General features: G+C 42.1%; 1 pseudogene; it reads right to left on the reverse strand.

Annotated features, from left to right (window-relative positions):
- Positions 1 to 20,787: 20,787 nt before the first annotated feature.
- On the reverse strand, positions 20,788 to 42,448 carry LOC148522183 (uncharacterized; annotated as a pseudogene).
- Between the last annotated feature and the right edge of the window lie 29,641 nt (positions 42,449 to 72,089).

Here is a 72,089-nt window from a genome sequence, read left to right on the forward strand (position 1 = left end):
GACAGGGCATAGCCCACTGAGTGTATTATACAAGCTCCGTGACATGGCATAAGCCCACTGTGTCTATTATACAAGCTCCGTGACAGGGCATAGCCCACTGAGTGTATTATACAAGCTCCGTGACAGGGCATAGCCCACTGAGTGTATTATACAAGCTCCGTGACAGGGCATAGCCCACTGAGTGTATACAAGCTCCGTGACAGGGCATAAGCCCACTGTGTCTATTATACAAGCTCTGTGACAGGGCATAAGCCCACTGAGTCTATTATACAAGCTCTGTGACAGGGCATAGCCCACTGAGTGTATTATACAAGCTCCGTGACAGGGCATAAGCCCACTGAGTATTATACAAGCTCCGTGACAGGGCATAGCCCACTGTGTCTATTATACAAGCTCCGTGACAGGGCATAGCCCACTGAGTGTATACAAGCTCCGTGACAGGGCATAAGCCCACTGTGTCTATTATACAAGCTTCGTGACAGGGCATAAGCCCACTGAGTATTATACAAGCTCCGTGACAGGGCATAGCCCACTGTGTCTATTATACAAGCTCCGTGACAGGGCATAGCCCACTGAGTGTATTATACAAGCTCCGTGACAGGGCATAAGCCCACTGAGTATTATACAAGCTCCGTGACAGGGCATAGCCCACTGTGTCTATTATACAATCTCCGTGACAGGGCATAGTCCACTGAGTGTATTATACAAGCTCCATGACAGGGCATAAGCCCACTGTGTCTATTATACGAGCTCCGTGACAGGGCATAAGCCCACTGTGTCTATTATGCAAGCTCTGTGACAGGGCATAAGCCCACTGTGTCTATTATACAAGCTCCGTGACAGGGCATAGCCCACTGAGTGTATTATACAAGCTCCGTGACAGGGCATAGCCCACTGAGTGTATTATACAAGCTCCGTGACAGGGCATAGCCCACTGAGTGTATACAAGCTCCGTGACAGGGCATAGCCCACTGTGTCTATTATACAAGCTCCGTGACAGGGCATAGCCCACTGAGTGTATTATACAAGCTCCGTGACAGGGCATAAGCCCACTGTGTCTATTATACAAGCTCCGTGACAGGGCATAAGCCCACTGTGTCTATTATACAAGCTCTGTGACAGGGCATAAGCCCACTGAGTATTATACAAGCTCCATGACAGGGCATAGCCCACTGTGTCTATTATACAAGCTCCGTGACAGGGCATAGCCCACTGAGTGTATACAAGCTCCGTGACAGGGCATAAGCCCACTGTGTCTATTATACAAGCTCCGTGACAGGGCAGAAGCCCACTGAGTCTATTATTCAAGCTCCGTGACAGGGCATAGACCACTGTGTCTATTTTACAAGCTCCGTGACAGGGCATAGCCCACTGTGTCTATTATACAAGCTCCGTGACAGGGCATAGCCCACTTTGTGTATACAAGCTCCGTGACTCCAGTTCATAGTGATAAAGTAATATGGATCATGAGAATGAACCGAGAGGAGAGCAGAAACAACATGTAAATGCTAGCATTGCAGCGGCTGGAAGTCCATCACTTTCATCTAAAGCTGATGCTCAAGGGCATAGAGGCTTTAAAAACTTAGGGAACCTGAAATCAAAAAATTTAGATTTCACAGGGGTAAAGACAAAAAAAAAACCTCTAAAGACTACTACTATTGCAGAGAAACAGAAAATTGGCAACATACCATTCACCACACGTAGCGGCAAGGAAAGACTCAGGCTTTGCCCTTTATTTCTGAGTGGTGGTTCTGCAACTGTCAGTGAGGCATCTTGTGCCTCTCGTGATGATAAAAGACCTTTTCAATCAGACTATAGAAGTGTGAAAAAATTTAAAACCAATAAGGCAGTAGAACAAACTGTGGCCCTCATTCAGAGCCGTACGCTCTGAGCAGAGCGCACGCTCTGAATGAGGGCCGGGCTCCATTTTCATGGAGCGTCCTCCTGGACGCTCGTATAGCTGTGGGTCACCACCCACAGGCTATACGAGCGTGCATTGTGATGGCCGCGATGGTCGAGACCATCGCGACCATCGAATTTGTGAGCCGGAGCCTGCGGTTGAGGTTTTCAACTGCAAGCTCCGGAGTGATTTTGGCTCTATCAGAGCCAAAATCACTCCCACTGACATCACTAGTGATGTCAGTGGGCCGGCTTCTGACGGGAGGCATTCCCATGGGATCGCCCCCGTCAGGGAGGCACGCCCCCGGCACGCCCACCAAAGGGGGCGTGCTGTCAATCAACATTGACAGCACGCCCCCTTTGATCGGACACAACGAGCGAAGGACTTTCCTTCGCTCGTCGCGTCTGGCGCATGCGCACGACGGAGCTCCCTCCATCGTGCGCATGCTCAGTCCAGAACATCGACCCACTTGCGAGCGGACAGCCGCTCGCGAGTGGGTCTGAATCAGGCCCTGTGTTTTTTGAAACACAAATGTCAGAAATCCATGAGGAGAGTCTAAGTGGGTCCTCGAGTGGCATTTCTATGTGTAAGCCTGACCTTTCAGAGAAGCCGCCCTCCACAGTTTCTTTTCCATCTGTAGTTGTGGGGATGAGCAGTATTGCCGAGGACATAGAGATTGAGGATGCCACCGTGGAATTGCAAGAGGATGAGAGGAATATATGTGCAGTTGACGCTGGCACTAATGAGGATGAGGATATTATTTGTATAAGTCAGGCACCAGTGGAAACAGCTCTTGGCCAAGATAAGAAGGCCATTGCCATGCCTGGGCATAGAACCAACAAATCCACATCTTTTGTGTGGAATTACTTTTACCCAAACCCTGACAACGTTTGTCAAGCCATTTGTAGCCTCTGTGAGACCACAGTTAGTAGAGGTAGGGACGTTAAGCATCTAGGAACCTCTACACTATTACGTCATCTGCAGCGAGCTCATGGCAGGTGTTTGATAACAGAAACTACTGCAAAAAAAATAACAACAAGCAGTCCAGCATTAGCTAGATGCCTTCTCTCTACTAAATCCCAGCACCTGCAAACTCCGCCGACAACACCTTCCTCCTCAATATCCTCAGGAATGATCAGTGGTAGTACAACATCCAATTTGTTAGTGCTAAGTCACGGTGACTCCTCCAATTTCCAGGACACCTCAGAAGAAACTGAATCTTTGAGCGCTAGGCCTGCTGCTGCTGCTGTTGGTGGATCTTCATCCCAGAAGTGGACCAAGAAGACTACTAGTAGTATACCAAAAAAACAATTGACTGTTAAAGAATCTCTTGCAAGGGGAAGCAAGTATGACAGCTCTCACCCTGTCGCACAGCGGATCACTGACGCCATGACAGCTATGCTAATATTAGATCTGCGTCCAATATCCTCAATTAATGCAGTGGGATTTACACAGCTTATTGAGGTCATGTGTCCCCGGTACCAAATTCCATCTCGGTTTCATTTTACCCGAAAAGCCATTCCTCGGCTGTACCAGGACGTTAAACAGAACCTAATTATTGGTCTGCAAAATGCTATTGTACCCACTGTCCACTTAACCACAGATATGTGGACAAGCGGTAGTGGACAAACTAAAGATTACATGACTGTGACGGCCCACTGGGTGGGTGAATCGCCTTCAGCAGCAGCAGTATCTAATAAACAACACCAGCTCATTCAGAGGCAGATAACTCTGTGCATCACCGGATTCAATAAGAGGCATACCGCTGACAACCTCTTAGAAAAACTAAGAGATGACATAGAAACATGGCTTACCCCACTTGGACTCTCCTCAGGATTTGTGATTTCTGACGATGCTACAAATATAGTGAAAGCATTACAGCTGGGTGAATTCCAACACATCCCCTGTTTTGCTCACACAATAAACTTAGTGGTGCAGGGTTTTTTAAAAAACAACAGGGGCGTGCAGGAGATGCTGTCTATGGCCCGAAAAATTTCGGGACATTTTCGGCATTCAGCAACAGCGTGCAGGAGATTGCAGCGCCTGCAAGAGCAGTTTAATTTGCCCTGCCATCAACTGAAGCAAGAAGTGGTAACGAGGTGGAACTCAACCCTGTATATGCTTCAGCGGATGGAGGAGCAGCAAAAAGCCATCCATAGCTATACGACAAGCCATGACATTGGGAGAGGAGGGGGAATGTACCTTACCCCAGCACAGTGGAGAGTACTTTCTGTCTTGTGCAAGGTGCTCAAACCATTTGAAGTTGCCACTTGTGAAGTGAGTGCTGACACTGCTAGCTTGAGTAAGGTGATTCCCCTGATTTCGCTTTTGGAAAAGCAGCTGGAGAAATTGAAGGATGAGATTAAACAAAGTGATTCCGCAAAGTAAGCTGGACTGATAGATCAAGTCCTTTGTTCGCTTCGCCAGGATCCACGGGTGGCCAAGATCTTGAAATCTGATCATTATATTTTAGCAACCATTCTTGATCCTAGGTTCAAGTCATATGCTGTGTCTTTCTTTACAACTGACCCAGATCTTAAAAGAACCAAAGCGCTCCTGGTGAGCAAGTTGGCAGCTGAAGTGACACATGGCACTACGATGACGTCTCCTCCTTCGGTTTCTCCAGCAGCAGCCAGAAAAAAATGCACCTTTTCCAAAAGACCCAGTGGTGATGCAGATAAGTCAAGTCAACATGTTGACATCTGGTCAGGTCTAAAAGATTTGCCCAACACCAGTAACACCTCTACCGCAACTCCATCTAATACGATTACCATCCAAAGAATGGTGGAGGATTATTTTCAGGACACCGTACACGTAGACATGTCACAGAGTCCCTTCGAATATTGGAAGAAAAAAAAAGGCAATTTGGAGACCCTTGTATAAACTGGCTTTGCATTATTTAAGCTGCCCACCCTCCAGTGTGTACTCGGAGAGAGTTTTCAGTACAGCCGGGAACCTTGTGAGCGAACGACGAAGGAGGCTACTTCCACAAAATGTAGAAAAAGTTATGTTCATTAAAATGAACTGGAAATTTCACGAGGAAAACCTTTCCCACCCATCACGTCACAGTACAGATACTTCTGTAATGGTGGATTCCAGCGGGGATGAACTGATATTGTGTGAGGAATCGGATGATGTACACACTGATGAGGGTGAGGATGGCAATGATGGTGACATCATGCCACTGTAGACCTGTTGCCTTTAGTAGATTGGAAGATTTTTTTGTGGGGGCCCAAACAAACCAAGCACTTCAGTCACAAAGTGGCAGTACCTGTCGATGAAATGCTTCGTTTGTTAAAGTGTGCATGTCCTTTTTAAGATCCAACATAAAGGGTGGGTGGGAGGGCCCAAGGACAATTTCATCTAGCACTACCTTTCATTTCTGCCACTGCTGTGTGGCATAGTTTCATATATGTGCTTTAAACTGTGGTGTCTGTGCCACTGCGCCGCTGCTCTGACGCTTGGTCACCAGTCAGCTCACTGCAACCTTTGGCCAATAATGGTGAAAACAATAATTTAAGCTGTGAGGTGGTCTAAATTGACTGTAAATGACTGGAAATTAATGTTATTGAGGTAAATAACACACTAGGAAGAAAAAAAAGCCCAATTTATGTAATTTTAGCTTTTTTTGCCAATTTTGGCAAAAAATCCAAATCCAAATCCAAAGCCAGTCACTGCAGTTTGGCAAATCCAAATCCAAAGCCGGACGACGAATTAGAACCAAATCCAAATCCGGCAAAAATGGTCCGGCGCACATCCCTAGTTTCATGTGATGAGCTACTAAATTCACAGCACTAATAAACTAGTAGGTCTTTTCATGCTGCCGGCGGGTCCCCCAGTCATTGACACGTTGCACTAAGACTGGGAAGTGAGAAGACACTTGCTGCCTCTAACAGGCTGTTAGGATTGGAAGGTGATTAAGACGTTGCTAATTACCCGTTGCCACTACATCCAGACTACCGGATCAGAGTGGCCTTTTTATGCAAACAGGTCTCACAGCCCCTTCCTAACCCTTGCCTGAATTTGGAGCCTATTTACAGCACGGCACAATTAAAGTTGCCTCCATTCACAGCGTTGAAGTCAGGACACAGCGCTAGTTGTATAATAAAGTGTCATCTGCAGTGTAAATTGTATCAGTGCTACACTGACTGCTAATGGCTATCCAATTAACACATTTGAACAGGTAAAAAGTTTTTAAAGCATCACTCACAAAGGAATCTGGTTAATGGTTTTATCGAAAGGAACATTCATTCCTTGATAAATCAGGCTATATATCAACCTATTCACTAATATCTGGATGTTTGTTTATTTATTTTTTAATATATATATATCCAACTGTGACCCGGCACTCACCAGTCCTCTCAGCTGTAAATGGCTCTGGTGCCTTCCAAAGGGGTATGGTTTTCCCAAATGCATATGCAAACAAGAAATGAATGAAGGTGGCACTCAGAGACTTCAATATAAGGTAAACCAAGCACCCACTACGGAGTAGCTTTAATGTGACTTCATATCAGCGTCAATGTTTCGGGGATCGAGTCCCCTTTCTCAAGACAACATAGTGTACATAATACAACAAAGCAAACATTTATAGAAGTGAACACACTCACCAACATATCTCCAAACAGGTGTGCCAGGCGCCTTCCGCCGTCGGACCCGCTCAGCTCCGGATATGCTAGTTAGCATAAACCGGAAGTGACGTCGCGTACCTCCGGCAGTCGGATCCATGGCAACCTGGTATTAACAACATGAGTGACTAGTAAGACTGTGGTTTGCAAACCACAGAAACATGAAATAAAGCAGAAAAATGCAAATGAACTAGATGCATATGGTGAAACAGCTTAATGAAAAGCATTGAAATATATATTAATATATTAAATAAGCACATTACTATATTAAAACAAAACATACATTAGCACATATTAGAGGTATAACACTGCCATCTAGTGGTTAAAATATCTAATACTCACCAAACATTTTCATACATCAGTTATCTAGGAAACCTGTACCTGCAAAGTTCCAAATAGGGAAAAACACCAAGATGGGAGCTAGTAATGCATAGTAATAATAAATGCACACTTATAGAACCATTAAATATACAGGCACAGAAGTGGAAATAATTAAGCAGAACAGCAAAAATAAATTTCCCAAACATATTTAAAGAAAATTAATAAGGCCCAGATTTTTGTTAAGCCCTCGTGGAGATAAGGTGTCTAGTCGAAAGATCCATTGGGATTCTATTTGCAAAAGGCATTTTGCTCTATCGCCGCCTCTAATAGATAGAGGTACGTGATCTATGATTTTATAACGTAAGGTGGCTAAATTGTGTTTCAACATACAAAAGTGTCGGGCCACCGGTTGCTCACTAGAACCTGAGGCCAATGCAGAACGTATGGCTGAGCGATGTTGAGCCATACGTGTTTTAAATGTGCACTCAGTTTTTCCGATATAATAGAACCCACAAGGGCAGATAATAACATATATAACGAAGCTTGAGTTGCACGACAGGGGCCATCTGATCTTGAAACGTTTACCTGAATATCGATGAGCAATGTGATCCCCTGTTAACAAATAAGAACAGGTGGTACATCCTAAACAGCGAAAGCTACCATTCTTCCGACTCAAAAAATTTATTGTTTTGGTTTTGGACAAGCCTGTAACATCATTCTTGACCACTATGTCTTTGATGTTTTTATTTCTGGTATAGCAGGGCATAAGACGTGCTTCTGACATGCATTTAAGTTCTGGATCTGATTTAACCATTGACCAGAGCTTTTTTGCCTCTTTACGAGAGCAATTACTGTTGATATTGAACTCATTGACCCATGGAATACAGCCTTTTTCTTTCTTTTTATCTTTAGACACTGGTTTAAGTAACAACAATCTGTCATGTGACAAAGCCTTAACACTGGCCTTGATCAATACATCCTGGGGATAACCCCGTGCTTCAAATTTTTTCATCATAGTGTTGAGTTGTACTTTGGCTGTCTCTCTATTGCTGTTGCATCTAATTACCCTGAGGAACTGGGAATAGGGCAACCCGTGTATTAGAGCCCGTGGATGGAAGCTATCATGATGTAATAGCATAATTCCGATCCATGGGTTTAGAGTATAATGTAGTCATATAGGATTTGTATATCCCCTTGCCAGAACAATAAGATATTGTCTATATAACGATAGTAGAGTTTAATGTGATTAGCTGAGTATTTTCAAAAAATAAACATTTTTCGACAAACCACATGTATGTGTTAGCGAAAGACGGAGCAACAGAGGACCCCATGGCGCAACCTGTGCGCTGTTTAAACAATTGCCCATTAAATAGGAAATAGTTGTGCGTTAGTGTGAAACTTAGCAGGTTCAAAAATACATCAATGTCTGGGCCTGTGTAACATGCATTCGCCGTAATTAGATTCCTCACCACCAGCAATCCTGACTGATGAGGAATACAGGTATACAGGCTCGCTACGTCCAGCGTTACCAATGTTAAATCAGCTGGTACCTGTTCAAAATCATTCAATTTGACTAAAAGCATGTTGGAATCTTTTAGGTAAGAAAATGTATTTTGCACACATATTTGTAAAAATACATCTAAATAGACAGCTATCGGCTCGCACAGAGACCCACGGGCAGAAATAATGGGTCTCCCCGGTGGGTTCTGTGCGTCCTTGTGGATCTTAGGCAATACGTAAAATAAAGGTACGACCGGACATGTTACTGACAACTTAGAAATGAGTTCATTCGATAACAGGCCTTCGGAATTAGCTTGATGTAAAACAGCATCTAGTTCCCTTTTATAAGCCATAGATGGATCACTTGCCAATAACTCATAAGTGTCAGAGTTACTAAGTAGCCGTACACATTCGGCTATGTATTTATCGGTATCTAATATTACGATAGACCCACCTTTGTCGGAATCCCAATGGATCTTTCGACTAGACACCTTATCTCCACGAGGGCTTAACGAAAATCTGGGCCTTATTCATTTTCTTTAAATATGTTTGGGAAATTTAATTTTGCTGTTCTGCTTAATTATTTCCACTTCTGTGCCTGTATATTTAATGGTTCTGTAAGTGTGCATTTATTATTACTATGCATTACTAGCTCCTATCATAGTGTTTTTTCCTATTTGGAGCTTTGCAGGTACAGGTTTTCTAGATCACTGATGTGTGCTGTTGTTTGGTGATTATTAGATATTTTAACCACTAGATGGCAGTGTTATACCACTAATATGTGCTAGTGTATGTTTTGTTTTAATATAGTAATGTGCTTATTTACTATATTAATATATCTTTCAATGCTTTTCATTAAGCTGTTTCACCATATGCATCTAGTTCATTAGCATTTTTCTGCTTTGTTTCACATTTCTGTGGTTTGCAAACCACAGTCTTACTAGTCACTCATGTTGTTTATACCAGGTTGCCATGGATCCGACTGCCGGAGGTATGCGACGTCACTTCCAGTTTATGCTAATTAGCATATTCGGAGCTGAGCGGGTCCGACGGCGGAAGGTGCCTGGCACACCTGTTTGGAGATATGTTGGTGAGTGTGTTCACTTCTATAAATGTTTGCTTTTTGTATCATTTGCACTATGTTGTCTTGAGAAAGGGGACTCGATCCCCAAAACGTTGACACTGATATGAAGTCACATTAAAACTACTCCGTAGTGGGTGCTTGGTTTACCTTATATTGAAGTCTTTGAGTGCCACCTTTATTTATCTTTGTTTGCATATGCATTTGGGGGAACCATACCCCTTTGGAAGGCACCGGAGCCATTTACAGCTGAGAGGACTGGTGAGTGCCGGGTCACAGTTGGATATATTTTACCTCAGTCACTCTGACGAGCCTGAGTGTTTCTCCAAGGCACCGACTCCTGGATTTTGTCTTATCTCATACAGCATATTCTTTTTTTGTTTTTTGTTTTGCTTCACGTTTTTTAATACAGCAGATTTTTGCACATGTCAATTGCTGCACTATATATTGGCACTTGCACTTTTTTATTGAACTACCACTGCACTATTATTAAGCACTTTCTTTCACCATAATGGCTACCAGTGATCTGGAATGTGATTTCTCCTCGTTTCTACTTCAGTGTGATAATTACGAGACTCTCAGTTTTTCTGATCAGGATGCGGAACAAATTTTGCATAAGGAACCTACCCTGTTGGATGCACTGATTGACTCTAATGCAGACAACTTTAGAGACTTATTCAAATTAAAAAAAGAGAGAATTGGATTTCTTATTCCATGCTAGGACTCTATCAGATTACCATCGTTCAAAACAAATTCCACGAGGGTTTAGAGTTCATAACACCCCTACTATCGGACGTTACAACATGGTATTTTGCAAAAAATGGGTGTCTATATTAAATAAATGCTCTATGGACCTCATTTTATTAGTAGTGGAAGAATCCACCAGAGAACTGAATATTACGAGGGAGAATATTGCCAAATTAGAGAAAGATATTATACCAGGATTAATCGTAGATAAAAACACTGATTGGATCAATAAATTAACAGATCAAGTGGAGCAGTATAAGATTGATTTATTAAAATACAAAAAAAATAAACTAAAGAAAGTACAAGATGATTATGACCCAACACAGGGTTTATACCTGGCTGAGAAATAGTAGTAATATGTGGAGATCAGGTCCCCTGAGTCAAATTAAACAACATCCATATAGGGTGCGTTTCCATAGCACTTCAGCCAGCGAATCTGAGGATTGTCAAGTACAAACACCAGCATTGTATAGTTCCACAGGAGCCCGTCCAAAACGCCCCATGATCCCTTTAGGGGTCAACACTCGGACTGGGGGCGCAGTCCGAGGAGCAAATACATCAGAAGAGGGGGCCAGAATAAAAGACAAAATAAACAGACAGACAGACACCAAAATACATGAGGACTTAATTTTTAATTTGTCTTCTGTTTCTCTCTCTGCTGATGAACTAAGTGTTCTTTGTAAGGGACTATCTTTTGTAGCCACCAATAAGGGTGATCCGTTTAAATGGAAGACAGATATGTTCAGATTACAAAGATCCCTCAAATTAAAAGAACATTTTTCTAAGTTATCGAATAAAGAAAGGGGAGATTTTTGGCCTAATGAAATCCAGAAATTAGGAAATAAGTCCCGTTTTGACCCTCCGACGAACAATGCATGTCTCAAGACATTTCAGAGACTTTTAGAGGATGCTGGCAAATCACACCAAGGTTTTATTCATCACAACCTGTCTTTACAAGAACGAAAAGCCTTGACAGAACTTGGCAAACGTCAGGATATTATAGTGTGAGCAGCCGATAAAGGTGGCTCTATCGTAATATTAGATACCGATAAATACATAGCCAAATGTGTACGGCTACTTAGTAACTCTGACACTTATGAGTTATTGGCAAGTGATCCATCTATGGCTTATAAAAGGGAACTAGATGCTGTTTTACATCAAGCTAATTCCGAAGGCCTGTTATCGAATGAACTCATTTCTAAGTTGTCAGTAACATGTCCGGTCGTACCATTATTTTACGTATTGCCTAAGATACACAAAGACGCCACAGAACCCACCGGGGAGACCCATTATTTCTGCCCGTGGGTCTCTGTGCGAGCCGATAGCTGTCTATTTAGATGTATTTTTACAAATATGTGTGCAAAATACATTTTCTTTACCTAAAAGATTCCAACATGCTTTTAGTCAAATTGAATGATTTTGGACAGGTACCAGCTGATTTAACATTGGTAACGCTGGACGTAGCGAGCCTGTATACCTGTATTCCTCATCAGGCAGGATTTATGCCGTTGAGGAATCTAATTACGGCGAATGCATGTTACACAGGCCCAGACATTGATGTATTTTTGAACCTGCTAAGTTTCACACTAACGCACAACTATTTCCTATTTAATGGGCAATTGTTTAAACAGCGCACAGGTTGCGCCATGGGGTCCTCTGTTGCTCCGTCTTTCGCTAACACATACATGTGGTTTGTCGAAGAATGTTTATTTTTTGAAAATACTCAGCTAATCACATTAAACTCTACTATCGTTATATAGACAATATCTTATTGTTCTGGCAAGGGGACATACAGATCCTATATGACACCATTTCAGCACAAAATCAGTCGTCCAATCCCATTAAATTGACCTTAACGGCAGACAAACATCGTATCTGCTTTTTGGACATTCTGATAACCATTGACAATGGCCAACTAGAGACTACATTATACTCTAAACCCATGGATCGGAATTATGCTATTACATCATGATAGCTTCCATCCACGGGCTCTAATACACGGGTTGCCCTATTCCCAGTTCCTCAGGGTAATTAGATGCAACAGCAATAGAGAGACAGCCAAAGTACAACTCAACACTATGATGAAAAAATTTGAAGCACGGGGTTATCCCCTGGATTTATTGATCAAGGCCAGTATTAAGGCTTTGTCACATGATAGATTGTTGTTACTTAAACCAGTGTCTAATGATAAAAAGAAAGAAAAAGGCTGTATTCCATGGGTCAATGAGTTCAATATCAACAGTAATTGCTCTCGTAAAGAGGCAAAAAAACTCTGGTCAATGGTTAAATCAGATCCAGAACTTAAATGCATGTCAGAAGCACGTCTCATGCGTGTTATACCAGAAGTAAAAACATCAAAGACATAGTGGTCAAGAATGATGTTACAGGCTTGTCCAAAACCAAAACAATACATTTTTTGAGTCGGAAGAATGGTAGCTTTCGCTGTTTAGGATGTACCACCTGTTCTTAGTTGTTAACAGGGGATCACATTGCTCATCGATATTCAGGTAAATGTTTCAAGATCAGATGGCCACTGTCGTGCAACTCAAGCTTCGTTATATATGTTATTATCTGCCCTTGTGGGCTCTATTATATCGGAAAAACTGAGTGCACATTTAAAACACGTATGGCTCAACATCGCTCGGCCATACATTCTGCATTGGCCTCAGGTTCTAGTGAGCAACCGGTGGCCCGACACTTTTGTATGTTGAAACACAATTTAGCCACCTTACGTTATAAAACCATAGATCACGTACCTCTATCTATTAGAGGCGGCGATAGAGCAAAATGCCTTTTGCAAATAGAATCCCAATGGATTTTTCGACTAGACACCTTATCTCCACGAGGGCTTAACGAAAATCTGGGCCTTATTAATTTTCTTTAAATATGTTTGGGAAATTTATTTTTGCTGTTCTGCTTAATTATTTCCACTTCTGTGCCTGTATATTTAATGGTTCTGTAAGTGTGCATTTATTATTACTATGCATTACTAGCTCCCATCATGGTGTGTTTCCCTATTTGGAGCTTTGCAGGTACAGGTTTTCTAGATCACTGATGTGTGCTATTGTTTGGTGATTATTAGATATTTTAACCACTAGATGGCAGTGTTATACCACTAATATGTGCTAATGTATGTTTTGTTTTAATATAGTAATGTGCTTATTTACTATATTAATATATCTTTCAATGCTTTTCATTAAGCTGTTTCACCATATGCATCTAGTTCATTTGCATTTTTCTGCTTTGTTTCACGTTTCTGTGGTTTGCAAACCACAGTCTTACTAGTCACTCATGTTGTTTATACCAGGTTGCCATGGATCTGACTGCCGGAGGTACGCGACGTCACTTCCGGTTTATGCTAACTAGCATATCCGTGGCTGAGCGGGTCCGACGGCGGAAGGTGTTTGGACATATGTTGGTGAGTGTGTTCACTTCTATAAATGTTTGCTTTGTTATATTATGTACACTATGTTGTCTTGAGAAAGGGGACTCGATTCCCGAAACATTGACGCTGATATGAAGTCACATTAAAGCTACTCCGTAGTGGGTGCTTGGTTTACCTTATATTGAAGTCTCTGAGTGCCACCTTTATTCATTTCTTGTTTGTATATATATATTATATTTTTGTTGATTTAGAGATAGTTTTTTTCAATTATTTGTTAGTTCTTCTACTTTGTACATCCGGATCCATTTGTTGAAATTATTAATAGCCTATCAAGGAATTTTTTTAGCATATTTTGGTTATTAAATAAATTTGTATGGATTTAATATTTACTGGTATATTCTTGTTTTATACATGTGTATATTGACACCCTTTCAGTAAACCAGCGCAGTTGAACTTTTCTCTTCATGTATGAAATACTGTGACATCATAATGCAACATGAATGTTGGGCTCTACTGTGTAATATAACCCAAAAAATATCCACTACACTACGATCAGTTACATTCAGTATTAAAAATTATACAGTAATTCTATACATACAGTATTATGCTGGATATTTACATTATATATATATATATATATATATATATATATATTAGTACAAAGCATGGACAGTCATGGGTCTTGTAACAGAGGAATGAGACAACAACCTTGTTGTGCAACAAGTTCAACGTTTCAGTCACCAAAGACTTTTATCAGGAACGTTCCTGATAAAAGTCTTTTGTGACTGAAATGTTGAACTACACAACAAGGTTGTTGTCTCATTCTTCCGTTACAAGACCCGTGAGTGCCCATACTTTGTACTTTATTGATTAGGTTTTGATACCTCTGCTGGCACCAGGGCAAGTTTGTTCAAATGTGTATATATATATATATATATATATATAAATAATTATATATATATACACACATACATACATACACACTGCTTAAAAAAATAAAGGGAAGACTAAAATAACAAATCCTGGATCTGAATGAATGAAATATTCTTATTAAATACTTTGTTCTTTACATAGTTGAATGTGCTGACACCAAAATCACACAAAAATTATGATTGAAAATCAAATTTATTAACCCATGGTGGTCTGGTTTTGGAGCCACACTCAAAATTAAAGTGGAAAAACACACTACAGGCTGCTCCAACTTTGATGTAATGTCCTTAAAACAAGTCAAACTGAGGCTCAGTAGTGTGTGTGGCCTCCACGTGCCTGTATGACCTCCCTACAACGCCTGGGCATGCTCCTGATGAGGTGGCAGATGGACTCCTGAGGGATCTCCTCCCAGACCTGGACTAAAGCATCTGCCAACTCCTGGACAGTCAGTGGTGCAACGTGGCATTGGTGGATGGAGCGAGACATGACGTCCCAGATGTGCCCAATTGGATTCAGGTCTGGGAAACGGGCGGGCCAGTCCATAGCATCAATGCCTTTGTCTTGCAGGAACTGCTCACACACTCGAGCCACGTGAGGTCTAGCATTGTCTTGCATTAGGAGGAACCCAGGGCCAACCACACCAGCATATGGTCTCACAAGGGGTCTGAGGATCTCATCTCGGTACCTAATGGCAGTCAGTCTACCTCTAGTGAGCACATGGAGGGCTGTGCGGCCCCCCAAAGAAATGCCACCCCACACCATTACTGACCCACTGCCAAACCGGTCATGCTGAAGGATGTTGCAGGCAGCAGGACATTCTCCTTGACGTCTCCAGACTCTGTCACGTCTGTCACATGTGCTAAGTGTGAACCTGCTTTCATCTGTGAAGAGCACAGGGTGCCAGTGGCGAATTGGCCAATCTTGGTGTTCTCTGGCAAATGCCAAAAGTCCTGCACGGTGTTGGGCTGTAAGCACAACCCCCACCTGTGGATGTCGAGCCCTCATACCACCCTCATGGAGTCTGTTTCTGACTGTTTGAGCAGACACATGCACATTTGTGGCCTGGTGGAGGTCATTTTGCAGGGCTCTGGCAGTGCTCCTCCTGTTCCTCCTTGCACAAAGGCGAAGGTAGCGGTCCTGCTGCTGGGTTGTTGCCCTCCTACGGCCTCCTCCACATCTCCTGATGTACTGGCCTGTCTCTTGGTAGCACCTCCATGCTCTGGACACTACACTGACAGACACAGCAAACCTTCTTGCCACAGCTCCCATTGATGTGCCATCCTGGATGAGTTGCACTACCTGAGCCACTTGTGTGGGTTGTAGACTCCGTCTCATGTTACCACTAGAGTGAAAGCACCGCCAGCATTCAAAAGTGACCAAAACATCAGCCAAAAAGTATAGGAACTGAGAAGTGGTCTGTGGTCACCACCTGCAGAACCACTCCTTTATTGGGGGTGTCTTGCTAATTGCCTATAATTTCCACCTGTTTTCTGTTCCATTTGCACAACAGCATGTGAAATTGATTGTCAATCAATGTTGCTTCCTAAGTGGACAGTTTGATTTCACAGAAGTGTGAATGACTTGGAGTTACATTGTGTTGTTTAAGTGTTCCCTGTATTTTTTTGAGCAGTGTATTATATATATATATATATATATATATATGCACATATACACAGCATGTATATTTTACCCTGTCGAGCCCAATGCCAGTTTTACTGACAAGTTTTTGTACTGCATTATCCTACAGTATCTTAGTGAGCATACACACTAGACATTTTGATGAATGATAGCGAAATCATTCAATGATATATCGTTCATATCATCTAGTGAGTATGCACTAAATGACCAATGATGCTTGCTTACTCCCGTGGGTCATTAATGATATCCCCAGTGGGCTGTATATGCAGACTAGTCTGGAGATATTGTTAATTATGCCATGCTGTCAAATGCAACATGGCCTCCCCTCCCACCCCCATCATCATTTGTCGCTGTGTGTATACACTTGTCGATGCCGGTACCCCGCCGTGCAGGTCTCTCATGATATCAGCTCATACACACATCCTCTAGTGTGTACAGTATGAGGCATAAGTATATACTGTTAAAAAAGTGTTATATTAGTAATAGTACTGTTGGGCTCTAAATATTGACATTTTTCCATTGTTTTGGGGCAAAATGATATTGTGTTTTTATTCCACATTTCTAGAAATCGAAGAGGATGAGCCACCACTCCCCTTTTCAGAGTCTTCAGATACTGTGGTGGTAATGATTAGTACTGTTAGGGACACAGGGCCTGATTCAGACCCGTTCGCGAGCTTTGAGCGCTCGCAAGCGGGTCGATGTTGGCATGCACGAGACCCACATAGCGACGTAGCTGTCGCTATGGGTCTCGCTACAAAGGTGGCGTGCTGTCAATGTTGAGTGACAGCACGCCCCCTTTGGTGGGTGTGCCGGGGGCGTGGCTGCCCAGACAGAGGCGTTCCCATGGGAACGCCTACCATCTGGGGCCGGCCCCACTGACATCACAAATGATGTCAGTGGGAGTGCTTTTGGCTCTGATAGAGCCAAAAGCACTCCGGGGCTTGCGGCAACGGTACCCTATCACAAGGGTCTCATCGCAAGCCCGATGGTCGTGATGGTCTTGACCATCGCGACCATCTTCCTGGCCACTCACTATAGCTGTGGGTAGTCACCCACAGCTATGCGAGCTGCCAGGAGGCCGCTCTAAAAAAGGAGAGGGAGGGCCCTGATTCTGAAAGAGTGTCCGGCTCTGAATCAGGCCCACTGTAGTTACTATAATTTTTGGACTTGACAACATTTTGTTTTTCTTTGACACACAGTCTGCCTCATTATCAAGGTGATGTCCCTTGATGACAGCAGCCCTCTCCAGCCCATAAATTCAGTACTGTAGTGTACAGCACATTATGTTCTACCACTGTGTACTTACTGTACAGTATGTTCCTTTTCAGAGTGTCTCTCTCCCTTCTGTACTATACCTTATTGAAAGCCTTGATACAGCACTGTGGGCCTGATTCAGAGCCGGACACTATTTGCGCTCGCTCGTTCAGAAAATAGGGGTGGCTATTCAAATGAACCGTTCGCTCTTTGCGGTCTGTTCACGCCTCTATGTCTGAACGAGCGAACAAAACTTGCGGTCATTTTTTGGAAAACTACGCCCCCTGGCCGCTCGCATCCTACGTCATGTCCGCTATTTATTAGATTCATCGAGTACATCGACCAGGGTATAAACTGCTCGCTATTCTTGGGGTTGGATTTTGCTACCACAATCTTGCGAGCAGTTCTGGCTATAAAATAACCCAGTGACGTGGTCAATGACGCTGCTGTTTTAATTATGCACACCCATAAAATGCCCGTTTTGACCTTTAAGCACGCCTGCATTCGGATCTCCACTCCCCGTTTTCGAGCACCTTCCCCTGTTACCACCCACATACGCCTCTTTCTGGCACTCAAATTTTCAGGCATTCGCTATTTTGCGAGCACATGAATTTCGACCGCACTGACTGGTTTGCGCATGCGTATAACGATCCGTACGCATGCGCAGTTGGGCAAACATCACTCGGAGCGAACGAGCGGCCGCTTATGAGCGGCTCTGAATCAGGCCCTGTATACAGTGACAATATTCCCTCTGGTCAATTTAGGCGCTTGCGCCAAAATTGTTTGTCCAAAGACATGTTTGCCCAGCAGGCTGCAGTTGTCTTTGAAGTTTTCAAAGAGAAAATCTATCCTAAACACCTTCTACAGGGATCTCTCAAGTCGACTGAAGATCTAGACCGCAAAGTTTTTCTAAATCCATCTTCTAAACAGGATTCTAAACCAGATTTAGATACATCTAGTGTTTTCATTTCTAAATACATTAGCTGTTCCCATCAAATTTGGAAGATTTCTATTAGGAATTATAAGACACTACTTTTTGATCCCTTTTTGAAAAATGTATTGAATATAAAACCAACAATAATATTTAAAAAAGCGGATAGTCTTAAAAATATATTAGCTCCAAGTCTCTTTAAAAGGACAAAGGAACCTGAAGTACCATCAAAAAAATTGGATTGGCCCTCTAAAATCATAGGCTGTTTTAAATGCTATCAATCACGCTGTATCACATGCAGTTTTATCCAGAATAGGACTCTATCAATTTCCTCTAAACACTCTTCATTGAATTACCCCATTAAGTCTTTCATTAACTGTAATAGTATATATGTCATATATCTATTACAGTTTCCCTGTCAATTACAGTATGCAGTGTGCACTACAAGGTCTTTGAAAACGAGGTTCCTAGAACACAGGAGGAACATTATAAATGGCCTTGAGAAGCATAGTGTTTTTGAGACCCTTTCGATCAGAACACTCTGGGGACCACAAGGATTTGACACTTATAGGTATAGAATTTATTCCCCCCACCTTGAGAGGGGGGAAAGATTTTGCAAGCTATGCATTAGAGAAGCATTTTGGAAGCATGCATTGCGAACCCTATACCCAGAGGGGTTAAATGAAATGGTAGAATAGGACTTTTAATCCATTTGGGTTCATGTATATAGAATTCTTAGGTTATGCTGGTATATACCCCCTGACATGTTAGAGTAATGTGCTAGGGGTGATATTTCATGATTTATATTCATTTTAAAATTAGTATCCCTATTCATATTATTAATCTATTTTATCATTTAGTTTTGTTTAATTTTATATTTAAATAGTGGTTCATGCCAATTTAAGATAATTAATTAGATTTTATTTCCCCAATTTTTTTTATGTATTTATATATAATAAACCATTTCCATCTCTTATTTTTGGTATATGTATTCACACATTTATGTTTATATACATATTTACATGTTTTATTAATTATGTTTAGAAATCTATATGATCTCAATAGGGTTTTTTTATATTAGTTTATATATGTATTTATTATTTTCTTTCTCACCCAGTAAATGATAAATGTGTTTCTTTTAGAACAATGAATAAGACACAATTATTTAATTGGATACTATTGTGACAGAACTCGGAGCGTTGTCTGTTACATACTAAAGGTGCGTACACACGTAACGATTTTTTAAACGATTTAACTATAACGACGTCGTTATCGTTAAATCGTTTAAAAAATTGTTCATTTTTTGGGGGTGAACGATGAACGATAATCGTCCAAGCACGCTCCCGTTTGTAGTTTATCGTCCATTCTGACTGTCCAACATAATAATTTTAATTTAGAAAATCGTTCTTGTTGTATAGAATGAACGATGGACGATGAACGATGTCCATTCACTGTATGCAAGATTAAAAAAATTTTCATCATTCATCGATCATGAGAATCGTTGACAATATCGTTCAGTATTTTAGTAACCAACGATTTTTATAAATGATTTTTGTTCACTTTTTCAAGGGAAAATCTGAATGAAAATCATTAACGAAAATCTTTGGTTACTAAAATTACATGTGTATGCACCTTTACTGCATTAAGTGTTGATATCATGTAATCAACACTTAATTGAAAACAGATGATCTAGCAATGCTTTTATAGGTTAACAACCATATAAATTGCAAAACATGGACACAGTGGTTACTTTAGCCTTTAAAAAAAAAAAAACCTGTGAGAGGGGAGAAATGCATCAAGGGAAAGAACTGAGGTCTGAATTTGTTCCTGGGAACTGCCATAAGATTGCACAGTGACTACCCCTCCAGATGCGATCCATCCACTGACCACGATACACCCTGCCTGATGCGCTTACAACCTAGAGTCTGCCGAGTGTCCAGACCTTTTGTGGATCATAATTTTGTTATACACTGCGCTCAGCAGAAAGCTGTATGCCTAAATGTCCAATTGATAATATTACTTGCTGTATATACGAAAAAAATATATATATATGAATAGTATGTTTGTGAAAAACCAATTAACATGTCACTGTAGATGAAATAAACGTTCATTTATTTGTATATTTAAAATATACTGAGCTGGAATAAGCTACTATAAGTGACAGTCTTGAAAAAATATTTATGGCGGCGTCTGCTAGTCATAAACAATATGAGGTATTGTGGATCGATAGTATGGTGATGATCTGTCTTCCTGGAGTAGGAGTGCGGTGGGGAAGCTGACAGGAGGCTAAGCTCTCAGGCTGATACCCGTCACTGCTGGCGGATAGCGGCCGGGCGCCCGAATGACCAGATGATCGTCTTATCCCGCTTTGCAGTTTAGGTCGAGGCCTGTGGCGGGGGTAAGCGGTTGTGGCTTGCACCAGATGCCGCAATCCCCTCCAATGTGAGATGCACTTACCTCCTTGGATCCGTCAGCTCACTGTTCCTTCTCCTTCCCGGATAGTGTTCTCCTGGAAACTGCTTCCAACTTCAACTTCCGGGTGTGATCACGTGATTGCGGCTGCGATGAAATGAGTCCCGTGTGAATGTATAGTAGCAAATTCCTTTGGATATAAAAGTGCATATAAACAGGGTGTCCTCCAACGCGTTTCAGCTTCTGTAAAGCCTTCTTCAAGGAATAATATGACATTGTCCTGATCTTGCCTGGATATATAGAGGAAATCCCTGTATTGACAGGTGTTCAGCAAATTGGTTCAATCTGATTGGTTGTTCCTATGTTGTCATAGGAACCAGAAACTGTCACTCAATCCACTGCATAGATTAACTCATGCTTGATGTTTAAGAGTGCCTTGCACGTATAAATGGATTGAATTCAATCAATGATAAATAAATAAATTAATAAATAAATAAATAAATAAATGGCTGACATGCAAAATGGTGTGTAAACATATGTATCTCGTTGGATACATATAAATACCATAAGATGCAGAATTAGGTATTTAGAAACTAAAGTTAATTTCAATTAAAATGAACCAGGGTATGACAAAATGAGTTGAAAACAATAATAATAATCCTCCTTAATAATGTTTAAAATAAAACCGTAATATTGTAGTGAAATCATAATGTATTCCTTCGGGGGAATAATTTAATTTTATTACATCATTCTATTAGTTGTATATGTGAAAAATGTTTGTTCATTTCTTGCAAATGATGGCCTTTACTTCATTATCCACATTATGTCCCCGTGGAGCGAAGGTGTTTAGTTCATACATCCATTTTAGTTCTGCTACATTTATTTTGTGGTTGAAATCTCCCCCCCTCCAATTTGGTGTCACTTTTTCTATCCCCAAGAATCTAAGAGATTTTGGGTCACTATTGTGGTGGACCTTGAAAAGATGTGAGAGGTTATGCTCTTCTACTCCTCTCTTGATATTCCTAATGTGTTCACTCACACGCGTTTTTAATGATCTTACAGTTCTACCTATGTATTGTTTCTGGCAGTCACACTCTAACATATAAATTATCCCTTTGCTATTGCAGGTCATTCTATTCTTTATTTCGTATCTTTTTCCAGTAGTGTTGGATTGTGGTGATTGGTTTGGTACTCCTTGTATTTGCATTAGTGCAACCTAGACAGGTGCCACAATAGAAGAAACCTTTTCTAGGTGCATTGTCACCAATAGTGGTTTGTTTCAATACTCTGGGCAGAATGTGATTATGGACTATCTTTTGTCTTAAATCTGGTGCTTTTCTGTAGACTACTACAGGTCTCGATGGTATACATCCTGCTATAGATTCGTCACCTAAAAGGATAGGCCATCTTCTCCTTAAAATGTGTTTTCATTCTTTAGCTTGTTTAGAATATTGTGTGATAAATAGAAGTTCTTGTTTGTTTTTTTCTTTATCTATTTCTTTATACCTCAAAAGGTCATCTCTATTCTTGTCCTCTGCCTCTTTTTGTGCTTGTTCTATTACAGTTTTGTCATATTGTATTGTCTTCTATAAATATATTTAAATCCATGAATTCAACTTGTTTTTTGCTGTAGTTGGCAGTGAATTTTAAATAATTAGAATTGTTATTTAAGGTTGTGATAAAGTCCGTAAGGGTACTTTCTTCTCCTCGCCAAATCAGGAACAAGTTGAATTCCTGGATTTAAATATATTTATAGAAGATAATACAATACATACAAATACATTTAAAAAGACAGTAGATGTGAACAGCTACAGTCAGGTCCATAAATATTGGGACATTGACAGAATTTTCATATTTTGGCCTCTATTCACCACCACAATGGCTTTGAAATTAAACAAACAAGATGTGATTTAACTGCAGACTTTCAGATTTAATTTGAGGGTAATTATATCCAAATCAGGTGAACGGTGTAGGAATTACAACAGTTTCTATATGTGCATCCCACTTTTTAAGGGGCCAAAAGTAATGGGACAAACTAAACAATCCAAAATCTAACTTTCACTTTTTAATACTTTGTTGCAAATCCTTTGCAGGCAATTACAGCCTGAAGTCTGGAACGCATAGACATCACCAGATGCTGGGTTTCATCCCTGGTGATGCTCTGCCAGGCCTCTACTGCAAATGCCTTCAGTTCCTGCTTGTTCTTGGGGCATTTTCCCTTCAGTTTTGTCTTCATCAAGTGAAATGCATGCTCAATTGGATTCAGGTCAGGGGATTGACTTGGCCATTGCATAACATTCCACTTTTTAGCCTTAAAAAACTCTTTGGTTGCTTTTGCAGTATGCTTCAGGTCATTGTCCATCTGCACTGTGAAGCGCCGTCCAATGAGTTCTGAAGCATTTGACTGATCATCACCATACTATCGATCCACAATACCTTCATATTGTTTATGACTCGCGGACGCCGCCATCAATATTTGTTCAAGACTGTCACCTATAGTCGCTTATTCCAGTGACTTTGATTAACTTTTAATTTCCATTCATTTTTATTTTTAATTTTTTATTTTTTCATTTTTCCCATCTACAAACCAGCTCAGTATATTTTATATATACAAATAAATGAACGTTTATTTTATCTATTACACATGTGGTCGTAATTTAATTACAGTGACATGTTAATTGGTTTTTCACAAACATACTATTCATATATATATTTTTTCGTATATACAGCAAGTAATATTATCAATTGGACATTTAGGCATACAGCTTTCTGCTGAGTGCAGTGTATAACAAAATTTTGGTTTATTAATGTTGGTAGAGTCAGCTATCATACACAGCAGCTCGCAGATTGTTATAACCATCTATATTCAGTGCGCAGATACTCTCTACTATTTCTTTTGTGGATCATACCCATGGTGACCGGCTAAACAGCTTATGGAGTTGTTTTCCTTGGTGCATGTGCCATTGCACACATTGTATGCGCTTATAGAATAGAGTCTGCCAGAGTGTCCGGACCCCCTGTGGATTGCACTCACGGTGAGCGTCTGGACAGTCTGTGGAGCTGGTTTCTTCATTGCTGGAAGGAGACCATGCTGTGCTTTCACTATCTTGGCCAGCACAGAAATTACATTGTATTCACTCCACACTGTGCTACTGTCCTCTTGGTTAATACAAGAGGCACATTGCATTTATGTCAATATCCATATATTACATGAGCACTCCAGGATTTCTGAATGACTACTGTTTAGCAGACGGGGGAGCGGTGAGTGCTTTGTGCTTATAAGACATTCTCTGCTGATTTTCCCCCTTGGGAATTGGGAAGTGAGACTATCACTGTATATACAGTACATCGATTGTGACACTGTCACAGACATTTCTTTTTTTCAAGAGAGAATCCAACTATCTGTGTGCTCACTATACCTGCAAATTCTTTTTGATATTGTGATTTTGAATATATTCCTTTTTGGCTCACTGTTCCAATATTTTAAGTGTTGATTGTACATTTATTAATACAGGATCTGCAGTTCTATTTTTATATGTATTTAACTATGAATAAATAATTGAATTTAACAGATTTCTGAATATTGAATTGTGCTTTAGTGAACATTAGCGCAGACACACTTATATGTATTACAGTAATTCTTATTGCTACAGTCTTCTGTACTTCTTACTATAATGTACCCATGTTTGTATTTTAACTGTTTTGGGATTTTGAAGATGGCATGATTTGCATGTGTCGGTACAGTATTTTGGTTAGAATAGCAGCACTGGAGCGTGGAATTGAATAATGTCACTCTCTATAAATAAATTAAATAAGTGGTGTATTTTATTTATACAATTCTTTTAAAATTATTATACTGTAGATACATTTTATTGATGCATTGTATAAATAAAATATGTGAGAGTACACCACTAATCTCTTGCTTTGTGCAGAGTGATATTATTCAGTACCATGCTCCAGCACTTCTACTACAGTATATAGTACAGTATCTCTTGTTCATGCTCCAACCAACCTTGAGAGTACAGCTGTACAAGCTTAGTGGTATAATTTTATAAAGCATATATACAGATGTGTCCACATACACCTTTCTGAAAATTGTGCCATGGCTCTCAATTTGGCAAGACATCAATTCTCATATGTTGTGCCGTGCTGTCTGTGGTGCAATTCATACTTTCACCACTGGGTGGCCAGTGTATCATGTAATGTAGCAGTTAATAGTGTTCCACCTATGTAGCAAAGATACAGTAATTGTCTCCTTTGGATTTTAATAGAGGGCAAACGAGGAGTGTTGAGGAGTGTTTATGTTAAGGTGCAATATGCATTTGCAGCTAAATCACTGTACTAGCCGCTGAAACACTGTACTAGCACCAAAAAAACTGCCAAAAGGAAATTGTCATCAGTTCCTGAAAAGACAGATTCTGTACTTCCCATTCACTGGTACTGTGGCATAGTGGTAAAGTCACTGCACATCACACTTGGCAGTTAGGGTATGAATCCCAGTGTAAACATTTTCTTTTTTTGCTCCAAAAATAAATTTATATAATTCAATAATATCAATAATATTATTGTAATAACAATAAAACTTTTTAGAATAATATCATATTTCATTTAGAGGGTGTGAACACCATGTACACTACTGTATGTGGGGGTCTGAGTCAGTGAGGACAGCATGTGTGTGTAGTGATTTCTTAGTGTAGAAATTTCCCCTTGAAAATAGGCTCTATATTTCATATACTGAGCCATAAAATCACATTTTAGATAAACAGAAAATAATGCTTGTAAATATGGCTCCATATTTCATATACAGTATTGGTTATAGATAAACATTATAGTTCAAATACTGGTATGTTCATGTCCTTTTTCAGATTAACCCTGCCCATTGTTTGTCTCCTGACACAGAAGGGGAGGGAGGAGGAATTTATTTGTAAAGTCTGCACATTTTACACAGACAACAAATCAAGTTTTCATTAGCCCTCCCCCTGTGTTTTGTTACTACTTATTAATGCTGCCCTTTATGTCTAGAGACACTTTTGTACTTTCGGTCCCTCCCTTCCTCCCAAAACTGTACTAATTTTCCATGGTCATATTGTACATTCATTGACCAGTAATGTAGCTGCAAGCATAATGTTTTATTTTCCACTTTATTACAGTAAAGTATACACAGTATGTCAGTTGTCAGTATGTCAGTTGCTATATATATATATATATATATATATATATATATATATATATATAAAGCACTAATCCACGGCACTCACCATTCCTAGTTTTGGGGTGCAACATAGTATGTGACCACATTGTTTAAATAGAAATCACAGGGGCTCTGCACTCACCATAGTAACTAATAATAATAATAATCAACATAATAAACAGTGGGGTTTTGGTTCATGAATTGATCAATGCATTTAAGCTTGCAGCCCATTGTCACGGGACCCCACTTTACTGCAAGTCCCTACTCTATTGCTCAGAATTATAACATCCAGTGCCAGATTAATGTCCACATGGGCCTGGAGCTGAAATTTATAAAGGGCCTATAATGTGATTCTGAAGGGGGTGTGACAATCGCTGTGGTGGTGTCATTGGTGATGCGGGGAGTGACCTGTGTGGTGTGGGTGTGGTCTACACAAGTAGTGTGGCTTGTGCAGTGGGTGTGGCTAACTCCATGGAGGGCATTTTTAGTGCCTACCTTCAAGCTATAACAAGAAAAAGTTTAAGTGTTTTTTGTGTAGGGAATATTTGTTTGTATGTGTATACATACATGCAGGGGTGAAGCTAGGCTTCCTTTCACCCCAGGCAAAGACTCAGCTCGGCATCCACCCACCTTGTAGATATTGCACACCTTTGGCTATATAACATAGAGTTGTCAGCACTGTAAAAACTAAAATGTTTAATGTAAAATCCCATTTTTAGTATCGTTACTTTAAGGTGCCAGCACCTGCTACATTTATTCCGGGGTATCTACACTATTCAAATGGAGCATCTAGGCTCAACTGTTGCAAAACACAATGGCTAAGTATTGCTGCCTATACTAAGCTGCGACAACCATCACAGAGCATTTGTCACGACCCTGTCTAGTTGTCACCTTTTTGCCTTGAGACTTACCCCTGTCAGCTGTCCCATGGATCTGTGTGTGTAGTTTGACTGGAGGAGCTGTTCTGATCATGCTGCTGCAGCACTTCTCTATGCATTCCTTCCACAGTGATTATTTCACCTGGGTCCTTTCCTGTCTGTGAACACTGCTAGGCCTGATTGGAATCACAGGTGTAGTTCTGATTCTCAGTGCTGCAGAGATGAGTACTCCCTCTGCATGTTGTGCCTTCCACCACTCAGAATGCTACTGCCAGACCACCTGTCCATATCCACCAATTGCAGCCGGACCCAGGGTATATATATATCCTCCCCTGATAGCATTCTTGGCCTGAACATCTCGATACTTCTGTGGTGTATGGTTCATGCTGTTCTGTGTTCTAGTGTATCCCTGACTCCTGCTAACAGCAACCCCTGGTGCAATCCAGAAAACCTGCTACAGCAACCCCCAGTGCATCCAGAAAACCTGCTACAGCAAGCCCTGGTGCAATCCAGAAAACCTGCTACAGCAACCCCTGGTGCAATCCAGAAAACCTGCTACAGCAATCCTGATGACCTGCTAGCATCAGCTAATAGTGAGTTCCTGTGCTCCTGAACTTAGTCCTGTGCTCTGCTAGCCCTACTCCTGGTTGGTCCCTGGCACCCTGCAAACTTGCATCGTGCTTCCTGCTGTGGATCAACTCCTGCTCCTTCTACCTACCCACTCCCTCCATGAACCTAAATCCCAAACCTACCCATTCTTTCCTGAACCTGTAATTCCCAATTATCCAATCCAGCCTGCACCTGAGTTCCAACCTTTGTCACAGCATTTCCGGATCACCCTGTTTAACTCTCGTCTCAGCATTACCAGATTTCCCTTCAGCCATTGTCACGTTATTCCAGTCCAGAGTCAAGTTCCAAGCTCATCAGTTCAAGCCACATAGTTCCAGTCCAGAGTCAAGTTCCTAGTTCATCAGTTCAACTCAACAAGTCTTCCTGCTGGTCCCCGTCCGGTTCCTCCATGTTCCTGTCATCTATCATCAAAGGCAGATTTCACTGCTACACAAATCTTGCAAATAGAGCTATCTACATCATTTGTGGTTCCAGTCATGCCGGTCTCCATTGAATCCCGATCACCACCTGAGATAGGTAACTCGCAGACACCATTTGTGACAGCATTACAGTGACCGCCATATAATGAAGAGAACATCGCAGTGACTGCCACATAATGCAGAGAGCACCACAGTGACCACAATATTATACAGAGAACATTACAGTTACTGCCATATACTGCAGAGAGTATTTTACAATGACTGGCATATAACACAGAGAGCACCATATAATACATACAGTATCGCAGTGAATGTCATATTATACAGAGAACATCACCTTGACCACCAGATAATGTAGAGAGCATCGCAGTGATTAACACATACAGAGAGCATTGCTGTAACCACTATACATTGCAGTGACCACCAAGTAATGCAGTCACCATTGTATAATACAGAAAGCATCTCGGTAAACGTCATTCAATACAGAGAGCATTGCAGTGGCTGCCATATAATATAAAGAACATTGCAGTGTCCACAATATAATAAAGTGCATTACAGTGACTGCCATATAAAACCGTATTGAAGTGACTGCTGTATAATACAGAGAACATCAGGTCCCCCATATAATGCACCAAGCATCCAAGTGACTGCCATACACAGCTACACACCATGGCCCCTGCCGTGGGATAAATCAAACAACAAGTTGCAGGCAGATCTATCTATACAGGGACAAACGCAGGATTTCTAGAGGGGGTTTCCATATCAAGCAACTACAGTGGGCATGACCACCATAAAGGGGTGTGTGGCTATCATGGTAGCTAATCCTAGGCCACAAATACATCAAATATGATACATTAGGATGAGTATTGTACATACTTAAGTGACCCAGCAGCCTACCGGTAGTCCCGCTGACCAAGTGGCCGATTTTATACACACTTACCAATGGGCAGTTCGATGTCTGGAAAGACGTCACAACTGGACGGGCATTAAAAATTTGCCCATCTAATTGTGATGCCAGTGTTGGCGGTTCCTGAGGCCAGTGTATAGGTGGTCGGTGGGTCTCCAGTACACAAAAGTAGATGTACCTTTGGCTGTGCTTCAGGTCTGACCAGATATGTCTGTGAACAATGTAATTCACAGACATATCGTTTGTACACACCCGCATATGCACTATGCAATATGTTTTTCACTGAATGTCATATTGCATAGTGGGCCCGATGCGCAAGACGCGTTCGCACGCAGCCGTCAGCAGCTGAAGTATGTAAAACCTGCGATCGCATGGTAAGACATTATTATGCACACTATGGACCTCATTCAGAGTCTCTCACAAGCGGCCGCTCACTTGTACGCGGCCGATGTTAACAGACCACGCATACGTGCACTTCGTTGTGCTCATGTGCGTACGAGTCCTTCCGATCATAAAATCCGTCACTTGTACGGCTTGCGAGCAGGAAGTGATTCCCGGTAGTTGATTGACAGGAAAGGCCTTTTGTGGGTGGTAACAGGGGGAGTGGATGGGGGAGTGGTTGTGCAAATGCATGTCAGGCCACCAAACCGCCGTTTAAAGGGCGTGCATAATTTACAAAGTAGCGTTATGGTACACGTCACCTGAATGTATTTCAGCCAGCACTGATCGCAGTGCTTGCGGCAGGCTAAGGCAACCCCAAGGGCTGCGAGCGGCTCCGATGGCTCTCGATGGTCCTGATTAATCCTTCATTTCCTGGAGATGACGTCTGTCGCGAGTGGCAAGGGGGCGTCTTTAGACACTTGCGAGCACACTTTGTCGTAGCTCGCAAAAACATAGTGGGTGTCCTTTCGAGACGCAGTGCGAGCACTTCATTACAATATCCGGCCCCATCTTGTGAGAGACTCTGAATGAGGTCCTATGTCTTAGCATGCAGTCGGTGACTGTAAGTAAGACACCCACTTTCCCCTCGTTACACACCAGGGGCATCTCTAGAGAGGAGGGGGCCCGTGTGCAGTCTCCGACACGCCCGGCAGTACACTGAGCTGTGCGCATCCCAGCACCGGAGTTATAGACTCTGGGCACTAGAGTGTGCCCAGGGTCTATAGTGTATGCACAGGGCACCGGGAAAATGGCCAAGGCGGCCATTTTCCCTGTACTGCGCATGCGCAAACAGGAAAATGGCCACCGCGGCCATTTATCAGTTGTTTTACAGTGCCGGACCCCTGTGCTGATGTGGGACACCAGAGAGGTAAGTAATATTATGGGTGCAGGGTGTGTGGTGCGGGGCCCCCCTGGACCCAGGGGCCTGTGTTCCCCGCACACCCTGCACCCATTGTACATATACGCCCCTGTTACATCATCTCCAGGAAGTGTATGCATTTATCAGTAACATTCAGTACCATCTGACCTGCATGCAGCACTTGTGGTTGTCCCTATCCTACTGCAAGCACTGCAATCGCTGCAGTGTGAAACACAGCCAAGTGACATGCACTATGACACTGCGTCTTAATTATTCACCCCCCTGAAACGTTGTTAGAATGCACTGGCATGACTGTGTTCGCGCATCCATACCCGCTTTTCATTGACCTACCCCGTCACCACCCACAAATGGCTCATCCTGTCACTCATTCTTGCGAGCCGTCTGTGTACAACGTGCGATTGCTTCCCGATCGCAGTGACTGGTTCACGCACGTGCACTGTGTGTTATATGCATGCGCAGATAGCGGAAATCGGCCAGCTGTTTGCGAATGCAGCCTAGCAAACGGGTCTGAATCCAGCCCAGTGTACCCTTTAGGCAGGAATTAGGCTTTAATGGAGAGTATTTTAATTAAAAATGGCAGATAAAAAGCACTCACTAGATTCTGCCCCAGTAGGTACCACTTCTCCTGAAACCCCAGGACTGGACAAATACCAGCCAGCAGGCACTGTTTCTGCTCACCTACTCCCACTCCTCCTTGCACACACTCTCATTTTATGGGTCCCTTGAGCTGTTCTTATACTCCTGCACATCTGTTCCGCTCCGTCCTGTAATCCTCCCAGCTCCTCTTTTGCTTAGTGCAGACTCCTCCTTCCTATTCCAATCATTTCCCCCTAGCAGAGCTGCCATCAGAAGACTGAGAGCCCTGTTTAAGGCATGTCAGGGAGTCACTCACAAATATGTCACTGCCGGGGCCGTTCTGTCCCAACAAGTGACAGCAGAGATAGCACTTTGCCCTGCAGCCTCCTACCTTCACTGCCAGTCCCACTCCCAGACTGCAACTTAGAAAAAATCGGGGAACGGAGCTTCGATCATGGTTTGGGGGCAGAGCTTCAATCGGCTCATGGGGCTTCATACATCCAGGGGGGGGGGCTGGCATTATGGAGGGGGCGTTTGTGTGTGAATGCCCAATGCTTCAGCCCAGGTGGCTGGGAGATTAAGGTTTGGGATGGTAACAGGAAAGAAAAAAAATCCTCACAACAGTGTCTTCAATGCAGGGGTTGTTGTGGGCCTATTTTAATGGGTGGGCTTGGAGCTGCTGCTCCGCCCGCCTCATTGTTAATCCGGCCCTGGACATAGCCATCATAGAAACCAGCTGACACAAGTTAAATAACTAGTTAAAAGGGGTGCATGAGAAAATGTGATCACAAAAATGTTGCACCCCAAAATTAGGAATGGTGAGTGCCGTGGATTAGTGCTTTTTGTTTATTATGATTCATTTTTATAATTAATCATTTTTGTGATCACATTATCTCATGCACCCCTTTTAACTAGTTATTTACTTGTCTCAGCTGTTTTCCTAGGTGCTTTGCATCATGTGTGCTTGGTAACTGTCTCACATTTAAAAGCAAAGTTGCTGTGAGCTTTAAACCTTGATAGCATACCCTGAGATTAACACTAATGTGATAGCTATGTCCATGTTATAATTCTGAGCAATAGAATAGGGACTTGCAGTAAAGTGGGGTCCCGTGACGATGGGCTGCAAGCTTAAATGCATTGATCAATTCATGAACCAAAACCCCACTGTTTATTATGTTGATTATTATTATTATTAGTTATTATGGTGAGTGCAGAGCCCCTGTGATTTATATATATATATATATATATATATATATATATGTGTGCCCCCGTGTTTTGGTTCTGGGTCTCCCCTGGTTTTGGATCTGAATCTGGTTGTGGATTTTTTTCTTGGTGTTTTGTTTTTTGGTAGATCTGGATTTTTTCTTAAAATATCATAAAAACTGTTAAAATTACATAAGATGGGCCTGTTTTTGTTCCTACAGTATTATTAGCCTCTTAACCTCAATAACATTTATTTCAATGCAGGGTGCCGGCAGAGCGAGGGTGCCATCAGTGTCCTCAGTGCATGTGTGCTGACAGTTTCAGCAGTGCAGGGGTGCTGGTGGTGTCCTTACTGTGGGAGTGCCGGCAGTGTTGGTCGCTGATGGTGTCCTCAGTATGTGAGGCAGCAGTGCAGGGGTGCCAGCAGTGTTGGCAGCGGTGGTGATGGCAATTCTGCCAGTGGGGGTGCTGGCAGTGTCGGCAGCGGGGGATGGCGGGAACCATCTTTTTTTGCTTCCTGACTGTGTGCAACTGTGCATATAAAATGGGCTTAACGCTGATTGGCTGAGAGCCATGACAGATGGCTCTCTCAGCCAATCAGCGGTAAGCCCGCTCAATACAAAACCCGACAGCGGGATTGCGAGGTTTTGCCTCGGGTGAGGGATTCGGGGCAGGCAGGGAGATCATAGCTTGGCTCGGATCACCCCAGATCCCCGAAATGCAGGTGGGTTTGGCTCTCCCTCCTGCTCATCCCATATATATATATTATATATATATATATATATATATATATATAAACTTTTAGTAATAGGGGCTCCCACACGTTTGTTGCCCAGGGGTCCCACAGACCTTAATTTGGCCATGGGTGAGAGGGGCACACAGAGCCACCACTGCTGTGTTCATAGAAGGGAAAGGAGGAGGAGGAGGTGAGCTGCTGCTGTTACACTGTTGTGGGAGGGGGAAGGGGGCACACAGAGCCAGTGATGCTGTTATGAGGGATGAGGGGAGGGGAGAGCTGCTTGGAGTGTGTGCACTAAGGATAGGACATAAAAAGACAACATTGAAAGTACAGTACCAATGTTTTTAACATTAATTACAAAATATTGTTTAGACCTAAACGTTGGTTCTGAAACATCGATGTTAACTAATGTTTCTATTTTTTAAAGTAAACTACTGTACCTGTAGATTCTTAAACATATAATATACTAATAGACTCCTGAAATCATACTTATTTTATGTTTATTTTATGGAGGCTTACACTATGTATAGTCCCACATATATCACTCCCTCGGAATGGCGCTCCTGATTCAGAGATGTACGCTAACTTGATGGTTAGCGCACATGTCCGATGGTGGGAGGACTGCGCATGCACAGGAGGTGTACTGAGCATGTGCAGCCCTCTGACTGTGAGTCTTCTTGCATGGTCTCCTGGCCGCAGCCTGATCGACAGGTTATGGTGTTTTGGAGGTGGAGCGGGGATGTTCCTTGGCAGCGTTCCTGGAAACAGAGGCCCCCATTTTCCAGGAGGGATGAGGGCAGAGACTGTACTGTATGGGTGCATGTAGACTTTCTGGCCTCGCAAGCTGCCAGGACCCGGCCAGGCTGTGGGAAGCTTTAGCTCCCGCAGCCTGGCCTAAGGAAGATCAGCAACCATCAGTCGCAATTGTTCTGATGGTGACCCCAGGCTGCGGCCTCAGTCGCAGAGCTGAGAACACTCAAATGCAGAGCAAGGAGGCGTGCGACACCTCCTTTTGCATTTGCATTTTAAATGGACAGAATTGCACAGACGCTTGTGTTCGCTTATGTGTGGCTCTGCAATTTCATCCAGGCCCTTTGTGTCCTTATATTTACCTCAAAATGATGAGCACAAAAGGAAACAATCAAAGGCCCCCATTTATTAGCGAGTTGTATTACTAAAATGAGTGATAAATGTCACTGTGTATGATAAATGTTGCTCAAGCCAATCAGCTCCCAACTGTCACTTTTCTAACAGTAGACAGATGGGAGCTGATGGGCTGGAGCAACATTTATCATACACAGTGAAATGTATCACTCGTTTTGGTGACAAAACTCGTTAATATATGAGGCCCAAAGTGTAGTATTTTAAAATGATTGGGACACCGATGATGGGAATAAAATGATGAGGACACTGTTAGCAACCCCCGCACTTCTGACACAGCCAGCAAACCCGCACTGTCGGCACTGCTGTACCCTTCACTAACGACACTGCCAGCACCGCAGAACTGCCATTCCATGTACTAAGGACACCATCAGCAACCCCCGCACTGCTGACACAGCCAGCAAACCTGCACTGAAGACACCACTGGCACTGCCGACATCACGGGTACCCTTTACTGAGGGCACTGCCAGCACTGCAACGCTGCCATCCCATGTACTGAGGACACCGTCAGCAACCCTTGCACTGCTGACACAGCCAGCAAACCTGCACTGAAGACACCGCTGGCACCCCCACACTGCCGACACCGCTGTACCCTTCACTGAGGACACTGTCAGCACCTCAACACTGCCATTCCATGCACTGAGGACACCGTCAGCAACCCCTGAACTGCCGACACAGCCAGCAAACCTGCAATGAAGACACTGCTGGCACCCCCACTCTGCGACACCGCTGGTACCCTTCACTGAGGACACTGCCAGCACCTCAACACTGCCATTCCATGCACTGAGGACACCATCAGCAACCCCCGCACTGCTGACACAGCCAGCAAACCTGCACTGAAGACACCACTGGCACTGCCGACATCACGGGTACCCTTTACTGAGGACACTGCCAGCACTACGGCAATGCCATCCCATGTACTGAGGACACCATCAGCAACCCCGCACTACCAACACAACCAGCAAACCTGCAATGAAGACACTGCTGGCACCCCCGCTCTGCTGACACTGCCTGTACCCTGCACTAAGGACACTACCATTCCATGTACTGAGGACACCGCCAGCACCTTGCACTGCTGTCACTGTAAGTGCACTATTGGTGTATCCAACCCACACTGTATAACACACTGTATCCATGTTGGAAATTAGAAACTGAACTGCCACATGTTAGTGCCACCCGCTGTGTCACTTAGCTTAGTCACCCAGCTAGCTGGATGCAACCTTTTGGCCTTTAGTAGATAAAAAAGAATGATATTGTGAAGTGGTCAAAATTGATTGGAAATGACTGTAAATAAATGTTATTGAGGTTATTAATACTGTAGGAACAAAAACAGGTAAATTTTATGTGATTGTAGCTGTTTTTATGATATTTTAAGAAAAAATCCAGATCCAAAACCGAAAAACAACACCCAAGAAAAAAATCCAAAACCAGATTCAGATCCAAAACCATATACTGGAGCCATAAAAATCACATTTTAGATAAATTACATAGAAAATAGCGCTTGGAAATATGGCTCTATATTTCATATGCTGAAAAAAAGACTGTTGCTATATTTCTAGCTGGAACTAGATGTTCAACAAGCAGGAAAATTATATACTTGTGAGCAAGGTAAGACCAAGGGTTAGTGGCGGAGTTCGGGGAAGTGGAGTGTAGAAAGGCTGTTGCTGTGTTTTGGGTAGGGGCGGAGGCACACAGAGCCACCACAGCTATGATCAGAGAAGGGGAGGGAGGAGGAGAGCTGCTGCTGTCACATTGCTGTGGCTGGGGGAGGGGAGCACACAGAGCCAATTATGGGGATGGGGGGAGGATAGGTGCTTGGAGTGTGTGCACTAGACATAGGATATCAAAGAAAACATTAGAACTGAAGTACCAATGTTTTTAACATTGACTACAAAGATTGTTTAGACCTAAACATTTGTTCTGGAACATCAATGTTAACCGATGTTTCTATTTTTTAAAGTAAACTACTGTACCTGTAGGTACTTAAACATAGAATACACTAATAGACTTCTGAAATCATACATATTTTATGTTAATTTTATAGAGGCTTACAGTAGATACAGTCCAGCAGTTCAAAAAAACAGCAGCACTCAGGGGACTTAAAAATTGCAAAACTCCTATATTAGATCTGTAAAGACCTGGTACTTAGGCAGCATACTACAAGCAGCCCTCCTGACACATTCAGAACCAGAAGTCAGGACCAGTGTACTTGTGTTAGTGCATGTATGTTTAATAAAATGTTACTGTCTACAGTATGTGTTCTGTGGTTTTTTAATATTGCTTTTGCTGTGGAACTACAGGTACCAGCAAGCCCATAATGTACCAGCTTGCGGGGGAGGCTTGCTGGGGAATCAGTATGAAATACCGCCGGTTCGATTCCCGGCAGTGCCTTGCCGGCAACAGCAGAGTTCCCGGCAGTGGAAGCCCGACAGTGCTGGAAATCCCGATTGTGGAAAGGTAAGTATTCTCTAACCTAACCTAACCCCCTAACCCTCCTTAGGGGTGCCTAACCCTAACCTCCCCCCAAGTGCCTAACCCTACTAACCCTAATCCCCCCTCTAAGTGCCTAACTCTAACCCCTCCCTTCCCTGCTGCCTAAAACTAAGTCCCCCAGGGGGTGCCCAACCCTAAGTCCCCCCGGTTGCCCTAAACCTAACCCTCCCTCCCATGGCTGCCCGTGAGCGGCGCCCAGCATCCCTTCGATCGGGATGCCGGGCGCCTGTCTCCTGGCATCGGGGAAATGTCAGGCGTCTACATCTAGATGCCCGGCATTTCATCCCTCACCAGGATATAACAGTCAGGAAGCCAGCTGCCGGTATTAAGGCAGCCGGCTTACCGTTTGTATACCCTTGCTGGGACCTGCAGTTTCACAGCAAAAGAAAATATTTTTAACTATTTGAAATGCGCTACACTACACTATCAACCTAGCCCTGGATAGGGGGACCCCTTAATTGGGCAGGGTTGGCTCCAGGGGTAGCCATATCCTGTGCTGTGTAGGTAAAATGCACCCTCGTAATATCAAGCTGGGGGTGAGCCGAGCACTTCATCACTAGCTGGGCTTCCCCCAGCCCTCTCCTGGCACTTAATGGATGCTGCCCACATGCGCGCAGCATCCATTCAACTAATCTGGGATCCGGCTCCACCACACAGCTGCAGCAGTGGGGTGCCCAACCTCCCAAACAAACCACCCACAGGACACTTCGGGCCATGGGTGGAACAGCAGGAGAGTGCTGTCCCACTGAAAGCAGGATATTGGGAGTGGTGCAACCTCTATGGGTCTTTTCCCCTGTTTGAACGCACTGGTCAAACAACCCAAGAGTTGGCCCTGATTGGGGGGTTCTTAGCTCCCCAGGGATTCCTGGCCTGGTCTGAATAGCAGTCAGGGTTAATACTTTGACTGGGGGGCCCAGTGAAAGGGCTCCCCTGGCTGTGGCATTAGCCCCCTCGCTAGAAAAAGTCCAGTGCTGGTTCTGAATAATACAAGGGGACCCTAATCATTTTTTCTTTCTGTATTTCCAGAACCAGATCAGTGCCCAGTGCTAGTTGTACACTGCTCCTATGTCATTTGGCCCCTTTATTTTGGCAACCAGGGCTGGTTCTGACTAGCCCAGTGCATGTTGTGCTTAAGTACAGGGGACCCCTAGGTCATTTGTCCCCTGTATTTAAGAAAAAAACAGCACTGGGTCACTAAAAGCCCAGGGCTCTTTTGTGGAGGGGGGGGCATGCCATTTTATATTTTTTTTTCACAGGTTTTTTTTTTTTCTACCACAGCAACACAGACAGGTCTTTTTGATCCCATCTGTGCTTTGTGTCAATGACACAGATGCATGTAGCATGGATCTCCTGGTCCGTGCTTGCATCTGTGTCATTGAAATACATAGCATCACTGAGGGGTCTCACTGATCCTGTCCTTGCTTCTGTGTCAATGACACAGATGCATGTAGCACGGATCTCCCTGGTCTGTGCATTTGTGTCATATCGCACTCAATCCAATGAATATGCAAATCATTAGATTCTGCACCATAGATTGGGTGAACATCATGGAGCTTTTGCTGCACATCGTTCACTTCAGCTGCCGGAGAGAGTACAAGGGTGATTGCTATATATAATCTACTGTAATAACAAAGTGGAAAGCAAAACATTGTGCAGCCAGTAACACTACAGTCAATAAATCTACAATGTAACCATGGAAAACAGATGCTATTTTTGGAGGAAGGGAAGGACCAAATGTAAAAAAGTGTCTCAATACACAAAGGGCAACATTAATGAGTAGTAACAAAAACAGGGGGAGGGCTAATGAAAATGGGATTTACAAATGAATTCCTCCCCCTTCCCCTCTGTGTTGAGAAAAGCAAAGGGTTTACCTGGAGAAGGACATAAACATACTATAAATTAATGTTGGTCAATTTTTGAATTCTATTGTATATATATTGAATCATAAAAATTTCTTTTTGGAGAAAATAAATAGGTTTACACCGAGATTCCAATCCTAATTTCCTGGTGTGATGTGCAGTCACCTTACCACTATGCAATAACACCTACAGGCAAATACTGAAGTCTTTAACCTCTTACATAGTGAAAATGAACTGAAACTGACAGCTTCTGTTCTAGATACAGCTAGTAATATAGCAACAGTTTTTTTAGCATATGAAATATGGTTCTATATTTCCAAGTGCTATTTTCTATCCTGTAGAACCTTTTACTGTATATGTAGCCAAAGTATGCAGGGCATTTTGTAAGCCTGTCGGTCACTGCAATGGGAGGCAGCTTACTGTATAGGATCTTCCTCTCCAGCTTTCTACTTATGCAGCCGCAGTATACTTCTTCTAAAAATGCTACCTGCTGTCTGAAAAGTGGTACTACACTATATTCCAGCCTCCTTACACATGTCTCAACAGTTATATCTTGGTGGGGCTGGTTATCTGATGCCTTGAATGGCAGGCTATGGCTCAATTTTCACAAAGGTGTATGTGGACACATCTGTACGCCTACACAGGAGGGACAAAATGGCTACTCCATTTTGGTCTAGCTTTATAGTACTGTATATCGGTATTTTGGTTGTTGCTATTCTGTCCATGTTGGTATTGTGGATATAATGAAAGAGTTAAATACATACTGTATACAGGTATTCTAACACTTTACAGTACATGTCTCCGACTTAGCTGATCATCTTCCTACATACAGTAACCTCCCACAATTTAATGACTATTATTTACTCCACATGACACAATTTAATGACTATTATCTGTCTGCCACCCTGATGCTTAATTTAGTGTCATGACCTTTGGTGCAGCAATATTTTGACTGTATACTGTACCATGTACTCTACAGTACTTGTCCTGCATTGTCTTTTACTTACAGTAGCTGTTTTATTGTTGTGCTCATTTGTTTATATAATTTGTTAGAAGCTAGCCAAACCTTGTAGCACCATAACATGTAAAGATTAATAATACAGCACAGTACTGTGATGTGAATATTGTATTTTTATTTTCCAATACAGTCATCTATGGGGGACCATGGTCGAGCCATGAGTAGGCCCAGGGCCCACAGCCAGGTAGGTGCAGGTGCATTACAAGAGGTTAACTACTGTATTTATAGTAGTGACAGTCCATAGTGGATGTCAAGATTTTACAATATACTGTACAGGTAGTGTACAGTATTGTATATTAGTGTTGTAATACTGTACATTTTTTTTTATCTCCCCACAGAGCAACTTCAGCAGGTCATTGGGCTCTTATAGACGAACCCAACACCTGGTCACAGACCAGTTTTGTGATTTTCTTTTAAGTTTAATTTAATTTTTTTTAAGTTTTGTTTTATTAAAAATTACTTTGTTTACAACCTGTGTTGTATTTTTTATGGGATCCTGTTGATAGATAGACAGTATCTACCAGATAGACAGCTCCACCAACATTATCCACAGTTGTGCTGGGACCATGAAGAGCTTGCAGTTCTTGTCGGACTATGATCCTCAATGGCTATCTGCTTTAAATCCGTAGCAGGCCATAAAAGTTTATAACAATATAGTACCGTACTCTGTAAAAATACCATAAACAGACAAACTTCCTCAATTTATTGATAACAACAATATAGTAAGAAAATAAATTACTTAAAGAATACAGTACATGAAATTTTATTACAATACAGTACTCTACTTTGCAAAAATAAACAAAGTTTCCTCAATTTGTTGATACTGTAGCAACAATTCAGTTTGAAAATACAGTACTTAATGAAAACCTACAGCACTACATTACAGTATGCAGCTTTAATTAATAATGCACATTACTAATTATATAAAATATATAGTACTGTACAAGCTACATAGCAGTTGCTTGACCATTTATTTTGATTACAACAGGTAATACTTTACACAGATGACCAATGTAATTGTTACACTGGGCAGGTGTCAGTACTGTTTCCCAAAACAGTAGTATCCAATGCAACAGTTTCTTTTTAGTTTTTGGTTTCACATCAGACCTGATGAACCTCTTCAACTGGGCCCAGACCAATTCAATGGGATTCATGTCCGGTGACCTATGGGACAGTAAAAAAAATGTTTTTTCATGCAGTCATCACAGTATAGTACTTTTATAAAAAGTTTACTAGAATAATTACTGTACAATACATACTTTATTGTACAATTAAGAGTGAATACAGTAGGACAATACTTACTCTGGTGGTGTGCATTGCCAATTTATACCTCTCTCTTCTATGAATTTTGCTGAGACAGAGTCTTTAGGATTATTATACTAGAATAATTGGTGTACTAATGGATAGCGTTTCCTCACATATGGCACCATACAGCCATCTAGTATGTGTTCTAGGAAGAAAGTATTATCCATGATACCTAAAGAGATGAGAAAGTTTGGTCAGTAACTAGCACACACTAAGTATGGTGTTATGCATTTTTTACAACAAACATTACTGTACCTTCAAAAATTAAGATACTGTAGATCCTACACCACCATGAGATATAGCTTCCCATACAAGGAGCTTTAGTGGATGCTTGCGATGTGGTTTAATTGAGAGATGTGCACAGTTCCAGAAGGACAGTCTTGAGAACCTCTCCAGAGAAACCAAAGTTTAATCTGTGAATATTAGATCTTTAAACTTTTCGCCAGTCTCCATCCACCATCGTGCTTCTTCAACTCTCTTTTCCTTATCATGGGATGTATCCTGTGGAATAAAAAAAATATTATTAGTTTACAGACACGTTATTCAGTGCATTTATTAAGGACAGTTTACTGAATAAAGAAGTACATTGTAGAGTGCATTTGTGGGTTATTGTACACTATTTTACTTTGTAGGGCCAAAAGTCCATCCCAGTTCCTTACGCATCTGTTTGAAGCTGGAACAGGAGATATCCAGGTCATATTCTAATTGTAGATTACATTTTATTTGTAAAGCTGTACATTCATCATCCTCACACGTTAATTGGTGCACAACATTTTTGACGCTCCTATGGTACAACACATACAGTACATATAGTGTTACAAAATCTAGAAAAATCCCTTATACAGGCGCTGATAATTAATTGAATAATGAGTTAAAATAAAGTACCAGTAATCCAGCTATAGGGGGTTGTGTCAAAACCCCCAATAAAGTTCACAGGGAACTAAAGAAAATATATGTTGTTCACAGCGCAAAAAATTCAGTACTCTTGAATCAATAAATAAAAAATAATTTAATATTTAGCATGTATTATGACATAAGTACACATATAAATTAAGTGCAAAACAAATAAAAATAAAAGCATGAAAGGGTCAAAAACTAATAGCAGTGCTGAAATAGCTAGTATTACTAGCATGCATGAATAAATAATTGCAATGTATATAATCTGGGTAAGCTGAAGAGTTGAAGCTTTCTGCCCTCCTCAGGAGATCTCCTATACTGCTTATCCTAGGATGACAATTAATCCCAATATAATAAAATTGAGCCAGGTACACTGATGCTTTGGGCTGAAAGTCAATAGAGATAAGTGCGGTATGAATTAAAAAGGCTCTCACCTATGTGTGGATAGAATCAGTGTCCAGCAGCATAACCTGTGTCTCCAATGACAATGTTTATGGGATGCGTGTGTCTCCAGCTAACCGGCCGATGAAGGGAAGTGAGTCACATCAGCGTGGCTTGTAGGTCCAGGTGCAGCAGGTGCGGCAGTGTGTAAAGCCGCATGTTTGTCCAGCTGGCTTAGAAGCATGATAGCGGAACACACCTCGGTAACCTGACAGCCTGTGGAGTAGGGCTAATCTGTGTATAAACAGCGTTGCAGCAGTGGAAGTCCCTAGGTCTTAGGGAATATTGGAGTCCTGACTGCCGGCAATGATGAGACAATATGAGCAGCCATCAGCACTGGTAGGTGATGGTCCTCCTGCAAGTAGGTAAAAGCGGCTATGCTGACGCGTTTCCCTGTGGCTCCTCCCACGGCTTCATCAGAGGCATATAGAGTTACAGTCTGTTGACATTGGAACAGTAGCAATCTAGTAACATTTCAAAAAAGGTTGATATAAAGTACCTACCATGTGCATTTAGAAGGAGATCTATGTCTGAGCCGCATCCTCTCTTTTGCATGATAGCACACTGCCTGTAAACTGACTACAACACCACTCTCTTTAAGCCAGGCCTGAATCTGTCATGTTGTTTTGTCTTCTTTTTTTGTTTGCAATTATCTTGCTTATGGACTGGCTGATTTTTGTCAGCATGTATATTTAATGTCCAGTATCTCAAAACAATGAATGCTGTATAACATATAGTTACAGCAGTGATAACAATAATTAATGGACACCATCAAAGCAAGTCAAAAAGTTCTGGCCAGACAAAAATGTACATTTTTTATTACCAAATATATTTTGTAAAGCACACTGCATGTGAGTAAGTACATAAATACAAATATGGCTAGGGACATGGACATAGCACAAAAATGTAAAAAAAATATACTGGGCTAGCGTGAGACCCTGCACTATAGACCTATGGATGAAAGGCAAATTGGCTGCTGACCATTGAATCAGGTCACCTCGTTGCTGGACTCTATGGAGCACTGAGCTGTGTGTAGCTCATGGAAAGTTAGGCTGCTTTATTAGATTCAATACACAAATATGCATGTAGGGGTATGGATGCAGCAGCAGCATAGGAAATTGAGATACTGGGCTAGTGTGGGACACGGCTCTATAGGCCTATGGATGAGAGCCAAAATAGCCACTGACGGCTGAGCCAGGCCACGAGGCAGCTATACTCTACGGAGCTATGAGCGGCATGCAGCGCATGGAAAGTAAGGCTGATTTATGAGACCTGATACACAAATATGAGTCTAGGGGCATGGACCCTGCAGCAGCACAGGAAAACGAGATATTTGGCTGGCGACTGCTGAGCCAGGCCTCGAGGCAGCCGAACCTTACTAAGCGAACAGTGGTGAGAAGGGAATGGAAAGTTGGGCTGCTTTATGAGACTCGATACGCAAATATGCATCTAAGGGCATGGGTGTTGCAGCTGCATGGGAAATCGAGATACTGGGCTAGCGTGGGACACAGAACTATAGGCCTAAGGCCTGATACAGACCCGCTTGCTAGGCTGCGTTTGCACATAGCTGGACGATTTTTGCAATCTGCGCATGCGTATAAGAAGCAGTGCGTGAACCAGTCATTGAGATCAGGAAGTGTTCACATGCTGGACATAGCTGCCTCACCAGAATGAGTGATAGGATGAGCCATTTGTGGGTGGTGACAGGGAGGTCAATGGAAATGGGGGTGTGGTGGTGTTAATGCAGGCATGCCTGAGCATGAAAATGACATTTCAGGGGTGTGCATAATTAAGACGCAGCATCATAGTACACGTCACATGGCTGTATTACACACTGCAGCGTTCGCAATGCTTGCAGTAGAGTATGGTCAACCGCAAGTGCTGTACATGGGTCCGATGGCACTTGATGTTACCGATTGTTTCATACACTTCCTGGAGATGATGTGTGTTACATAGAACATGTGGGCATCTTATGGCAGGTTGTGGGCATCTTAAACACATACTGCAATCGCATGCTAAGACATAATGGGCGTACTAATGTCTTGCCGTTCAATCGCAGGACTTGCATACTTTAGCAGCTGACAGTTGCATGCAAATGCATCTAGCAAGTGGGTCTGAATCGGGCCCCAAGTACGAGAGCCAAAATGACCACCAACCACTGAGCCAGGCTGCAAGGCAGATGGAACTTATAGAGCAATTGGCAGTGAGCAGGGCATGGAAAGTTAGGCTGCTTTGTGAGACTCGATACACAAATATGCATCTAAGGGCATGGATGCTGTAGCAGCATGGTAAACAGAGATACTGGGCTAGCGTGGACACAGCACTATAGGCCTATGGACGAGAGCCAAAGTGGCTGCCGACCACTAAGCCAGGCTGTGAGGCGGCTGGACCCTATGGAGCCTAGGCGGCACGCAGGGCTTGGAAAGTTAAGCTGCTTTATGAGACTTGATACATATGGAAGCAAGAGAAGAAAAGTTTTGTCTAGTAGGCGGTGCACAAAAATTATCATCATCAATCATTAAATACTTATAGGGGAATTCAATATGGAGCGAAAACTCCTTTTTTGCGTTAATATCTCACCTATGACGTCATTATCGCAGGTTTTAGTTTTACACTGTATTCAATTTCAAAGACTTTTCGCAGATTCGAAAAGTCTTTGAAAAAAACCGGGGATAATTTTTCACCACTGAATAGGTGGCGAAAAAAAGTGCAGAATTGGGGTTTAGGGGTGCAGGCTTAAAAAAAAATAGCCTGCACCCCTGGGAATTACATTTTAAAAAGAACTGTGTCAAAAAAAAAAAAAAATAGGGACACCTCAAAAAATTTATTTAAAAATTGGGATGAAAAAAAAAATGGGAAAAAGGTGTTTAAAAATAGGGAAATAGGTTCAGGGCTATTCTGCAAGTATGCGGCAGGTGTATTCTAGAATAGGCTATTAGCGGCAGGTGCATAGTTGCAGAATTTTTAAAAACTTACTTTAGGGACCTAAAAATATGCTAGTAGCCATTTTCATGTACCCCAAATTTGATGGGACCACTTAAAAAAATGAAAAAAATAACTTAAGTGCTCTTCTGCAACACTTCTTCAATGTCGGGAAGAAAACACCTGCTGCGGCTATTTAAATACCCGACTTTCATTTGCAGGCTAAAACGGGGGTACCCATAGTGATTCCCCATGTTTTTACAGCTTTAGGGGGTCCTACAATTTTTTAAAGGAAAATTTCGTAATTTAACGCAAATCCCACTTCGCAGGCTCCCGTTTTCGTAGTTTTCATATTGAATACGGGGATAAGCGGGCGCGCGCCCGATACTTTATCCCAGGTAAAAGCTCCGATATGAAACGTAAAGTTCGACAGTGAAGTTTACATTTCATATTGAATACCCCTGTTAATGTTTATTGGGTATACTCTAAAAGAATGTCCCTTATTGCTGGGACTTAGTTCAGCAAAATAATGGTTAAAAGATATCGAAGAAAGTAGTGATAGGACAATATGTACTAAGAATGTGTTTTAAAATTAGTATTAAACATAATAAAGGTTTTCCCCACTGTGTGTCTTGTGTGATTATTTCATCACTTTACATATTCAAGTGATTGGTATCTGATTCTGAGTCTCAACAATGATAGGGAAATATATTAAATATTCCTAGGTGTATATGTTTTATCCCAAATTTCCCATAATTGTCTAATTTATGTGACCATTAGCAGTCTACAGTTTCATTATCTATAACACTTGCATTCTGAAATCACTCTTGATTTGTGTTTCTTATTCAGAGGCCTCTCACTATAGCATACATGCTCTAGAGATATATATGCTGTAACAGTGTTGCCACATTGAAGTTTATGTGGCTCAAAGGTTAAAGTATCCCTGTGCTTGTAACTAGGACATTAATTTCAAAACCTTATTCACAAAAAAGAGACAGAAGCTGCAACAGTGTTGCCACATAAGGATTAGTGTGACTCAGAAATCTGTATATCTCTGTCCTTGTAACTAGAACATTTACCACATAACCTATTTCACATTATTAAGTTTCTCATTGACAATAAAGTGTGTTAGGTTATATTGAGGTAAAGGCACACAGTGTGGGCATGCCGACGTGCGTTTTGCTGACAAGCTTTTTTAAGCTTGATACACAAATATGTGTCTAGGGGCATGAACGCTGTAGCAGCACAGAAAATTGAGATACTTGGCAAGCATGGTACACAGCGCTATAGGCGCTGTAGGCCTGTCCACTAAGCCAGGCCACGAGGTTATTAACACCCTGCTACCAGTTGATCTATCTTTTTCTCTATGTAGAATCCAATGGGAGTACCTGGAATAAAGATCCCATAAAACCTCTATCCTTGCGCTGGTCTCCATAGCATCCCCGTAATGGTCAAATTAAAGAAACAATAGACCTGAACAAAGGTGGACAGGTGTAAGTATATGTTGTCACATATACTTACACTACTCGAAATGACAGATGGCCACAATCATTTGTATTTCCCGTGGACCACTAGCCAATCAGCAGCCACTTTACATGTAGCAGATGGTCATTGGCTGGGACCCACAAGTAACACGTGTGACCCGAACAAAGTAAGACAGGTGTAAGTATATGTGACAACATATACTTACACCTGCCTGCCCTGGTTCTGGTCACTTGTTTTTTTATTTTGATAAGTACGGTAGTGCTACGGAGACCAGTGCAAGGACAGAACTGAGTATGGGATCTTTATTCCAGGTACTCCCATTGGATTCTATATGGAGAAGAGGACAGATCAACTGGTAGCAGGTAAGTATGTGTGAGTGAGGTAGGTGAATGTAATTAAGTTGTACTTTAGATGGTGAGTGTACTGTGTTTTTTTAACTCTTTGTTTAACAGTGAGAGTACGAGTGCCAGCCGCCTGCTGACACTTGTTGTTCCACAAGTGCCAAAGGGCAGGCATACAATAGATTTTACATTTTTCCCACACTATTGCCCCCATACTCACTGCTCCATGGGTGCAAGGAAGAGCCCCGGGCTTCAGCCAAAGCCTGGGGTGTTGGGAGAGGGGAGACCCCTTATTGGGGGTGGTCCCCACCTTCCCTGAGATTCCTGGCTTGGGGTGCAAATGCTTTGGCTGGGGTGACCCGGTGAAATGGTCTCCTGGCTGTGGCATTGCACCTTAGTTGGTTTGGGTTGGGTGCTGGTTTTAAACATAGGGGGAACCATAAGCATTTTTCCCCCCTATATCTGAAACCAGGACTGGCCCTTCAGCCAGATGCTGGTTCCTAAATTATAGGGAAACCCTACACATTTTTTTCCTCATAAGTTTAGGAACCAGGACTGGCTGAGCAGGCCGGGGCTAATTTTGCTTTTGGGGGGCACCCCATGTCAATTTTTTTTAAAATATGTATCCCTTAAAACACAGTTTCCAATATTAAACATACACAAATCACACTGATCTGTGTATTTTTGATGGAGGTGGTGCAGCTCAGGAGGTGGTGTATTTGCAACTTCTATTATGTCCCCGATTTGGCTGGAAAAACTGCAGAATAGAGCAAAACGATAAATGGTGAATTCCCGATTAATGCTGAAGTGAATGAAAGTACTTCTAAATTGAGCTAATGGTGTATTCATTTCTAATTAAAAAAACAGCCAATTTTGTGGTATCACCACACCCGATTTCACTCCCAAAAAATAAAAAAACACCCGATTTTAATAATAGTAAATTCACGCTTAGCAAAAAAGTTATATTTTCACCCAAGATTGCAATCTTGGACCAACACGAATCTTAGTACATTTACCCCTTAGTGTGTAATACCTTATCCTCGGCATTCAACTCAACCGGCACACTGTCCTGGAACTGTAGCAGTTTTGCTCTGACTGTTTCTGTGGTTAACTTTGCTGTGTTTACTTCCAATGCTACTACTAGATTGTCAAACCCAGGTGTTAATTTTTTAGCATTGCTGTGGTGATCTTTACATTATCTACTTGTATTCCTACAGACATTAGTTGCTGAGATATATACATAATTTTGTCAATGTAGTTACTTAAACAGCTGTATTCACTTAGTATTAAGAAATCCACGTCTCATTCTTCTCATAATACACATCTTATTCTTCTCATTAGAACCCTATCTTAATATTCTTCCTTGCTCTATCCCAGTGGCGTAACTACCGCCCCCACAGACCCCGCGGTGGCTTGGGGGTGCGGAGGCTTGTGGGGCGCTGTGGCAGGAGGGCTGCAGATTCCATGTGGACTAGCCGTCCGCATCTGCCGAAAACAGCCCTCCAAAAATCGCCGCCGCCTAGGAGGAGACATATGCTAGAGGTCCTACTGGACCTCTAGCATGTTAGTCACCCAGGCAGGGCGGTAGTGTGGACCGCACATAAATGCAGTCCGCACTACTCTACTAGTATAACAAACATACAGCCGCCGGCGCCTGTGTGTTTGTTTTAGCAGCCAATGAGTGTCAGACTCTCATCGACTGCTTGCCTTGTGCCCACTGCCAGAGCCAGGCTCTTCCGGCTTCCACTGTGGGTGATGGTAGAGACGTCATGATGTCTCTCCCACCATGCAGAGCGGGCCGGCCCAGGAGGACACTGGATGGAGGAGCAGATGCTGGTGGATCATGGTTAGTGGATTTTTTTTGGTGTGTCTGTCTGGCACGGGGGGGTACTACTACTGGGGGCACTACTGGGGGGGACTACTACTGGGGGCATTGCTGGGGGGGACTACTACTGGGGGCATTGCTGGGGGGGACTACTACTGGGGGCACTGCTGTTGGGGGACTACTACTGGGGGCACTGCTGGGGGGACTACTACTGGGGGCACTGCTGTGGGGGGACTACCACTGGGGGCACTGCTGTGGGGGGACTACTACTGGGGGTATTGCTGGGGGGGCTACTACTGGGGGCATTGCTAGGGGGGATTACTGCTGGGAGGACTACTACTGGTGGCACTGCTGGGAGGACTACTACTGGAGGCACTGCACTGGTGGGACCATTACTGGGGGCACTGCACTGGTGGGACCACTACTGAGGGCACTGCATAGGTGGGGATTACTGCTGGGGGCACTGCAAAGGTGGGGATTACTGCTGGGGGAACTGCATAGGTGGGGGACTACTACTGGGGGCACTGCTGGGGGAGGACTACTACTGGGGGAACTGCTGGGGGGACTACTACTGGAGGCACTGCACTGGTGGGACCATTACTGGGGGCACTGCAAAGGTGGGACCACTACTGAGGGCTCTGCATAGGTGGGGATTACTGCTGGGGGCACTGCATAGGTGGAGATTACTGCTGGGGGCACTGCATAGGTGGGGGACTATTACTGGGGGCACTGCTGGGAGGACTACTACTGGAGGCACTGGTGGGACCACTACTGGGGGCACTGCACTGGTGGGGATTATTGCTGGGGGCACTGCATAGGTTGTGATTACTGCTGGGGGCACTGCATAGGTGGGGGACTACTACTGGGGGAATTTGCTGGGGGAGGACTACTACTGGAGTCACTGCTGGGGGGACTACTACTGGGGGCACTATATAAGGGGGACTACTATTGGGGACATTATATAAGGGGCACTGCATAGGGGGACCACTACCTGGGGCACTATATAAGGGGCACTGCATAGGGGGACCACTACCTGGGGCACTATATAATAGGGATGTGCAGGCTCGGATAGGTTCGAGTTTGCACGTGGAGTTCGGATTTTTCCCTCCAAAAAAACGGAACTCAGAACGAGGCAAAACGTCATCTTACATGGACGAACATCATCATTCCTGGTCTTTTGTCCAGGAATGATGATGTTTGTCCATGTAAGATGACGTGCATAAGTTCTTTGTCTGCTGAGATCTGATTGCAGCTGCAAAGTGTTAAGCTGGGTACACAATAGATGATGTTTGTACCCAGCGAAGGCAGATGCGACTGGACAATATATTGTGCGGTCCACTCCATACACACTACACAATTTGGTGTACGACTGCCCGATATGTTGTTCTCCACAGCATCCAGAAGCATGGCATCATTCCTCGAACCCTCAGATTGGCCTACACTGCAGGCCGACCTGAAAATGCGGTGAAAGTTGCATGGGAGTGTGTGATAGTGTGTACACATTAGACAATTTGGATGATTGGCAGTGCAGATTTTTCGTAAATTGGCAAATCGTTCAATATATCGTCTAATGTGTATCCAGTTTTGCTTAGTATTTATTACCACTGGGACTGCTGAGCAGATTGGATACATGTGATGCCAAATAAAGTAACTTTTTAGAATTCTTATGATGTCACTGAAATATTTCTGGAGTGTTTAGTTGCTTTGTACTTTTCTCATCTTTATTTTTATGCCACTATTACAGTTAAAATAGACTGCTTCTTCAGGATGAATATTTCCCCAGAGAGTACTTTCTAGTGCTTTAAGTTACATGCACTATAAGTATATATGTAAAATAGTGTTCTTAGTAAATCCCCAGTTAATGAAGCTTCCTTCCTAGTAAAATACCTCTATCACTCAGAGTTCCTACCTTATGTACATATCGGGTTGTAGCAGCTAACTGATACTATCAGGACTTTGTTCTAGAGAAAGAAAGTATATCTGCAGACTCCAATAGACAGGGTTGGACTGGCCCACAGGGGTACAGGGGAAATCCCTGGTGGGCCCCACTGCTTGGAGGCCCACCTCCTCCTCTAGGTGTCATGTTACAGACTGTGCACTGAATTATATTGTTACTGTATGAGAGGGTCAGTTACCTTGTGGAATAGAAACACTGGTAAACTTTGTTTCCTTGTTTGCTACTATAGAAACTGCACCAAGGTTTGCCTAATAGTTAGGCAAGAAACTTTGGTGGCCGGCCACACCCTCTCTGGTGGATGGCCAAAACCTTTATGCATGGGCCCCTATCACTGCATTCCCCCGGTAGGCCCTTTATGGCTCAGTCCTACACTGCCAATAGATAACGAGTTACGGTCATACATGAGGCCCCATAGTAATTCGCAACCAATAATGTTCAATTTATGGGGATGCAGCCCTATTCCAACCAAGTTAGACTATATTAAACAAAAGAGGCTAGGGGTTGTTAGAGATGGGCGCACATGCACAAAATCAATACATTAAAACTTGACTTTTATTAGTTATTATACTAAAAATTCCATTCACTGGGAATGGTACAGTGAAAATTAGAGGTAAAAAATGAATTTATTGAATTGATAAACATACAGTACATATAGATTAGTGTATAAAGATAGAAAAATGTGAACAAATAGTGTATAAAAAAGCAGGGTCTACCATTTCAATTTCCCAGTATTATGAAAACAATGTACTATGTTGAAGCGGAGCAAAATTATATGAAATATGTATATTCAATATATCTAATAACCTACATATAAATGCTCCATGTTGGTTATAAAGCTAAATTAATAAAGGAATTCACTAATATTGGTAGTAATAAATAATGTCACATCTACTTGAGTGGCTTGTGAAAACTTCAGCAATAATGTCCTCCTTTAATATAAGGCATGTCTGCTGGTTCAATCCTTTAAAGGTCAGACAATTACATCACAATACTTATTATCTTTTGCTGTCTCATGTGTCACAATTTATTCACTTAATATAATACACATTAGTTTGTGAGCATAGAATAGCATCACACTAATACTGCTGCATAATAACAATTTTATTCTGACTGATCAATTCATATGCAGCTCACAAATCACTTTAAGCAGTGCTGGCATAAATAGTGTTGTTACAATGTTATCATCCCTAATTAGGTAACATTATTACCACAGCTCAGATAATCACAGATAAATAGTAATTATCTACATGTTATTTTAGTAGATTTTATTATTATTGTTGTTACTTAGAGCGGTATTCAATATGGAAGCGAAAAGTCCGTGCACCCGCTTTATCCCCATATTCAATATAAAAGCTACGAAAACGGGAACCTGCGAAGTGGGATCTGCAAAAAATACAAAATTTTCCTGGAATAAATTGTAGGACCCCTCTAAAACTGTAAAACATGGGGGATCACTATGGGTACCCCCGTTTTAGCCTGCAAATGAAAGTCTGGGATTTAAATAGCGGCTGCCGGTGTTTTTTTTCCCAACATTGAAGAAGTGATGCAGAAGAGCACTTAGGTATTTTTTTCATTTTTTTAGTGGTCCCATCAAATTTGGGGTACATGAAAATGGCTACTAGCATATTTTTAAGTCCCTAAAGTCTTTATTTAAAAATTCTGCAAATATGCACCTGCCGCTAATAGCCTATTCTAGAAAACACCTGCCGCGTACTTGCAGAATAGCCCTGAACCTATTTCCCTATTTTTAAACACTTTTTTCCCATTTTTTTTTTTTCAGCCCAAATTTAAAATAATTTTTTTGGGGTGTCCCTATTTTTTTTTTAAAACTTTTTTTGACACAGTTTATTTTAAAATGACATTCCCAGGGATGCAGGCTATTTTTTTAAGCGTGCACCCCTAAACCCCAATTCTGCACTTTTTTTCGCCACCTATTCAGTGGTGAAAAGTTATCCCCGTTTTTTTTCAAAGACTTTTCGAACCTGCGAAAAGTCTTTGAAATTTGAATACGGTGTAAAACGAAAACCAGCAAAAATGACGTCATCGGTGCGAAATTATCGCAAAAAATGACTTTTCGCTCCATATTGAATACCCCTGTAAGTATTTATAAGCACTTCTAAAAAATTTATGCTTTAATCACAGAATCAGCAATATGTGCCTACCTGCAGCTTTCAGTGAGGCTTAAAAAGGTAATAATCAATCTGTGTGGTAAATCACACTTCTATAAGTCATACAATTAGATGTCTCATGTGTTACAATTTATTCACTTAATATAATACACATTGGTTTATGAGTATAGAATAGCCTCACACTAATGATGCTACATGTCAGTTTTATTCTGACTAATTCCTATGAAGCTCACAAATCACTGTAAACTGTGCTGCTAATAAATGTTACTGTAATGTTAACATTATCCCTACTCAAGTAGCATTATTACCACACCATATGTTTATAGTGTTATCACTTCTAAACTAGTACATGCATGATATGTACATTTTCATGGGACCATGTGGTGGACCCACTGGAAACGCCAATGTGCACGTTTCACTGTATAAACAGCTTTATCAAGGCTGAACCAGATTGTCCCCCTCAGGTGCATATGTAACAGATATAGGCGACCAATCAAAATGCTTCTCCAGGTCACGTGCATGTGGCAGCCAATGAGAGCCATAATTCCAGCTAGCTGCATCAGAGATCACATGATCTACCTTAATACTACAGCTCATTCATGCCATTTGTAAACAAAACTCCAGATCACATGATCGGATCTCATCTCCTCAGGGCCATATTAAGGCTTGTGGGGGCCCTGGGGCAACTAAATTATGGGGGCCACCACCAATAAAATTGACAAAGATCCCCCTGCCACAATTACGCCCTGCATAATAATAGTAATAATACACATATGTACATACCAGAGATGGTACTTTGGGGAGCAGCAGGGCCAGTGGTGAGGGTAGTCTTTGGGTAGCCAGGTGCCGCCTTGCAGTCCTAAGTTGCCGGTGCTTTTATTGCAATGGGCAGGGCCCACGTACATACACAGAGGAGGACCAAGAACCAGGCACCAGTGCATTACCTGTTCTGGATCCTGGTCCGGTGGTCCCGATCTTCATTCTGCTGTAGCCGCTGTCACCACTCACCGGCTGTTTATGGAGCAGCAGCCTGTGTTGGGAGAGCAGAGGGCAAGGCGAGGGAGCCGAGCGCCGATCACATCCACCCGGACCGAGCCGAGCCTCGGAGGTAAGAGGAGAGGGCTTTTGCAGTTAAAGAGACTACAACGCTGCCGGGAGGCAGGAGCTGGGCAGGCCTGGAAGGGTGCATTGTGACCTGGTAGGCGCAATATGTTGGGGTCCCCAATGTGTGGAGGCCCCTGGACGACCGCTCCATCCGCCCTGCCTATAATCCGGACCTGCATCTCCTCCTAAAGAAGGAGAAGAACATACAAATACTATAATAACCAAATAAGTAGTGTCAGAATGATAAACTAGAGCAAAATAATACATGTAATATAAAATAATATAATAATACTAAAGGAAACAGTTATAAAATAATAAACTCAATGACCATAATATCATGAAAAAAATCCATCTCACAAATAAAAAAAGGTAATAAAACCCCAATTATGTCAAATCTAAACACACACACACACACATATATATATATATATATATATATATATATATACACATACACACACACACATACATACACATATACACATATATAAATAAACAATTTACCAAGTGAATAATCTAATTGTTGAGTTAATATAGAGTCACTACCCAATTAACCAATGGCAACAACAAAAAATAATATATAGAATAACAAAATATTTTATTTAATAATATAATAATTAGAAACAAAAAGTCCATGTGGATGAGTGGCATATCAATATAAGAACAAGATCATCTCATAGGATGAAAAAAATTTGACAAGACTGAATATAAATAAGCCTCCTAAAATAAATTAATAATAAAAAATAATAATATAATATAAGCTGAATCAGAGATCATATGATCTCCCTTAATAATGTAGCTTATTCAAGCCATTTGTAAACAAGAATGTTTGTTATATATTTCAGCACTGCATACTGTTTTGTTATATCCTGATGACAGGGATTCGTACCCCAAAACATTGAGAATAAACACCTAAAGTTGATTCACTAAATTTTCAGTCTCCGAGTGCAGTTCTGTCCTGGTTGATGTGTATGGAAGTTTTCTTCTTGGAGAGGGCACCGGAGCAAGTATACCCTGCGGGCACCGGAGTGCTGGGTATTGTAGTTCTTTTATATTGGTCTGGACTAGTGGATTTGTACACTAGTTGGACGTACCCAGGCACCTGGACTTGTTTACTTTTTACCTTCAGGATATTTAGCACCACTTTTCACGGCACTTTCTGCACTATCACAGGGGGTGAGTGCACTACCAGTGCTTGTTCATGGCCAATATGGAAGGTGATCTGCCGGAGGCCATTACCTACATGTTACAATGTGACACTTATGAGACTTTGAGTTTCTCAGACATTGAGGCGGAAAGCATACTACACAAGCATCCAGCATTTGATGAACACTTGTTAAGTTCTAATTAGGATGTATACAGATAATATTTCAAGCTCAAGAAAAGAGAGGTGGACTTTCTATATCATGGGAGAACACTCACATTACTACCAGGGAAAACAAATACTCCGTGGCTTTAGGATCCATAACATGCCTACCATCGGCAAATATAGCATCTCATTCTGTAAATGCTGGATTTCAGTACTTAACAAGAGTTCTATGGACTTACTGCTTCTCGTTATAGAAGAAGCCACATGAGAAATGACTGTTACTAAAGACAGGATTAAAGCATTTGAGGAGGAACACTTATCTAAACTAAGCTTGGATCCAGCTACTAATTGGCTTGATAAACTTAAAAATCAAGTTGACATGTACCACACAGATCTGCTTAAATATAAGAAAGAAAAATTTGTAAAAGTCCAGTAGGACTATGCGCATCATAAAGTCTATGCATGGCTTAACCAATCTCAACCATCGGTTCCCAGTTTCCATACTACCACTTTTAGAAAACGCAAACAAGGCCCCAGATTCCCCAGCTCATAAGCCAGCGAATCAGAAGATCATCATGTATCATCTACACCAGTTCAAACAACTAGTTACCCATTAGGGGTCAAAACCCGATCTGGAGGCACAGGCCGGTGGCAAGACCAACGAGGAGAGGGGGCCAGACATGGTGGCAAAGTAAGAGGGAAACCCCTGAGAGGGAGACCGATTTATTTTGTACATTTATCATCATCTCCATTGTCCACGATGGAGTTACAGGTTCTTGGAAAGGGTCTGTCGTTTATACCCACCAATCTTCCTGATAAGTTTAGTTGGAAGGTGGATGCATACAAATTCTACAGAAATCTAAAGATCAAAGAGTATTTTGGTAAATCACAACCACATGAATATGACACTACAACACCATTACAACTATGGAAAATTGGTTGTAAGTCCCAATTTGATCTGATTTCTTCCAATCCATCTTTAAAAACTTTTCATAGAATGTTAGAAGCATCCATAGATGAACAGCATATACCTGCACAAAACAATCTTTCACCTGGTGAACGCATTGCCCTCAGGTCCCTAAGTGAGAGGCAAGACATTAAAATATGAGGAGCAGACAAGGGAGGTGCCATCTTTACGGACACCACTGATTATCAAACAGAATGTTATTGCTTACTTAATGATATTGATACTTATTGCATTCTTGAAAATGATCCTTCAGTATTATATAAATTAGAACTTGATGCTTTGTTGCAGTAGGCTGTGTGTGATGGCATTATTTCTAATAAAATATGTGCCAAATTATCTAATGCTTTTCCGATTGTCCCGATATTTTTTGCCATCCCCAAAATCCATAAAGATGCACAGAGACCTCCTGGCAGGCCTATCTTCTCAGCCAGGGGGTCTCTGTGTGAACCTGTTGCTCAGTATTTAGATGGGTTTCTGCAACCATGTATCAAAAGTACTTTGACACACTTAAAAGACTCTAATATGCTTCTCAGACTCTAATATGCTTCTTGGTTGGTCACTCTTGATGTGGCTAGTTTATATACTTGCATTCCTCATGCAGCAGGTCTGGAGGCAGTGAGACAGCTGATCACCAATAATGCAGTATATAAAGGCCTTGATATAGATTTTTACATATCTCTATTAGAATTTACACTTACTCATAATTTCTTTTTGTTTGATGGGAAATTTTATCGTAAAAAAAAGGATGTGCAATGGGCTCACCAGTAGCCCTGTCCTTTGCTAATGTATACATGTGGACAGTTGAAAGGGCCATCTTTTTTGAATCTACTACTGTTTTCTCCAAGATAAATCTGTACTATAGATATATAAACAATCTCTTTATATGTTGGTGTGGTGAGAAACAGGAATTGGCAGAAATCATCGATGTTCAAAATAGATCTGATAATCTGATTAAATTTACCCTAACGATGGACAGGAACAGTATCCATTGTTTAGACATCTGTATCTCTATCAGTGATAACGCAATTAAGACCTCTCTGTTCATGAAACCTACTTACCGCAATACACTTCTGTGGCATGATAGTTTCCATCCTCTTTCCACCACTAAGGGCTTTCCTTATTCACAGTTCCTAAGGCTTTGTCGCATTACCAGCTACCCCTTGGAAACTGAGGAACAATTGAATAACATGATGGAAAAATTTGTCAAGAGAGGATATCCCCTTAGAGAACTCAATAAAGCTAAAGCCAAAGCCTTATCTAAGAACAGAGAGCAGCTTTTGGGCTTTACACCATGTAAAACATCAGTGAATAGAATTCCATGGGTTAATATATAGAACGCCCAAAGTAAATATACAAATAAAAAAGTAAAACAACTTTGGCCCATGGTAGCATCTGATCCAGACTTACCTTTGTTACAAAACACCCGCTTGATGCCTAGCTACACAAGAGGCAAAAACATTCGAGATTATGTCATGAAAACTGATGTCACTGGATTTAACAAGCAACCCGCTCCTACACACTTTTTAAGTAGAAAAAAATGGTTGTTTTAAATGCTTGGGGTGCACTACTTGTAATTATTTAACCCCAGGCAATGAAGTGCGACACCCTTATATGGGAAAAAAATTTGACATCCGCTGGCCTCTTACATGTTCCTCTAGATTTGTGGTTTATGTCCTGTCCTGCCCGTGTGGCCACCATTACGTTGGCAAAACGGAATGCCAATTTAAAGAGAGAATGGCCCAACATGGGAGTGCCATACGGGCAGCTTTAGCCTCAGGGATGAGTGACCAACTGGTGGCTCGTCATTTTGCCACATTAAAACATAGAATGGCCACCTTGTGTTATAAGATAGTGGACCAAGGGCCTGATTCAGACCCACTCGTGAGCGGCTGTCCGCTCGCAAGTGGGTCGATGTTATGCACTGAGCATGCGCACGACGGAGGGAGCTCCGTCGTGCGCATGCGCCAGACGCGACGAGCGAAGGAAAGTCCTTCGCTCGTTGTGTCTGATCAAAGGGGGCATGCTGTCGATGTTGATTGACAGCACGCCCCCTTTGGTGGGCGTGCCGGGGGCGTGCCTCCCTGACGGGGGCGTTCCCACGGGAACGCCTCCCGTCAGAAGCCGGCCCACTGACATCACTAGTGATGTCAGTGGGAGTGATTTTGGCTCTGATAGAGCCAAAATCACTCCGGAGCTTGCGGTTGAAAACCTCAACCGCAGGCTCCGGCTCACAGTTTCGATGGTCGCGATGGTCACGACCATCGCGGCCATCAAAATGCACGCTCGTATAGGCTGTGGGTGGTGACTCACAGCTATACGAGCGTCCAGGAGGACGCTCCATTTTCATGGAGGGCGGCCCTCATTCAGAGCGTGCGCTCTGCTCAGAGCGTATGGCTCTGAATGAGGGCCCATGTCCCTTGTTCAATCAGGGGAGGTTATAGACCTAAAAAACTGATGCAGCTAGAATCCAGATGGATTTTCCGTCTGGATACCTTACACCCCCGAGGGTTAAATGACTCTCTGGGTCTATCCAATTTTTTGTAATATGCATCTTTTTAGGTGGCATGATATTTAGCACTCAGCATAGCACATATCACCAGCAGCAGACTTCATTAGTTCACATGTATGATAATAGTGTGACTTTTGTTTTGTTCTAAATATCTTTCTGATGCTGCTTTTATTTGTTAAAGTCTCACCTCCACATGTGTCGGTATTATATGCATTTTTAATATAAAGTTTTAAAGAACTGTACTGCCCCGCACTAAGTGTCTGACAAATTTGGAGCAGCCAGCATAACCAATACACTATCTTCCAATAATCCAGTCAGATGTGATCTGAAGAACTGAGTTTATTATCCGATAGAGGAACTTGCGTAGATGTACACAGATCGATGCGTATAAACAAATGTGCATGTATGTGCATATGTGATGTGATGAGATGATATGATGATAAGTAACAAGTGATGATAAGTGATGAGAAAACTGTAAACAAACAATAAAAAGATTACTATATGTACATGGGAATGCAAGGCAAACATATACATAACATGGGATATGGAAACAACATGAAACATACAGTATGCAAAGTATAGGCTGCAATGTCACATAGTACAGCTAACATGCATTACTGACTAAGTAGATCTACAATATGATGGCACAGTTGAAGCTTAGAACTCACCATCAGATGCTGTACCAGGTTGAGCATATGTAATGATGACTGTCTGGAACCATGTGAAAAGGAAATAGCTGCTTACAGCTCCTTTAGTCCAGAATGCATTGCTAGACTGCTATGGAATGTTAAGAAGGACAAAATAGATCAGATTTAAACTGCTGCTGTCCTGACCACTAGGTGGGGCTGCTAATGTGAATTAGTGCAACATAACAAACCCTATGCTGAAGGCATGACAGCAACATTTTGCTTTTTATATTGTTTTACACTAACACTTATGTTCCATTGTGCTAGTTTCAGCACATCTTACATTATTATTTTTTTTGCACTTATTATATGTATTTATTTGTTGCATACCATGTGTCACAGTATATGGATGCGCTGTTAGCATTTGGTTGCCATGACTATATATGTTGCTGTGTTTACAACGTTCCCTTGGCCACAACCCAGCCCAGAATGATGCAGCTTCCGGCTGCCGGAGTTTGCCGAAACCGGAAGTGGATGCTCTGACGGGAGTCCGGTGTGGCCATGGTGACCGCAGGGGGTGGTGAAGGTAGGGGTTATGTTTGTTATATATTTCAGCACTGCACACTGTTTTGTTATATCCTGATGAATGGGATTCGTACCCCGAAACATTGAGAATAAACACCTAAGTTGATTCACAAAACTTACAGTCTCTGAGTGCCGCTCTGTCCTGGTTGATGTGTATGGAAGCTTTCCTCTTGGAGAGGGCACCGGAGCAAGTATACCCTGTGGGCACCAGAGTTCCGGGTATTGTAGATCTTATAATTATATATATATATATATATATATATATATATATAAAGAGAAATACTGGATGGCACTCCGGAATCCAAAATGAATTAAATAAAGTGGTCACAACGCACTATAGGTAGCCAACGTTTCAGAGGTTTGCCCTCTTTTATCAAGACATCATAAAAGAGGGCAAACCTCTGAAACGTTGGCTACCTATAGTGCGTTGTGACCACTTTATTTAATTCATTTTGGATTCCGGAGTGCCATCCAGTATTTCTCTTTATATTTACTGCTGGTGCAGCAGGATAGGCACCTGGGCTGCTGTGTTTTCGTTGTGAGTGCCGGGCATTTGGACTAAGATTATATATATATATATATATATATATATATAATTAATTAATTGGGTAGTGATTCTATATTAAATTAACAATTAGACTATTCACTTAGCAAATTATTTATATATAAATTTGTAGATTTAATATAAACGGGGTTTTATTACCTCTTTTTACTTGTGAGATGGATTCTATGGTCACTGAGTATACTACTATAATTTTTTTTTCCTTTAGTATTGTTATATTATGTTATATTTATTATTATGCTCCAAATTCTCATTCTGACACTACTTATCTTGTTATAATAGTATCTGTATGTTCTCCTTTAGGAGGAGATGAGATCCGATCATGTGATCGAGAGTCTTATTTACAAATGGCATGAATAAGCTACAGTATTAAGGGAGATCATATGATCTCTGATGCAGCTTATATTATATTATTATTGTTATTATTATTAATATTTTTATTTATTATTTATTTATTTTAGGCTTATTTATATTAACAGTTTTTTTCACATTTTTTCATCCTATGAGATGATCATTTTCTTATATTGATATGCCACTCATCCACATGGACTTTCTGTTTCTAATTATTATATTATTACAGTATATACAATATTTTGTTATTTTATATATTATTTTTTGTTGTTGCCATTGGTTAATTGGGCAGTGACTATATTAAATCAGCAATTAGATGATGCACTTGGTAAATTGTTTATTTATATATGTGTGTATATATATATATATATATATATAAATATATATATATGTGTGTGTATATATATATATATATATATATATATATATATTTAGATTTGGGGTTTTATTACCTCTTTATTTGTGAGGCTATTCTATACTCACAAACCAATGTGTATTATATTAAGTGAATAAATTGTGACACATGAGACATCTAATTGTATGACTTATAGAAGTGTGATTTACCACACAGTGATTTACCTCACTGAAAGCTGCAGGTAGGCACATATTGTTTATTCTGTGATTAATGCATTAATTTTTTAGGAGTGCTTATAAATACTAAGAAACAACAATAATAAAATCTACCAAAATAACATATAGATAATTACTATCTATCTGTGATTATCTGAGCTGTGGTAATAATGTTACCTGATTAGGGATGATAACATTGCAACAACACTATTTATGCCAGCACTGCTTAAAGTGATTTGTGAGCTGCATATGAATTGATCAGTCAGAATAAAACTGATCTTATACAGTAGTATTAGTGTGACGTTATTCTAGGCTCACAAACCAATGTGTATTATATTAAGTGACTAAATTGTGACACATGAGACAGCAAAAGATAATAAGTATTGTGATGTAATTGTCTGACCGTTAAAGGATTGAACCAGCAGTCATGCCTTATATTAAAGGAGGACATTATTGCTGAAGTTTTCACAAGCCAGATGTGACATTATTACTACCAATATTAGTGCATTCCTTTATTAATTTAGCTTTATGACCAACAAGGAGCATTTATATGTAGGATTGTTAGATATATTGAATATACATATTTCATATAATTTTTCTCCGCTTCAACATAGTACATTGCTTTCATAATACTGGGAAATTGAAATGGTGGACCCTGTTTTTTTTATACACTATTTGTTCAAATTTTTCTATCTTTATACACTAATCTATATGTATGTTTATCAATTCAATAAATTAATTTTTTACCTTTTTTCACTGTACCATTCTCAGTGACTGGAATTTTTAGTATAATAACTAATAAGTCATGTTTTATTGTATTGATTTTGTGCTTATGCGCCCATCTCTAACAACTCCTAGCCTCTTTTGTTTAATACTATCAGGACTTGACAAGTAAAGCTGGGTACACACTGACAGATATATTAGCCAATCAATTGATCAGCCAATATATCACTTGGCCATCAGCAAGTGTTTACCAGCAATATGTCTGTGAATGACACATTGCAATAGTTCTACTGCACAGCTGATGTCCAATATATCTGCAGATATAACTGTCCATTGGGCAGTCTGCTCACCTTCCATAGACTTGCAGCAGAGGCCATGGGGTGGGGGGTGGAACACGTCAACCAGGCAGTAGGACACAAGGCCAGAAACAGGTGATGGTCGTTCAGTTTGTATGAATGACCATCATCTGCAGATTTATCTGCAGATCACTTGCTATGCAGATATATCTGTTCAGTGTGTACCCAGCTTAAGTTTGTTTTTTATTCCACTCCCAACCGCTTCCTCTAAATCCTTGGCAAAGTAGAATGACTTATGCTGGGTACACACTGGCCGGCCAATATATCCTGCCCCCGGCCATTGTGTACAGACGATATGTCTGAACAATGTTGCTCACAGACATATCGCATTGGCTGTACTGCACAGTCAATGAATAGATATGTCTGCATACATATCTGTCCATTGGCAAGTGTGTATGGGTGATCAGCTGATCGCCCATACACAGGGGTGCAGAGAGAGGGGGAGGAGAGCCGTGAGCGGGTACTACTTACCAGGGTCTGGCACAGCAACCCATCCGCAGCAGCCCAGCACATGCTGCTGTGTGCTGGGCTGCACTGGGAGACTGTCCAAGGCTGCTAAAGCAGCAGCCTAATAAGTCTCCTATGCCAAAGGGGGGGAGCAATCATGCTGATCGTGCCCCCTCATTGGCTGTGTGCCGGGCTGAGGGGCACACAGCGTCTCCCTCCCCAGCGTGCTGTGTTGCAAAGTTTTTTTCTGAAGGGGGCATGGTCACACCTCCCGCAATTAGGCCATGCCCACTACCTGCCCCCAGTCCAGCCCGACCTGCTGCAGGATGCAGATGATGGTTGTTCAGTGTGTATCAAGGACCATCATCTGCAGATATATCTGCAGATCACTCGATCTGCAGATATATCTGTCAGGTGTGTACCCACCTTTAGTGTCCTAATCTCCATGGGCTATACTAGTTATCTTTAGCCCTGAGAGTGTTATTATTGTCCCTTGCCCCATCAGCCCATACCTCTAACATGAAGGGATGATTTGTGGGCAATTATAGAGTTAACTTTGTGTCGCAGATAGTTTATTCCTAAAATAAGTTCTTACCAAATCTTGGGTGTTGGGAAACCTCCACAGTGCAAGCCAGGAAACTTATCTGGCAATGTCCATCAGTCAGTTTGACTGTGCAGCTGACAGGCTGTGTCACTATGACAACCCTATGGTGTCTCTCAGGAAGCATTGCCTTATGCTAACACTCAGATTCTTCAGAGGTGCTGTAAACCTTGGCTGGCAATACCACTGGCCCCAGCAGCACTCCACTGGCACTACGTCCTTCACCTCAAAGGCAAGTTAAGCACAGCCTCCTCAGTCTTCACTGGTCTCACTCCTCCTGGCTCTCAGCAGTTGCACTGATACTGCTCTTGGCAACACCGGAGGGGGGAGATGTGCGCTCTGGAGGGTGAACTGTAGTCTGCTGGGAATGGTGAAAGGGCTTTATTTATAGAGTCTAGCTGGTGTCTGTGTGACCCACAGATTGCAGCCAAAAACCCTCCTTTGGCTTGAGCTACCCTTCTAGAACCTTTCCTGCATAGTGCATGCCCTCGGCCCCTCCTCCATTACTACATTAATGATAATGATTTTATCACTCTGGGGAACATATTTTTTCTTCTGAAAGCTAACAATATGAATTATATACATTGTTATGTACATTTCACATTATATTTCTTACAAATATATTGGGCCAAATGTAATAGGGTGAGAGTTTAGAAAATGTGAGAGAAAACTGTCACATTTTTAAACTCAGCCAATGTAAAAAAGTCACAGAGCATGCATGTTATACAGACTCAAAAAACTCCCAAGATATAAACTCTCATCCAGCTGTTTCCTATTTTTAAAATACTGTACAACTCAATCAACTGCTAAACTCTCACATTTTCTAAACTCTCACCCTATTACATTTGGCCCATTATGTAATTTTATATTTAATCTCTGACTTTTATATCATGAATTATATTTGTTTGCCTAGAAACTATGTATATGTGGATTATTTAAATTATATATGTATATATATATTTACTGCTGCACCTTTGTTTAATGCCCACATGAACCTTTGGGTTCATACAGTATATGTATCTGTATATTTGGCTAGTAACAGAGCCAAATTTACAGATAAATATATGAACTTTGAGCCCTTCCTTGTTGGACCGCAAGCTAAGTGGTTGCTTGGCAACACATGCAGGCGGGACCAGGAAGTGCGCATCTCATGGATGTCTGCTACATATGGGTGGATGTGGCTGGCTGCTGGTACTTGTTCCCCGGGTATTTATTGTGGGTAAGTGTACATTCTGTGTTGTTCATATTTAAGTGTGTCCTGACATGTTGAAATTAATACACTTATTTTTGCATCAAGTATCGTGCCTCTGAGTGCCTGTCTTTTCCATTGGATTTGTGCATGTTACTTTGACAAAGGACACCCTGATTTTCAGTTTATTCTTAGGTGCTCATTAACTGATATGCCTGGGTGTGGTTCTGTCTCTTTAAGCCAGGACCCATACTCATGGGTGAAGCATAATTTGTATTTAAAATCAGTGTGTTAGCTGGAGCCATGTGTGGCAGAGCAATGCTCATATTTTTGAGAGTCAGTGTAGGGACTAGCCAGATGGGAAGACCATGACGTGGTTGGCCAGCTGGACAAGTTAATGCAATATTTTGGAGATGGGTACCCAGAAATGCGACTGTTGACCCCCCTGTTGACGGGCAAACATATCTGGCTGCCGGTTCACACTAGATGATCTGGTTCTGCCCACTCGATATGCCAGTCCCTGCCACATCCCACTGCATGGGGTTGCAGTCACATCGTCAGGTTGAGCTGCATGTAAAGACAACCTGACTATGCCGCTGATGGCCCCATGGGAGCTGGCAGAGTGGGTACACACTACATGATTTGGACAATGTGTCATTTTGATCCGTCGGAATCAAACATATCATCTGAGAAATCATACAGTGTGTATCAGGCTTAACATTACTGTATTTAAAGGAATTACAGTTTGAAAAGGGAGTGCCGAGTTTGTATGATTTATTTATCTATATATATATACATACACATATATATACATATATATATCATCCACACCGGCGGCACTCAGGTACATAAAGGCGTCTCAACACAGGGGTATATACCGACGTTTCGGAGCCATTTATTGCTCCATCATCAAGGTCACAAATACAATACAAACATCACATATTTATACAAACACCTCACCTAAGTGGACCCACGTGTTCCCACGTCCGGTTCCGGGTCGCATCCGAGTGACGTCCACCAGCCACCGCCGGCGCCCACGTGTCAGCCGCTGGAGAGAGGGGGCGATCCCAGGATGCGTTACCGTTACCCAGACAACAAGCATAGGCCAAATGCCCATGCCCGATATCCGTCTAGGACAGACTCTAATCCTGGCCACGTCATCCCACACCTCCAACATAACACACCCACGCGAGCACAATCAACCGGAAATCTGGTTACACACATCTCAACGGACCTCATACCCAGATAACCAGGGAAACTATATCCACACACATATAAATATACATACATATAACATCATATCATAAAGAATACATACATTTATTAATAAACATCTATATAGAAAATACTAACTCATAGAAGGTAGTTATAGCAAATTCCTGCTCGCAATTTAGTATTACATCCCCAGATCTTGTGATTGAGGAAGCGGGGCAAGAGCTTGCAGCTATTAAAGAGAAAATATCTAGCTTTGAGAAGGAACATAAAACTGCTTTTGAAGCTGACACAAGCATTGACTGGTTGGAGAAATTGAATAACCAAGTGGCTAAATATAAATATGATCTTATTCAATTTAAGAAGCTCAAGATGGTGAAAGTGGCGGCAGATTACGAACATAATCGTGTGTACAATTGGATTGGCAATGGCCGTAACGAACAGCGCCGTATAGATAGACGGGGAACTCGGAGGGAGCAGAATAACTCTGACTCATCCACATACAACTTTAAACACCAGTGACTCAGATAATAGCCTCGGTAGACAAACTCGCTACATGGCCCCTTTAGGAATTGGTGGGAACAACCGTATCACCCAAAGAGGGCAAGGAGATATACCAGAAGGGGTAGACAATGGCAGAGGACGGGGCCACGGTTGCAATCGAAGGAGGATGGGGAGACCACCTCTCCAGAGAAAACGTCAATAATTAATATCTCTTCCCATATATTGACAGACCTAGAAATGAAAGTTCTAAGTCGTGGTCTGTCTTTTGTGCCCACTGTTAAATTTGATGGGATGCAATGAGAAAATATCGCTTAACAAGACAACTAAAGCTACATGAATTCTACAATGGCGCTAAGGCTTTGCCTAAACCTATGCAACAGGGACAATCTGAAATTCCTGGTACAGTTCGCAAGCTACAGAGAAGATCACAATTTGAACCTATGTCCACCAATGCGGCAATAAAAACATTCTCACAAATGCTTAACCAGGAAGTAACTAAATTATCTTCTAATAATTCTAATGTGGTGACACATAAATATAATAATTTATCTGCTGGTGAATGGCATGCGCTACAAGATTTATCACATTACACGGACATAGTGGTCCGCCCTGCGGATAAGGGCGGGGCCATTGTGATCCAAGATTTGTCATTGTATAAACAAGAGATAGAGAGGCAACTCTCAGATGCACTGGTGTATAGGAAATTAGACAGGGACCCCACAGATATATTCCTTAAACAGCTACGTGAGAAATTGCTAAGTGCAGTTGATCAAGGGATTATTTCTAATGAGTTGTGTGAAGCTTTGATTCCACAGTGTCCCATCACAGCTTTATTGTATACGTTACCTAAGACACACAAGTGCCTGGACAACCCCCCCGGACGACCGATTATTTCGGCAAGGGGGTCGTTGTTTCAGACACTAGCTGTGTATCTAGACACACTATTGCAGCCGTGCATCAAGGAACACCCCAAGTTCCTGTTGGACACCACTACTTTTTTAAATAGAATTTCTGAGCTTTCTGAGATACCCACTGGTAGTATGTTATGCAGCATTGACATAAGCAGCTTATACACGATAATTCCTAATGAAGAAGGTTTAAGGGCAGTGAGGAAGTTGATCAATGAGAGTACAGTATATATTGGTCCAGATGTTAACCTTGTGATCGATCTGCTTGAAATGATTCTTACTAGGAATTTTTTTATGTACGATGGTGACTTGTATCTTCAGCTCGTTGGCGTGGTGATGGGGTCAAATGTGGCCCCTTCGTACGCCAACGCTTACATGTTTCAGGCAGAAGATGAGATCTTTTTTCAGAACGTCTATGTGTCTGGCAGAATTCTGTTTTATGCCAGATACATAGACGATATCTTTCTCATATGGACGGGCACTAGGTTAGAAATACTCAGTTTCATTGAGAAGCATAATTTATCTAACAGTCCCATTAAGTTTACCTTTTCTGTTGATGATAGCAGTGTTAATTTTTTGGATGTTCAGGTAACACTGGTAGATAATAGGATTGCTACTCGGCTATACAGTAAACCCACAGACAGGAATACTATTCTACATAGTGGGAGTTTTCACCCTAAACCTCTAAAATATGGTCTGCCCTTTTCGCAATTTCTGCGTGCTCGCAGAATTTGTAGCGATGAGTCGATAGCCATTCAAGAAATAGAACAGATGATGGTAAAATTTAGAGAACGAGGATACTCGGAGGAGATTCTCTGTCAGGCTAAAGACAGAGCACTTATGATTCCTAGGGCTGAGTTACTTAAATCACGGAAAGTGACAGATAAGACTGAACAATGCATACCATGGGTAAACCACTACAATGTTCACAGTAATAGGATCCGTAATGTTACCAAGGAATTGTGGCCTATTGTGGGTACTGACCCTGATTTAAATCTACAGGACACTCGTATCATGACTTGCTATAGTAGGGGACGCAATATTCGTGAGTTGGTGATGAGAACTGATGTTACAGGATTAGGATTGACTAATGTTGATCGTTTTCTTCGTCCTAAGCTGGGATGTTTTAAGTGTTTAGACTGCCTGACTTGTCGCTCATTGACTACAGGTAGCAGCTTCTGTCACCCCTATAGTGGCCATAAGTATTCGATACGGCATAGAGTAACCTGTACTACTAGGTTTATTATTTATCTTATTACCTGTCCCTGTGGACTCACATATGTGGGAAAGACCGATAGAACACTAAGAGAGCGAATGGCGTTACACCGGTCAGCGATCCATGCTGCCATTTCTTCTGGCAGTAGTGATCAACCGGTGGCACGCCATTTCGCACAAAGTGGACACAATGTGTTGTCGTTACGTTATATGATCATTGATCATGTGCCAAAAGCCCTTCGAGGTGGCAATAGATCACTTAAGCTTCTACAGTGTGAGGCGCGGTGGATCTACAGGTTGGATTCCTTGGCACCACGGGGTCTAAATGAGAATCTTGGGCTCCACTGCTTTCTATAATTGACCTATTGCAACTAGGGTTGCGATATGGAGTAATAGCTAGGTTCTTTGTGATAGGTATTTAAGTGGCACATTAGTTATACAGGCATAGTTTGTTATATATATATGATAGATTGGGTGAATCTATTGGGTACTTATGTATACTTGAATAGATTTGGTATATGGGGCTGAGAGTGATGGGTCCCTTGATTGTGCTAATGTGCTTATGTGTTAATGTATCTGGGGATTATATACTAAATTGCGAGCAGGAATTTGCTATAACTACCTTCTATGAGTAAGTATTTTCTATATAGATGTTTATTAATAAATGTATGTATTCTTTATGATATGATGTTATATGTATGTATATTTATATGTGTGTGGATATAGTTTCCCTGGTTATCTGGGTATGAGGTCCGTTGAGATGTGTGTAACCAGATTTCCGGTTGATTGTGCTCGCGTGGGTGTGTTATGTTGGAGGTGTGGGATGACGTGGCCAGGATTAGAGTCTGTCCTAGACGGATATTGGGCATGGGCATTTGGCCTATGCTTGTTGTCTGGGTAACGGTAACTCATCCTGGGAACGCCCCCTCTCTCCAGCGGCTGACATGTGGGCGCCGGCGGTGGCTGGTGGACGTCACTCGGATGCGACCCGGAACCGGACGTGGGAACACGTGGGTCCACTTAGGTGAGGTGTTTGTATAAATATGTGATGTTTGTATTGTATTTGTGACCTTGATGATGGAGCAATAAATGGCTCCGAAACGTCGGTATATACCCCTGTGTTGAGACGCCTTTATGTACCTGAGTGCCGCCGGTGTGGATGATATATTGGGACCTTCTCGAGTTGGTCTCTGACGGAGGGCACCAGGGCCTTTTTTGGTGTGTAGTGTTGGGAGTGCCACTCGATATGGAACATATATATATATATATATATATATATAAAAACAGAAAACCCAGCACTCACCATGTTTAAACACTCACGATGATGTATAAATAAGTAAATAAATAATGGGGATTTAGTTCATGGATTGATCAATGCATTTAAGCCCGCAGCCCACATCATGGGACCCCACTTTCTGCAGGTCCTACACTATCCGTCACACTGATGGAAACCTGCTAGCTGCTATCACATCCCACTGCATGGGGTTGCAGTCACATCGTCAGGTTGAGCTGCATGTAAAGACAACCTGACTATGCCGCTGATGGCCCCATGGGAGCTGGCAGAGTGGGTACACACTACATGATTTGGACAATGTGTCATTTTGATCCGTCGGAATCAAACATATCATCTGAGAAATCGTACAGTGTGTATCAGGCTTAACATTACTGTATTTAAAGGAATTACAGTTTGAAAAGGGAGTGCCGAGTTTGTATGATTTATTTATCTATATATATACATACATATATATATACATATATATATATATATATATATATATATACACATACACACACACACACACACATATATATATTATATATATATATGTCATTAACGTCCTGCATCCACACCTTAGAAGGTCCTTTTTACTAGGGTGCTCCTCTTTGGACTTGAGCCAAATATTCATACATTCATATGTGCTACATACCAAAGTGCATAGACACAAGGGCACTCACCAGATTTCTTCAAAAACAGTGTTCAAGAGTTTATTTCCCATCAGTGCAAACAAATCATTCCAGGTTGCATTAAAATAACTCCAACGTTTCCGTCTAGAAACAGACCTTTTTCAAGGCTTGTAATCTATGTTTAAATTCATTTAAACTAGGGGTGAGCGGGTTCGGATTTCTGAAATCCGAACCCCCCCGAGCACCCCTGATCCGAGGCCGATCCGAGTCAGGCTCGACTTTTCCCGCCTGACTCGGATCTGAAATCGAGGCAAAACATCATCATCCCGCCTTCCGGGTCTCACGGGTTTTGGATCCTACATAAGGTACCCACGTCGGCGCCATTTTCTCACTCGGCTGTGGACAGTGAAGAGGGAGGGTGGGAGTTAGGGCTGGCTGGGCTGTGTAGTGTAGTGCAGTGAAGTGTAGTGATGTGCTGTGCTGTGCTGTGCTGCCCTGTGCTGCTGTTGTCCATAGGGGCTGTGTCCACTCCTTCAAAGTCCTTAGGGGCTGGCTGGACTGTGTTGTGCAGTCAGTTGTCCATAGGGGCTGTGTCCACTCCAAAGTCCTGTGCAGTGTCCAGTCCTAAAGGGGTGCTGTAGTGTTGTCCAGGGGGTGCTCTGTCCATCAGGGGTGCTCCCCCCAAGTGCACTGTGGCTGCACGTGCATCACCAAAGGAGCAGCGCCAAGCGTGCGCCTGTGTCCCATAATTAAAGGGCCGACTGGCTTGTCCGTTAAAGGGTGCTGTAACCCCCAAAGTACACTCCAAACAAAATAAAAAAATATTTTCTGTGTTTGTTTGCGCCTTTGCCGCACGTATATATCAATATAACTTAAATGGAGGACCAAACTTTCTCAGATAAAAATAAAATAGGGAAAGATCAAGAACCACTTCCTCCTAGTGCTGAAGCTGCTGCCACTAGTCATGACATAGACGATAACATGCCATCAACGTCGTCTGCCAAGGCCGATGCCCAATGTCATAGTAGAGGGCACATATAATCCCAAATGACAAAGTTCAGGAAAATGACCTTGAAAAAAACATTTAAATTAGGGGTGTGCACCGGCCACTTTTCGTGTTTTGTGTTTTGGTTTTGGATCTGGATCTTTCTTCGTGTTTTGGATCTGGATTGGTTTTGCCAAAACCACCCTTCCGTGTTTTGGGTTCTGGGTTTTGTGTTTTGGATCTGTATTTTTTTGAAAAAAAGCATAAAAACAGCTAAAATCACAGAATTTGTAGGTTTTTCTGCTCCTAAGCTATTATTAACCTCAATAACCTTAATTTCCACTCATTTCCAGTCTATTCTGAATACCTCACACCTCACAATAGTGTTTTTATGTCCAAAAGGTTGCACCGAGGTAGCTGGATGACTATGCTAAGCGACACGAGTGGGCGGCACAAACACGTGACCCATCTAGGCGTGAAACTGCAGTGGCAGACAGGATGGCATTGAAAAACTAGGCCCCAAACTGTACATAATGCAAAGAAAAAAAAGAGGTGCAAGATGGAATTGTCCTTGGGCCCTCCCACCCACCCTTATGTTGTATAAACAGGACATGCACACTTTAACAAACCAATCATTTCAGCGCCAGGGTCTGCCACACAACTGTGGCTGAAATGATTGGTTCGTTTGGGCCCCCACAAAACAAGCTGGCAATTAATCTGTCCCTGCACAAACTGGCTCTACGGAGGCAAGAAGTCGTCCTCATCCTCCTCATCCACAGATTCCTCACCCTCTTCAGTGTTATGTACATCCTCATCCTCACAGAGTATTAATTCGTCCCTGCTGGAACCACAGGTCCCTCTGTACGTTCTGGAGGCTGGTCTCCCTGGAAGAGTTGATCATTCATTTTATGAACATCATCTTCTCCACATTTTGTGGAAGCAACCTCCTACGCCTTTCGCTAACAAGGTTCCCGGCTGCACTAAACACTCTTTCGGAGTACACACTGGAGGGGGGGCAACTCAGGTAAAATAGAGCCAGT

The sequence above is a fragment of the Taudactylus pleione genome, unplaced genomic scaffold (assembly GCF_031769625.1).
Source record: "Taudactylus pleione unplaced genomic scaffold, aTauple2 ptg000152l, whole genome shotgun sequence".
Taxonomy (NCBI): Eukaryota; Metazoa; Chordata; class Amphibia; order Anura; family Myobatrachidae; genus Taudactylus; species Taudactylus pleione.